At 38.2% G+C, this 72,089-nt stretch overlaps 3 protein-coding genes across 3 annotated transcripts; 2 read left to right on the plus strand and 1 right to left on the minus strand.

The window, feature by feature from the left end:
• The first annotated feature begins 14,896 nt into the window (after positions 1-14,896).
• Positions 14,897-16,608, plus strand: LOC110930355 (early nodulin-75). The gene is made up of 3 exons (XM_022173653.2): positions 14,897-14,955; positions 15,053-15,137; positions 15,227-16,608. Exons 1-3 carry the CDS (start codon positions 14,938-14,940, stop codon positions 16,339-16,341), a joined length of 1,218 nt encoding a protein of 405 aa, XP_022029345.1. The 5' UTR covers positions 14,897-14,937; the 3' UTR covers positions 16,342-16,608.
• Positions 16,609-18,057: 1,449 nt separating this feature from the next.
• Positions 18,058-24,784, minus strand: LOC110930356 (WD repeat-containing protein 43). The gene is made up of 12 exons (XM_022173654.2): positions 24,534-24,784; positions 24,022-24,171; positions 23,800-23,915; positions 21,288-21,442; positions 21,064-21,152; positions 19,519-20,056; positions 19,323-19,427; positions 19,075-19,229; positions 18,905-18,984; positions 18,705-18,816; positions 18,550-18,624; positions 18,058-18,478 (listed from the first exon to the last, which is right to left on the minus strand). The coding sequence occupies exons 1-12, from the start codon at positions 24,621-24,623 to the stop codon at positions 18,335-18,337; spliced, it is 1,809 nt and encodes a 602-aa protein (XP_022029346.1). The 5' UTR covers positions 24,624-24,784; the 3' UTR covers positions 18,058-18,334.
• A 31,851-nt stretch (positions 24,785-56,635) lies between these two features.
• LOC110930401 (pumilio homolog 24) lies at positions 56,636-64,465 on the plus strand. The gene is made up of 17 exons (XM_035987626.1): positions 56,636-57,038; positions 57,446-57,499; positions 58,145-58,206; positions 58,305-58,386; positions 58,464-58,587; positions 59,377-59,460; positions 59,610-59,724; positions 59,865-60,015; positions 60,819-60,932; positions 61,049-61,120; positions 61,222-61,272; positions 61,352-61,402; positions 61,514-61,621; positions 61,710-61,868; positions 62,623-62,697; positions 63,722-63,963; positions 64,102-64,465. Exons 1-17 carry the CDS (start codon positions 56,817-56,819, stop codon positions 64,235-64,237), a joined length of 1,902 nt encoding a protein of 633 aa, XP_035843519.1. The 5' UTR covers positions 56,636-56,816; the 3' UTR covers positions 64,238-64,465.
• The last annotated feature ends 7,624 nt before the right edge of the window (positions 64,466-72,089 follow it).

The raw sequence follows: 72,089 nt of genomic DNA on the forward strand, positions 1-72,089 counted from the left end.
AATCGTTCAGCGGGGTGGTAATGTTTAACTTAACAATACCCAATTAGAATAGCGGGCGGGGCGTTAATCCTATAGCGCTGTTAAGGTGGGCTAGCAAAGTTAATGAGCATATAACGTTCCAAATCGTTCATAGAGCATACAAGCATAGCAAATATTCACAATAGTTTCATGTCACGTTCATAGATAGAGTATGTTTTGTTTAAGCATAAAAGTTGTTTGAATAGGTATACATGTTGCATCCCAAAGTGTAAAGGGGAAAAAGGGATCGAGTATACTCACGGTTTACAAGTCTTGACTTGGAAGTTCCGAGAGTAAGTTTGGTGGATGATTTAGCTTGGAGCACCTAGTCCTTCTACACGAGGAAACGTAGGTGTGTGAGTTTGGCATTTACAGAAGATTAAGAATATGGAAATAACTTAGTATAACGAAAGTATATGTGTATGTGAAAATAATCATCTTTTAGACTTTATAACCATCATATGACACTAGGTAACCAATATGGTTATTTAATGTTTTTCATGGGTAGTGAACCCATTAGAATCATATTAAGGTTTAGGTCTTGGATGATATTCTACTTCTTTAACATGTAAACACAAGTTTAACATCAAAGGTTCGAATGAGTATATGCTTATACTTAGGCTAAATATTACATATTATTTAGGTCCAATATTTCAAGTAGGAGGTAGGAGATTAAATCTCCATTTAGGCACCTCTTAGTTACAAGGATGTCATGTATGGGGTAGGAAGACTAAGCTTCCATTTAGGCACCCCTTTGAAGTTCACCACTTCTCTTGATGTAAAGACAACCAAGGAGGGTCACGAACTAAGGTTTATACGAGTATGTAGGATAAGTTAACTAATAGAAATCATCAAATCATGTGAGGATTGTATGTTTGGACAACCCAAGTTGTTCCATAATCACTCATGTATCAAAGTCTAAGTTTGACATGACTTGTGGGTTAAAACCCTAATCAAAACACCAAGTTTATGAGGGTTAATCCTCTGATTTTAAGTGTCTCAACCATGTTTTTAAGCTTACCCAACCATAGGAGAGATTGTAAGCATTAGGACATTGGTGTGAGATGTGTTAGACACAAGTTGGATAAGAAATAACAAGTTGTTGATTAATAATAAACAAAACAGAAAGTTTCAGTCCATTTTAGGGCAAATCCAAACATGATTCTTCCAAGGAAAAACCAAGGATTCAAACCCAAGGACATAACAAAGCAATAGGAAGAAGAACCAAGTGATTTGGTTGAGAAATGAGCAAGTTACACTCACTTTTGTGAAGATACAAGAATCTGTCCAAAACTCAGATTTACTGTAGATTAAGAGTGATTTTGTGAAAATTAGAGAGTTGTGAAAGTGTCAAATGGGTTGGAGAAGGTGGGTATTTATAATGGAGGAGTTATAAGATGATTGGAGGTGATTAGAGGTGGATTAAAGGTGATTGGGTGGATTAGATTAATGGGATTTCGTGCATGCAGCTCAAGGAAACACACATTCTGCCGAAACAAGGGGCTCGCGTGACGCCAAGCCCCCTCGCGTCACGCGGCGGGTATGATTTTCAGATCTTTCGTTTTGTTACACTTAGGCCCCTGAAGTTTATATTTAATCCCTTTTGGTGCTAACTTGAGAGTTTAGGGACTTGTTTTGATATAAAAGCATAGTATAAGGTGAAATCAAGTAAGACGATCAAAATCAAAGTATAATTAGGCGTATAAATGTCATAACCAAGTATCCTTCTCGTTCAAAACACGTTCAATGCATAAGTTTAGTTTAATTACAAGTTTAGCACATAGTTTCCAAGAATAACGTTCAAGCACAAATTGATTCACTAATCGAACATACGAGCATAATTAGAGTGCGTACAACAATAATGTAACAAAATACAAGTTTCATTAATGATCCAAGTCTCGGTTTGATAATGATTACAATGAAAGGAAACGATTACAAGAATACAAGGTTTCCAAAAATAGAAATACGAACAGAACTTTCTATAAATGGAAAGTACAAAAGAGCCGGGCGTTACAGTCTCCCCTCCTTTAGGAAATTTCGTCCCGAAATTTAGGAAGACGTAGGGAAAAGGTGAGGATACTTTGACTTCATATCCTTTTTGAGTTCCCAAGTAAATTCGGCGCCACGTTTTCCTTCCCATCTAACCTTGACGATAGGAATCTTACTGCGCCTTAGTAACTTGACTTGCTGATCCACGATTTCTACAGGTTTCTCCACGAAATGCATAGTATCGTTGATTTGAAGATCTTCGAGAGGAACTTGAAGTCCTTCATCAGCGAGACATTTCTTTAGGTTAGAGACGTGGAACGTTGGATGAACATTGCTGAGCTCTTGAGGTAAGTCGAGTCGATAAGCCACCTTACCAATCCTTTCGAGTATCTTGAAAGGACCAACATAGCGAGGGGCAAGTTTTCCCTTTTTACCAAAACGAACCACTCCTTTCCAAGGAGACACCTTGAGTAGGACATGGTCCCCAACGTCGAATTCCATAGGTTTGCGTCCCTTGTCTGCGTAGCTCTTTTGACGATTTCGAGCCTTGAGTAGATTGTCACGGATTTGGAGAATCTTATCCGTTGCTTCTTGTATGATCTCAGGGCCAGTAAAATGTTTGTCACCAATCTCGTGCCAGCTTAAAGGAGATCGGCATTTGCGACCATACAATGCCTCGAAATGAGCCATTTGAATACTGGAGTGGTAGCTATTGTTATACAAGAACTCGATCAAAGGTAAATGCACATCCCAACTACCACCAAAGTCGATGACACAAGAACGGAGCATGTCCTCTAGGGTTTGGATAGTACGTTCAGTCTGTCCATCCGTTTGAGGATGAAAAGCCGTACTAAGATTTAAATGAGTACCCATAGCGGACTGAAAAGTTTGCCAGAGACGCGAAGTGAATCGACCATCACGATCAGAAATGATGTCGAGAGGAACACCATGATGGCGTATGACTTCATTGGTATAGACACGAGCAAGTCGTTCAACCTTGAAATCCTCGCGAATGGGAATGAATTGTGCGGACTTAGTCAAACGATCAATGACTACCCAAATGCTATCGTAACCAGAAGGTGTACGTGGGAGTTTAGTTATGAAGTCCATCGCAATGCTATCCCATTTCCAAACGGGAATTTCGGGTTGTTCGAGTAGGCCAGAAGGTCGTTGGTGCTCGGCTTTGACTTTCGAACAGGTAAGACACTTGGAAACGTACACAGCAATGTCTCTCTTCATACCAGGCCACCAATAGGATGCACGTAGATTATGGTACATCTTGTCAGCGCCAGGGTGAATTGAGTACCTAGATTTGTGTGCTTCGTTCATGATAAGGTCACGAAGATTGTCACGATCTGGTATCCAAACGCGATCGCAACAATAGAGGAGACCATCAGGTTTTGAAACGAGTTGACTTTCAGATGCTCCACGTATTTCTACAGCCATGGAACCTTTATTGATAGAGGAGTACTGCGCTTCACGAATGCGATTGTGAAGATCGCTCGAGATATGAAAACAACGAATGACATCTACATGAGCCTTACGACTAAGTGCATCAGCCACGACATTCGCCTTACCAGGGTGGTAGCGAATCTCGCAGTCGTAGTCATTGAGCAACTCCACCCAACGTCGCTGTTGCATGTTGAGTTCTTTTTGGTCAAAGATGTGTTGTAGGCTCTTATGGTCAGTGAAAACCACACACTTAGTACCATATAGGTAGTGTCGCCAAATCTTTAACGCAAAAACAACTGCGCCAAGCTCGAGGTCGTGGGTAGTATAATTCTTCTCATGTATTTTGAGTTGACGAGAGGCGTAGGCGATGACTTTGTCTCGTTGCATGAGCACACAACCAAGACCACGATTTGAGGCATCGCAATACACCACGAAATCGTCATTCCCATCAGGAAGAGCGAGAATAGGGGCGTTGCAAAGCAAGTCCTTGAGAGTTTGAAAAGATTCCTCTTGCTCAGGACCCCAAGCAAAAGGTTTCTCTTTTTGAGTCAACGAAGTGAGAGGAACGGCGATCTTCGAAAAGTTCGAGATGAATCGGCGGTAATAACCCGCCAATCCTAGGAAAGAACGGATTTCAGAAGGAGATTTAGGCGCGGTCCAATTCTTCACGGCTTCGATTTTTGAAGGGTCGACATGGATTCCTTTTTCACTAACAACGTGCCCAAGGAATTGAACTTCTTTGATCCAAAACTCGCATTTAGAAAACTTAGCATATAAACGTTCAGTACGCAAGAGTTCAAGGATAAGGCGAAGATGGCGCTCGTGATCGGCTCGAGTTTTAGAATAAATGAGAAAATCATCAATGAAGACGATCACAAAGCGATCCAAGTATGGTTTACAAATACGATTCATGAGATCCATGAACACAGCGGGTGCGTTGGTTAAGCCAAAGGGCATAACCACGAACTCGTAATGTCCATAGCGAGTGCGAAAAGCGGTTTTGGGAACGTCTTCTTTGAGGACTCGAAGTTGATGATAACCAGAACGAAGATCGATTTTGGAGAAACAGGTAGCGCCTTGAAGTTGATCAAAGAGGTCGTCGATACGCGGAAGGGGATAACGATTCTTAACGGTGAGTTTGTTGAGCTCACGATAGTCGATACACATGCGGAAAGAACCATCTTTCTTTTTAACGAAGAGCACAGGAGCACCCCAAGGAGAGGTACTTGGACGAATGAAACCCTTATCGAGGAGTTCTTGAAGCTGAGAAGACAATTCTTGCATCTCGGAAGGTGCAAGACGATAAGGAGCCTTGGCAACAGGAGTCGCACCAGGTACGAGGTCAATACGAAAATCAACAGATCGAGGAGGAGGAGGACCGGGTAGATCTTCAGGAAAGACGTCAGGGAAATCACGCACCACTGGAACATCACTTAAACTTTTTCCCTTGCCCTTTTCTTCCACCACGTGGGCTAAAAAGGCAAAGTACTGTTTGCGTAAGTACTTGTTCGCTTGTGTGCAGGACATCAACTTTAGTCCCCTTGAAGGTCGGTCTCCATAAACGTGCAAAACGTCACCAGATGGAAGAGGTAAGTGAACGAATTTCTCGTGATAAGCGATTTCAGCATGATTCTTTTGGAGCCAATCCATGCCTATGATGACGTCGAAACTACCCAATTGCATGGGTACGAGATCAATAGAGAAAGCATGCTCGTTAAGAGTAAGACGACAATCGAGGAGAATGGAATCGACTAAGATGGACTTGCCATTGGCGACTTCAACGGAAAACGACTTAGGTAGCTTAGAGCGTGTGCAATTTAACAATGATTCGAATTCTAAGGACACAAAGCTTTTGTCCGCCTTTGATACTGGTGCGGAACGAGACGGGCTTGCGTGTTTCAACCTTAGAGTCGACGGAAGAGTGAGGAGTTTCAGAGGCTCGAATCTCGGAAATGACCTTTGGGACGACGCGAGTAAATTGATCGGCCATGAAAGCCATCATCTTCTTGGTGGAGCGAGACTTTGACTTCCTAGACGCGTTGGAGTGACGAGAAGACATCTAAGATTCAAAATAACGAAATGAGTGAGACTTGGTCATAGTGCTTGTTTTAGAAAAATGAAATTGATCACATAGCATAAAGGGTCACATAGCATAAAGTTTCAAGTTGATTAACATAGCATAAAAGTTTAAACGTCTCATATAGCATAATCATGAATTCCACATAGCATAACATGAATAAACGAAAGCATCGTAAATTTAGTTTGTTCACGAGGGATTATTATTGTTTGTGATTGCGATAACGTGCGAAATGATTAAAGCGACATTTTGAAATGAACGAACGTTCAAGTGTAAAAATCACATATAAATTGAGATACATAAAAGAGAGGCTCAATAAAACATTGGATTGTTTCGGGTAGAGAAACGTCGACTATTCCAAAGTGGGTCGAAAGTTCTTTCGATTTAGAGATATTGTGCTTTGGCCTATAAGTAAGATACTCTCGTCGAGAAGCGATTAACGGTGTCTTACCCTTCCGGTTACTACACATCTCTAAATGATTGAAACATTCGGGACTTTGGCGAGAATAAAAATCGAGGAATGGGACTTAATCGACGAGATGCGGGTTTCACCCCTAACTTGACGATTTCGTACCCTAATGTGGTTGGTACTCGTCGATCAAAATAAAATTTTGACACTTCGACGAGGGTCCACTAGAGTTGAAATGGAAATTACCATTAAGTTGTGGATGTCACTCCTAGCTTAATGGTGAAATTTCGTGCAAAAATAGATTAAAGGTAGAATGAGAGTCGTTTACCAAATTGTGGGTTTCACGCCTATTTTGGTAAGTTCTTCTCGTTGGTGTTACAAGAGTATAAAAATAGCATAAGTGTATTAGTGTTTGCCTTAGGAAAGGCACATAATTTTAATAGAAAGTATAGCTAGGAAGCATGCATGGTAGAGCACAAAAGTTTTAAACAACAAATAAGAGGCAAAATTCCTAGAACTATAGATTAGGGCAAAAGCATGGCAATTTTTCCTAATTCCCTATAGTTATGGCTCTGATACCAATCTGTCACACCCCAACCGATGGCGGAAACATCGGGATGAGACGAAGTGTGTATAGATTGCTAGAGACGTCATAACACTATGTGACAATATTTAATTAAATTCAAATTTCATTTCAAAGCTAAATTGTCATACAAGATTCAAATAGAAATAACAACATAGTTTCAAAATTGTAACATAACAACAAAAGATAGATTAATCTAGGTGTGTATCTAGTCCACCCTAAATCTTGTTTCGTCTTGCATATCATCTCAATAATTAACCTGCAACATGTATTAAAATAGAGTTCAATGCAAAAGCAAAGGCGAGTATACAAGTTTGACTACATAGCATAATAGAATAGAAACTCATATCCAACATGTTACTAAGTGCATAAATTTACTAGCAATGCAATTTTTGGCGTACAATATGATCAAACCCATGAATACAACGCATAAAAATAGCCTAATCCCAATCGTTCAGCGGGGTGGTAATGTTTAACTTAACAATACCCAATTAGAATAGCGGGCGGGGCGTTAATCCTATAGCGCTGTTAAGGTGGGCTAGCAAAGTTAATGAGCATATAACGTTCCAAATCGTTCATAGAGCATACAAGCATAGCAAATATTCACAATAGTTTCATGTCACGTTCATAGATAGAGTATGTTTTGTTTAAGCATAAAAGTTGTTTGAATAGGTATACATGTTGCATCCCAAAGTGTAAAGGGGAAAAAGGGATCGAGTATACTCACGGTTTACAAGTCTTGACTTGGAAGTTCCGAGAGTAAGTTTGGTGGATGATTTAGCTTGGAGCACCTAGTCCTTCTACACGAGGAAACGTAGGTGTGTGAGTTTGGCATTTACAGAAGATTAAGAATATGGAAATAACTTAGTATAACGAAAGTATATGTGTATGTGAAAATAATCATCTTTTAGACTTTATAACCATCATATGACACTAGGTAACCAATATGGTTATTTAATGTTTTTCATGGGTAGTGAACCCATTAGAATCATATTAAGGTTTAGGTCTTGGATGATATTCTACTTCTTTAACATGTAAACACAAGTTTAACATCAAAAGTTCGAATGAGTATATGCTTATACTTAGGCTAAATATTACATATTATTTAGGTCCAATATTTCAAGTAGGAGGTAGGAGATTAAATCTCCATTTAGGCACCTCTTAGTTACAAGGATGTCATGTATGGGGTAGGAAGACTAAGCTTCCATTTAGGCACCCCTTTGAAGTTCACCACTTCTCTTGATGTAAAGACAACCAAGGAGGGTCACGAACTAAGGTTTATACGAGTATGTAGGATAAGTTAACTAATAGAAATCATCAAATCATGTGAGGATTGTATGTTTGGACAACCCAAGTTGTTCCATAATCACTCATGTATCAAAGTCTAAGTTTGACATGACTTGTGGGTTAAAACCCTAATCAAAACACCAAGTTTATGAGGGTTAATCCTCTGATTTTAAGTGTCTCAACCATGTTTTTAAGCTTACCCAACCATAGGAGAGGTTGTAAGCATTAGGACATTGGTGTGAGATGTGTTAGACACAAGTTGGATAAGAAATAACAAGTTGTTGATTAATAATAAACAAAACAGAAAGTTTCAGTCCATTTTAGGGCAAATCCAAACATGATTCTTCCAAGGAAAAACCAAGGATTCAAACCCAAGGACATAACAAAGCAATAGGAAGAAGAACCAAGTGATTTGGTTGAGAAATGAGCAAGTTACACTCACTTTTGTGAAGATACAAGAATCTGTCCAAAACTCAGATTTACTGCAGATTAAGAGTGATTTTGTGAAGATTAGAGAGTTGTGAAAGTGTCAAATGGGTTGGAGAAGGTGGGTATTTATAATGGAGGAGTTATAAGATGATTGGAGGTGATTAGAAGTGGATTAAAGGTGATTGAGTGGATTAGATTAATGGGATTTCGTGCATGCAGCTCAAGGAAACACACATTCTGCCGAAACAAGGGGCTCGCGTGAAGCCAAGCCCTCTCGCGTCACGCGGCGGGTATGATTTTCAGATCTTTCGTTTTGTTACACTTAGGCCCCTGAAGTTTATATTTAATCCCTTTTGGTGCTAACTTGAGAGTTTAGGGACTTGTTTTGATATAAAAGCATAGTATAAGGTGAAATCAAGTAAGACGATCAAAATCAAAGTATAATTAGGCGTATAAATGTCATAACCAAGTATCGTTCTCGTTCAAAACACGTTCAATGCATAAGTTTAGTTTAATTACAAGTTTAGCACATAGTTTCCAAGAATAACGTTCAAGCACAAATTGATTCACTAATCGAACATACGAGCATAATTAGAGTGCGTACAACAATAATGTAACAAAATACAAGTTTCATTAATGATCCAAGTCTCGGTTTGATAATGATTACAATGAAAGGAAACGATTACAAGAATACAAGGTTTCCAAAAATAGAAATACGAACAGAACTTTCTATAAATGGAAAGTACAAAAGAGTCGGGCGTTACAGAAAGAGAGTGAGATCTAAGGGGAAGGGAGAGGCTAGACCGGCCAACATAACATGGAGGACGGTCAAGATGAGTGTCATGACCCTCTCGCGTTGGAGACGTGCTTAATTGTTTTTTTTTATTAAGACCACACGATCATTATTTTGTTTTACAGTGATTTTATAACCATATTATTATCGCTATGATAGTTTTAACTTTTAAGACCACCCGTAGTGGGCGTGGTTTTTTCAAAATCTTACACCAAACACGCCCAATATTGCCCTACCCCCACCCCCGGGGGCGTTTTCGGGCGTTTTGTCGAAAAAATTGTCTCCAGCGTGATTTAAAACACGCCTTGCTCCAATTTGGTTTTCCAATCACCTTCTATCTTCCTATTTTTTATCCAATAAGATTTTTTGATGGTTTTTGTTTTATTTAATTATGTTACATCTCATTTAACATAATGCTCCACATCTACAGCCCTTTTGTAAAAACGCCCAATAATACCCCATTGCTGACTGGGCTGTCATATGGTGCAAAACGCCCTATGGTGGGCCATTATTCACCCCAAGGGAGGATGATCCGCCACGTCATAGTCCTCCCAAGGATGGTCCATCCACCAAAACTAGAGGGTATGGGAGGATGGTCCTATTTATAGTCCTCCCCACCACTTTTATGTTTTTTTATTTTTTTTAATCTTTTACTTTTTTTTAACATTTAACAAATAAACTAACAAAATATTTTCATTAATATTAAAAAACATTACATAAATTTAAAAAAATCCTAATATATTAAAATAAGCTACTGGTCTTCGTCTTCCATGTCGTGGTCGGGTTCATTTTGAGCGTTTTCGTCGTACTCGCATATCGCTCTAGCTTTGTCATAAGCCTATACACTTATTTTTATTATTTATTCTTATTATTTATTATTTTCAAAACAAATCATATACTTTCCTGCAAAAAAGTCAAAACAAATCATATACTTTCCTTCAAAAAAGTAAACAACCTATATGCCTACTAACTAGTAATAAGCCTATACACTTATTTTTATTATTTTTTCTTTTCAATCGTCTCCCTCATCTCATCTCCCTCCTCGCTCCACCGAAATAGCATGCTGTAATTCCGGTAAACCCTGCAACTCCGGCAACACCTAAAATATCATGTCTCTCTTCTCTTTTTAACTTAAACTTCGCAAACAAACCAAGGAACAGAGGTAACATAAACTTTTTCAGGGGTAACTTAAATTTCCCATTTTTTAAATAACGGCTACTTTTCAGATGGGGCCCCACATGTTTGGTCCGTCGCAAACGGCAATAATCGGACGATGGAGACGGGACGGAGGGGGGTCGGCGTGGTGTGCCGCGCGTCGCCGAACCAAGACGGAGGGGGAGACGGACCCATACCGTCCAGCCTAAAGTATAAATGCATAAATGATGTCATTTAATAATAGCTTCTCTTTAAAATGTTAAGTATCTATGCATCAAAAGTCGAATGATTATTTCCTTTATCATGGTTATTAAATAAAAGCTAAATAGATATTTCTTTTTGGTTCTTGATGTAAAACTTTATCTACGTTTGACTACCTTCTCTAGAAATCATATAATTAATTTTAAATCTAGGGAAAAGATCAAATACAAATAATCTTAACATACTAAACATACAAATTGAAGGAAAACCTAAAAAGACAAGGTGGCATTTTTGTAATTACCACCAACTATCAAAGTTACAACCAAAAATACCTAAAAAAACACAAATTTTTTTTTAACATTTTTTATTAAAAAATCGCTACATTTCGTTAGCAAAAAAAAAAAAAATTTTTTTTTGGCTGCTATTAAAAGTAGCGATTTTTTAATAAAAAATGTTAAAAAAATAAAATAAAATAATTTGTGTGTTTTTTTTTATTTTTTAAGATTTTTTTAGGTTTTTTGGGGGGTTTAGTTTTTAGCATTTTAGCTTGGGTGGGTGGGTGGGGGGGGTTAGGTTTTTTTTAGGTTTTTGGGGGTGGGGGGGGTTAGGTTTTTTGGGGGGGGGGGTAGGTTTTTTTTAGGTTTTTGGGGGGTGGGGGGTGGGGGGTTTAGGTTTTTTTTTGGGGTGGGGGGAGTGGTTAGGTTTTTTTAGGTATATTTGTAGAGTAACTTTGATAGTTATTGATAATTACAAAAATGCCACCTTGTCTTTTTTAGTTTTCCTTCAATTTGTATGTTTACTATGTTAAGATTATTTGTACAAGAACTTTACCCTTTAAATCTATTTCAATGAAAGTGTTTTTCTATTTATTAAACCTTAAAAAAAAGTATTTCAAACAATAATCTTTGTAAGTAAGAAAATGTAACTGTTCGGAATTTAAAAATAAATAAAAGTCACTTTTATCTATTTAAAGTTAGCACTAGAAAAAAAACGGACTTTCGTCTTATGCATTAAAGGGTATGACGGTGGCTTCGATTGGTAGGTAGCGGTGGGGGTCGCTACAGTGGTGGTGTCAGCCACGCTTGGTAGGTGGTAGTGACCCATTGTGATTTGTTTCAAGTTAGAAGATTTTATGTGAATCAATCATTGTGATCTTCTAATTATGTTGAGTGTCTCAAATCAATTCGTTTAACAAACAAAAACTATTCGAATCATATATTTTCTTGAAAACTTCAGTCATGGGTTGTTTAGCTATAAAACTATATCAATTTGACAATTTCATTAGATGTCTCATAGACATGTTTTGTCGGAATTCATTGTATTACGAGTCATGAGATATGTTTCTGAAGATTAGTATTTGATATTTGATTATGTCCCACATTTGTAGATCAAGACCAAAGACTTAACTTGAGCCCATATGACTACAAGAGACAGTGTACCCACTACCCCTCTCATGGGCTCCCTCTTTTATGATCTAATCCCAAATATTGATTTATTGGATCTTTACTTCCCTCACTTAGAGGTGCACAAAAAAACTCAACCCGGACCCGAGCCCGAAAAAAAACCCGGACCCAGATATTATAAAAACCGAGTATTGTAAATTCGAACCCGATCTTACCCGTAGGGTAGAATCCGGATATGGTATTTGTTGTGAGAACCCAAACCCGGGTTTTTTTCAACCCGATTTATACCCGGGTTTTTTTCAATTAGTTTAACAAACAAAAATTATTCGAATCAATTTTTTTCTTGAAAAATTTGTCATGGGTTCAATTCATTAGATGTGCCATAGACATGTTTTGTCGGAATTCATTGTATCATGAGATACGATTTTCAAGATTAGGTTGGTGGGTGTGGAGGTGGTCATCACTTGGTGACGGACCGCCACGTAAGCGGCCACGTCACCAGGGGGTTACCTCACCCAAGTGATGGTCCTGGGATGTGTGGGTGATGAGCCTCCCCCTTTAATATTCACATCACAACCGTCATCCCCCTTCAAACACATAGCCCCGTCCCCTTCGTCTCTTTGCCAACGAAACTGGCGTGTTGGGTCCATAAGTGTTGACGGGCCTCGATGAAACCGATGTGCCGGGATGCACCCCACACCCACCAGCCTTAGTGTTTGATATTTAATAAAAAATGTATTATGTACCACAATTATAGACCAAGACCATAGCCCAAAGACTAAAGAGACGGTACCCGGACCCCTACCCCCCTCATGGCCTCATGGGCTCCCTCTTTATGATCTAGTCCCAATTATTGGATCTTTACTCTCTCACACACTAAATAACAAACGAAAACCGGTAAATTGGTTTATGTATAAATCCATATGACTAGATGGTAACGAGGAGTTAAAAAACATTGGGAATTTTGTAAACACAGATAATCAGAGATTCAGAGAGGCTTGTGATCACTCTCATATCAATTATTTCGGTGGTTCTCCTGAATAATTCAATTGGATATAACTCTGAATTCGAGAAATTCAATAACAGTATGTGTCTATGAGACTTCGTGAATGAACCAGTGAAAGTGGGGATGAAAGGCTGGTAACCTGTTGGCAGTTATTATTTTAAAAAATAAAATGCCTCCAAAATGCCATTAATTTTTATCTAAAAATTATGATGATTTTTAGAAAAATAATTTTTCTAAGGCATTTCTAATAAAGCTCAGCCGCAACCAGGGGCGTTGCCCCATTGGAACCCCATTCGAGGCTCTGTTCGAACACTTAAAATTATAACAACTTGAACAAACGAATATTTCCACACCCCTTAACTTGTTCGATATATATTATAATTCCCTTTGGGCAATCAACCGAGAATCGCCAAAAGGAACAAAATCTCTTCTGTTTTGGGTTCATCGTCTGAATATTTGATATATATCCCGGGTCAACAAATTGTTTTGGTGGCACATGGATTTGTTCACAAAGTCCACAGAGGGGCAAATTAGTAAATTTGGTGGCAAACACATAGACGCTTGCAGTATAACCCCACCATAATTTGCAAAAGTCCATTTTTATTATCTAAAATTTCTGCATTTTTTCCTTAGTTTGATGTTTTTGCATGTTTATTTTAGTCAATTGTGTAGTGGGGATCATGGGTAGTTTCTAGAACTTAACTGTTTGTAACTATTATATCTATTCTATTCTATTTTAGAGTCAGATGAAAATGATAATGAACAGAGTTTTAGAATAAAAAAAAACATTTGTGTTAATTTATCTCATTTGTGTTATTCTATTCTATGCTACTATGCTAGCTCTATCATGGATCGTTTAGTGGTGTTCTTAGACACGATTCTTTAACCATACTGATGTATTTGTATCACCGGTTGAATATCATCGCCCTATTATTTGTTTGTGTGGTGTGTATCACAAACGAGTCTTAGATATATCCTTTTATTACTTGTTGAATTCTAAATTATCTATCTATTGCCCACTCTGATTCCTATCAATATTGCATACTTCAGTAGATTAAGGATTTGCTTTTAATATACATTTTTTGAACTTATAATTCTCTGTATATATAAATTCATAACAAGTTGATTAATTAGTATTTTTTTTACCTTTATGAGTTTTTTTTCATATAAAACTTTAGAATTTTTCATTTTTTAATAAAACTGTTTTTTTTTTTATAATTTGACACAAATGTTGAATTCGTTTTTTGGTTGCTACTTAGCACGGTGTATGGTAGTCACATTTGGTCTCTCGGGTTTTTTTACCCCTCGACTTTCTAATACGTGTCGACATAATTATATAAATTCAACTCCGTCCACGTTTTACATCACATGAATCCCTTGGTGTTAGAACTTGGAAATTCGTGTTTGTATTTTACGTTTTTTCATGGTTTTGGTCACCGTTCGGTTGCTACTTAGTACTTAGTATGTTTTTACGCCCCATACGCCCCGCAACGAAGGTGTGATGGTAGCGGTGGTTTGGGTTCAGCAGCAAAGGTGGTGGTTTGGTGCGATGTTGGGATCAAATGTTGGTTCATTTAAGAGTTTAAATGCAATTCTCCAACTAAAGTGTAGCAAAAATATCATTTCAACATTTTTTTAACAGCAAATTTAGATCACTGACGGACCACACTATGTATAATGCTTATACACCAATTAAGAGGAAAACCCAATAAATATGGGAAAAACCCCCTTGTGGGAATCGAACGAGGACCCATGGGCTTTCATTTTGTGACGCTTATCGTTGAAATACCTTTTATACATCTTTCATTTTGCGACGCTTATAGTTGAAATACTTTTCATTACACGATATTCCTTTCATATTATTCCCTCGTTTATTCAAACCCTTTTTTTATAGAATTGAAGGCCCAAAATCGTGTGCTATTTCTGTCTTCAATAAACAAGAATATATATAAAAAAGAAGTATATCAAATCTATGTTTTATTTGCTTTGAACCAAAAGGAATAAAACAAACGCACACAAAGATGAGATAGATTCTTTAGATGTCCCACACACAATGCCTTTTATATATTCTGTATTTGTGCACAAATAAATGTCATGTATTTTGATTCCTTCATTCCACCACCACCTTCATCACAATGGTTCCAGAATTAGAGGTATTGTAATTTTTCCCCATACAAACTTCATCTTAGAATATGAATAATATGCAAATCATTTCATCTCATTTCTTTCATGTTTTGAACTCTAATGCAGAAACCAAGAGTCACCGAGATACAAGTCCGAATGGACTGTAACGGGTGTGTTCAAAAGATCAAGAAAGCTCTACATGGCATTAACGGTATATAGTCGTGTTAGTTTATATGTTTCTTATTTCTCGTTGGTTCGTTGATTGATATGTTTCATGACCGGTTTGTTGTTTGTTTTCAGGGATATACGATATCTATATCGACATCCCACAGCAAAAGTTGACGATAATCGGGTGGGCGGACCCTGAAAAGATCGTTAAAGCTATCAAGAAAACAAGAAAAAACGCCACCATATGTTCGCATACCACACCATCGGAGACAGAGCCGCCACAGGAAGGTGAACCACCGTCTTCCGATGATGCAAACCACCAGCCTGGAGAAGAAGCTCCACCACCAGAACAAGCTCCACCGACAGAACCGCCACCCGAACCAGAAAATCCTCCGCCAGATGCGGCGGCAGCACAACCTCCGCCGCCAGAGTCTACATCAAACCAGCCGCCACAATCTTCCAGACCAAAAGAGGTGGATGAGGTTCATGTTGTGTACCGTCAGCCGCCAGAACATACGAATAATGTTCGTGTTTATAGTGGGCGTGTGGACCATTATCCAGCGAGTCAAGGTGGTCCAGCGTTCAGACATGAACCGCCACAACCTATCCATAGTTATCACACATATAAACCCACACCTTATGTCACTGAATACGAATATATCCGTCCACCACCGCAATACACACCTTACAGCATACCGGAACCACCACGATACACCTCCTATAGCTGGCCGGAACCGCCACAACAATACACACATTATAGTCGACAAGGAGCGCCACAACACACGTATTACAGTCGGCAAGAAGCGCCACCACAACACACATATTACAGCCGTCAAGAAGCACCACAACACCACACATATTACAGTCGACAAGAAGCGCCACAACAGCTTAACAACCGGCCAGAGACGCCACAACCATCTTACAGCCGTCCAGAACCGCCTCCACAGCATTACAGCCGACCAGAGCCACCACCACCACAACAAGAGAACCACACGGATCCACCACAACAGAACCGGCAACCAGAGCCACCACAACAATACACGCATTACAACCGCCCAGAACCACCACAACAATACACACGCTACAGTAGACCAGAGCCATCAACATCATACACATACTACAACAGGCTCGAGCCACCGGATTATAATATGCATTACAATGGTGGATATCATCACAGTAGCAGCAGAAATGATGACATCATGTCACCTTTTGGAGATGAGGATCCGAATGGATGTAAAATCGTCTAAAGGAAATGAAACGAATCGAGGGCATCTTTTGGTCCAATTACTGGTTGCCGAACCGCGTAATGGAAAATAACCAAACAATTGATTTACACCATACAAAATAATAATATTCCCACAAAAACATGTGATGGTGATAGGGAAGAACAAGATTCTTAGCTTGTGAGTGCATGAAGAATATGTTCTACATTCCTATGGTGTTTATCTCAAACACTACTTTAGTGTATGTGTATTTAAAAGGAATACGAATTCTAAACGTGAAGTTTTACCTAATAATGAGTATTCGTATTTTCTCATAATCAGTCAACCTTTGACTTTATTATGAATCTCGTCTGCTTATCAGTACTTAAGTTCCGAATCCTAGAAGTCATTTAGTCATGCGCAATTATCTTATAGACCTCGGACTCTAAACGAACCAACCGTTCAGTGAATAAAAAGCTTGATTATGATCGTTTATTTACTAAGCGAATGAATATGAACAAAAAGTATGTTCATGTGATTAGTTCCTTTATGTTTGTTTATTTAGGTTCGTTCATGTCCTTTCGTTTACTTATGTATTTAAATTTATCTATTAGACCATGTGTAGTGGTTTGGGTGAATAATGCCCCTACCCTTGGGCGTTTTCCGCCATGTGGCAGTACAGTCAGCAAGGGGCATTATTGGGCGTTTTTCTAAAATGGGTGTAGTGGGGATGTGGGTATTATGTTAAAGGGTGTAAATAATTAAATAACAATAAAAAAATCAACTAAAAAACCTATTGGATTAAAAAAAGGAATCTTAAATGCTATTGGCCAAACACATATGTTGAGGGTGTCGTTTAAAACACGCCAAGGGAAATTTTTTCAAAAAAAGGGCAAAAAAACGCCCAATGTAATGGGTCTTCGGCGTTATTAGGCGTTTTTTTGAATTTTTTTTTTTTAAAACGCCCCACTACACATGGTCTTAGTTATTAATAATACTAAGTACCATCATTGCATCAACCCATCAGCTCAATCAAATTTTGGAGCCAGGCCTTGGGTAATCAACTGAAAAACAATAAAAGAACACATTCATTTTCTTTGTTACGATCGTTAAGTTAATTCACCTATGTTCATTTAAAATCTAGGCGAATGCACATAAAGCAACACGAACACATTTTCTTAATGAACGAACATGGACAAGATAATCCGTTAACTTTAAGTGTCCATGTTCCGGTCATTTTCATGCTAGCTTGCTGCCATAAAATCGTGGTGACAAACTGACAATACCTCAAAAAGCAGCAGTCAATTACAGAATGTTTGAACACTAGTCAAAAGGTAGCAAATCCTTGCGTAAAAAGTAAACCATTCACCACTTTTTTCCTCCGATTTCATTCAGAAAAAAGTGTCTCGGGACCTAAGAATCTGGACAAGTCCTAGGATAGCCACTATTGGAGCATCAAACCTAACCGGTCTTTTACTAGTCTTGTCTGGTCCAAACCAATGTGTAATAAACAAGATGCATATACTGATATGAAATAAGAAAGAATGCTTGATACACACACAGCGGAGAAAGCAAGGTTTACTAGTCAAAACATGTTCGGGTTGAAATGAGTTCTTTCGCGAATGGATCAAGACCGGCAGGATCATGTTGACCTTGACCCTCAAAACACTAGTCAATGGGTCAGAATTGCCACCAACTTAAGGTAATGAACTGCAGCCATGAGTTCTAAACAAGACTTAAAAGTAACATAAAGTAGAGGAATGGTGAAAAAAAACAAAACTTTTCTGATATTCAGTAACTGTAGCTTACAAGATCAATTACATTAAGTTAACAAAAAATCACCAAAAAGAGAACTAGAGAAGACGTAACTGTTTCTGCAGGGCTCGTTTAGAACATGACCAAAGACTTGATAATAATAATAATAATAATAGGAAAGCTTCTAAATTACTAAATTATACCTCCGAAGATATCATTTCTACACAGGGAAAATGACATCTAATGAAGAAAACAAAACCTATGTTTTTTGTCTGAAACTGACCTAGTTCTTGTCGTCATCGCTAGTATTTTCAGATGTGTCATCTTCATCATAAAGCATGTCTTCTTCTTCATCATCATCATCATCATCGTCTTCAGCTTCACTTTCTTGTTTCAAAATTTGACTTTTATCAGCAGCCTTGTTAATCTGTTCATAAATGATATCAAATTACCATATAAAAACATGAACAGAATCACTGATTAATGAAAGAGAGTAACCTGTGCTGTTACAAGTTGCAAACGCCCGGACAACTGTAGCAAAGACTGAGTAACAGACCCTGTTGACTTTGTTAGCTGCAAAAAGATTAAAAAACGTTTATTCTATCACATTGCTAAAACTACTAGGAGCATATTATAGTTTGAGATAACTATACCTTATGCAATGAATCCAGTAATTGCGATGCTGATTCTTCAGATTTAACATAGTGGCCATGATGCACTAATATGCAACAAACCCATGGAAGAATGTATTGCCCGTTCATTGACCTATGACAAAAAAAAAATCGTTCAAAAACTAAAGCACGATGTTTATTTTACATTTATACCCATTACTCTTTATTTAGAAAACACACACCTTGATTGCCACATGGACAACAATATTTTTAACGATGTACACGCATCCTCCGGTGTCATAGATAAAACAGCTGCTCTCATCTGTTGTTAACAATATAAATATAATTACGAGGGGTATATAAAAAATAACCTCCAAAATAGCATGCATGAAAATGTGAATGAACAGAAAACCTGTTTTTGTGGTACAACAGCTTCAAGGTTGACACCCTTTAAAAGCTTGGATAACGTAACAGTGTTAGATTTTAGATCGTTATCACTCATGAGAATGCCTTCAGCTCTCAGCCGGTCTTCGAGGCATACGGTTACTTCCTCCATTTCCACATCGTCTGATCATAATATTTGAAAAATTAAGTAAACAACGATTACAATTTACCACTATAAACATTAAATGAATAAAAGAACGTGTAAAATGTAAAAACCTTTAGTTAATGAATGTGTATCTCTGCTTTTGACATCAGGAGCATCAAAAATCTTAGAAACCGGAAGCAAGGCACCTTCGGTATTCGCACGGTCTAAAGCCGTAACTGTTAAAATTAGAAGATTGTTATGTTAAATAACCATACGAATAGCAAAAGCCGTGATTGAGTTATGTACCAATAAAAAAGGCAAACTTACTGTGATTCCGGTTTTCTTGCCCTTTCTTTGACTTATGAGATTGGGTCAAAGGTAAGAGAATACCATCCATCGAACTGGATAGCTTTACGTCTGTACCATAGTGTACCGCGAGTTTCTCGAATGTCGGCTTTATCAGCAAGCCATGGGCAAGAAAAACTTGACTAGTTGCGGGCTTCGAAAAAGTTTGTAATTTTGCCGAAAATATAGTCGGGCCCGCACCCTTGTAATTCTTAGAGAAATCATCGTCTACAGATACCATGACTTTTGTTGGCTTGGAATTGTGCAGTTCGTCAATATTTGTTCCGCTCCACATGTAACAAACGCCCATTTCTGAAATGGCGAGTACGGACAGACCTGAGTTATCTGCACCGTGCGACTTGCTATCTATGAAGATAGCAGGGTGGTCCATTGCAAGAACACAAGAAGCTGATTTCTTTTTGCTACCGTCTATCTCCCAAATGGCGATATACCGTTCACCGACAGCAGATGAAATGACATATTTGCCATCATCGGAGAAACTTATACACCGAACAGCCACCTATTATAAGACATGGAATTAAGCAGAGAGCAGAAAAAAAAAAACAAAGTAAGAGACTAAGAGCATTCACAGTAGATTCCCATCCTCATCCCTATAACTAGAAAACACTTTTATCCCTAAAATTTAATGATTTTTTTTAAATCTCCCACAACTCATTCCCCATATATATCCCAATTTAATTAAATAATACTTCTTTATTCCCTTTTATTACTTTTTATATTTCTTCCACACAACCAATCACAGAGAATAGATAATAAATATAAGGAGTCAATAGTAGGGGTGTGCACGGTTCGGTTCGGTTTTAGCACCGGTTCGGTTTGGTTTTTCGGTTTTTGGAACAAAATCACGTAAGATTCAAAAATAAAAAATATATATATAATCCAAGATTCATGAATCTTTCTTAGATGTTTACATTTAAGTTATTATATGTAACCTTTTTAATGAATATTGTTCACATAAACCTTACCTTCTAATCTATTTTTATGTTTCTACAAAGTTTTTATTAAGACATTTTCTTTTGTAGTACTCTGAAAATCATTTAATTTATATGTTAAGCTTTGTTAATTCTTGTAGGCAATAGATAAATCATTTCAAAGATAGATAAACATGTTAATATTTTTATTATAAATACTTAACATTCAAGAATAAAACTAATAATTCCTAAATCAATATATAACAAACATTAAAAAAATGAACTGTTAGGTTATTCGGTTCGGTTCAGTTTTTTTTTTTTTAAAATTGTAAAATGGTAACCAAACCGTTAATATCGGTTCAGTTTTTTGTTTGATTCGGTTAAATCGGTTTTTTCAGTTTTCTGTTCACCCCTAGTGAATAGTGTCTCTATATTTAGAAACTCCTATAGCTATCCCTCAGATTTTAGGAATTAGAATCCTGATATGGAATGAAAAAGAAGAATTCTTTGTATTTTCCCTAAATTTTAGAGATGGGGATAAGGAACCAAATGAGAATGCTCTAATAAAAATTTAAAAGAACAAAAAATTACTTACAGGATGCCCGGAAAATTTCTGCATCTTTTTGTGGTCTGAACAACTGAAGATCTTTAGTTGAGCTGCTGCTGTTGCTAAAAGCTTCCCATCTGATGTTATAAAATTGGCATAAAAAATATTGCATGATTTTTTTTGCAAGAGCAAACCAGCTTAATCAATTACGTAAACAAGAATTCTCCGGAGATTTCAGACTATAAATTCAGAACTTCAAATGACATGTATACCTGATGAAACGCACATTGCAGATATGGCTTTTGCTGAGGCTTTAAACTTGCCCAACAAGTTTCCTGTCATGGAATCAAGTTCACATATCATCCCATCGACACCCGCAGTATACACACTCGATCCACTTGAAGGAGATGAGATGGCAGTGGCACCTCTGCATATTGTTACGTGTATTAGATTTTGTCGGTGATAACTATACAAAGAGTGATCTAAAAACAATATCATCTGTTCAACACCCATTCTTTAAAGTGGATGTTATAGACTGTAATCACATGCATGAAGCGTCAAAAATGTTATATTAGCATAATAGTATGTGTGTGTGTGTGTATATATATATATATTCCTGATGGAACCCACAATTGAGTAGCATGACTTAGAACTAAATGCATGATGGATCATAAATGATCTGTTGAACTTGAACAAATTCGACAACTTAGAGCAACATACCCAGCAGATGCACCATGACATGACAAGCAGGGTTATGGTTATAATTAGTATTTGCTACGCTATAACATACATTTTGAGTCCAATATCCATCTGGTATTGGAAAAGCAGCTACATGAAAGTAATAATGCTAAAGAAAGATCAGTTTTGGTGTTATCTAGATTCTAGATGCTGGCCTCAGGTTACGAAGAACATGTATAGCATATATATGGACTATGTCCAACAGTAGCTGGTCATCGGGGGTAGGGTCTGATATGTTACCGTGTTCCATTGAGGATTAGTGGGGGTGCTAATGTAATTTTACTGGTCTCGGATATGGTAAATCAATGGTGTAGGTGTGATTTTGCAGGCCTCAATATGTGATTTGGATGATCAAAAAATATGTGATTTGGACGATAAATTGTTAATTCAAATGGTGGCCTAAAGAGGTTAATATAATAACTATTATGTTTTGACCTCAGACATGAATCACAACAGCTTGTGTTTGTTTGTACCTTGTGGTCTGAGGCTGAGTTATTGTGGAACGGAGCTGGGAAACTATTAAGTTGAAACATGGGAATGCTATTTGGTTGACGGTTACTACAGTTGTTATATGATCTGGAGTGCTGTTAAAATCAACTTGAGAGCATACACTTTGTACGTGCAGGGTCAACAGTTATGTATGGAGTCTGGTACTCTTTTACCATTTTCCTCTATTTACACTTAATTTAACCACTACTGACTGCTTTGGTGACTATTTACACACATTTTTAGTTTCTATGAGAAAGAGAATATTACCGGTTATATGGTATTTTTGACCGGTCATAAAAAAGAGAATACATATTATGGGTGTTAAATATTCATATGTTAGCTTCGTTACGGTATCTATTAATGCATACATAGTATTGCATACTGTTCTATTTAGATATGCTAGTTCTAAAATGTAAACGTTATGTTTTTGGGGTTGCTGTGGTAACAAATGTACAGATCAAAAAGGGGGGTTCTAAGTTCCTAGATTGCTGCAGGCAGACAAAGCTGAACGAATGGGACTAAATCAACAATTACAGCCAATGCATCCAGCAGCGGATGATGGTCAAAATAAAGTTATTGGGTATACCAGTCTGATGACGGTGATAGAAGCCAATTGGTGATTCTGTACAGTACTTGAGTTCACTTTATTAAGAGTAAGTTGAGTAACCAGTTGCCTTTCTGTAGTTTGTTGATAGTCAATGTGGTCAGTGGTCACTATGGAGTATCTAGACAAGAAATGGGGCTGGGATGCAGCTGAAAAAGGAAGACGGATCCAGATAGCCTTTAGATGCATGCAACACAAGGTTTCTGGTTATCTTCAAGTCTATAAAATGATACTTTGGGGATTTTATTTGATCTGTGTATAACTATAGTAGAGTTACAACCTCTAAATTTGAATTAAGGCCTCGTTGTTGTACTCAATAAAACTAGATCATGTCTTCAATCACCTTGGTTTTAAAAAGCGTGAGGCGCACATAAGCGTCAAGGTCTAAAACCGAGACGCGGAGTGCAAAAGCGACGGGCTTTTCGTACCTGAGGCGCACGGTGATTAAGTAATTTTTTGTATATGTCCAACATGTTTTTAGATTCCTTTACCCAAAATATAGCTATAAATAAGGATTTATATGATTTTATCTACTTGTACAAGCCAGAAAACCAAAAGTACAACACTTTTCTGCATAAGAACGCCTCAAATACATGAAGTGCACACCTCGGGCCGAAAAACCCCAAAAAAGGGGAAAATCTGCGCCTTTTGGACACTTCTTGTATTTCCTCTAGACGATGAGCAAAAAAGCCCAAGAAACTACGCCTTCATGCGTCTTGTGCAGTTGCGCCTCAGAGCTTTTTAAAACCGAGTCGATCGCTAAAGCTTAGAGTGTTAATTTATCTTAGCTTTTCCCCAGGGGCATGTTAACCGGGGAAGGGGTCTTTTTGTGTATCAATAAGTCTTTTTTCCGGAAATTAGCCTCGTTCACCCAAAAACATGCAGATGATAAGCCTAAAGTCTATCAAGTTCTTTTGTGGAAGTCATATCATTTAAATGAAATCAAGACTCACCCGGGATGGCAATCACTGACCCTCCACTTTAGTTGACCCGCAGATACATCCAAAGCTAGAATATCACCACCCCCGGTTCCTAAAATAAGCAATGAGCTTCGCTGTTTCCTTTTTTTCTGATAAAACAAAGTCATGAAATCAATAATGGCAACCAAACATTTCCTCACATCTGTGTGTTGTAAATAAACCAATTTGATTATATAGAGATGAAAATAAGAAAACCTTTTTCTCTAAGGGCAGCCATTTCATGCAAGTGTAATCAACCGACATGCGCCGTCCACCTTCAGGTTTAGCAAAAAAGTCTGTTTCATGAGTTGTTGACACGATGTTTGCAAAGTCTGTTTGCACTTGGCCCTTTATAGTGTCCCAAATCTGAAAACCAAATTAAAAACGCATCATGTCAAGCGCGCGCCCAATCCCTATCGGGTCGTACATCAGTTCACTAAAAGCACATTAAGCGATTAAGCAACAGGTAATATTTTACGAAAAATAAACAAACAATATGAACTTAAAGAGTAAGTGAGGTCTAAAAACATGTAATAATTCATTGATGGTTAAACAGAAAAAGAACCTAGGTCTAACAACCCTAAAGTGAACAAAAACACACTCTGATTTTCAATTTTTCATTAGATTTTTTTGCAAATTTAATATCAATGTTACTCTACTGTGTAGCACTAGTTTCACATTTCATTTTTCAAAGATGAAAACAAACAAATCGCAGAATAAAAGCATACCTTAATCCGGCCATCACCGGAACTGATAGCAAGAAAGTCCAACGATGGGCTAAAGGAAGTCAATACGTCTCTGATATTTGCAGAGTCCATTGGAAATCTTTAATCGGTTGTTGAATTGAAATTGACAATCACCTTAAACGGAAGATTAAAATCAAAGCAGAGGAACGGCCGAGCAGTGCTGCGTTGCTGCGTATGCGCCAACTAGGGTTTATGAAGGGAGGGTTTTATGATGTGTGTGAGTAAATAAGTTGACAAAGGGTTTATGGGTGAAGATAACTTTTTATTAGTAGGAAAATTGCTTCCTAACAATTGTTTTTATTGCTTGAAATCAAGGTAAGAGAAATCGCTAATCGCAAGTCGGTCGGTGAGGTAGAGACTAGCGACTCCTTGGAATTAATTGAGATTAATCGGATCGGATTTTTATATGTAATTTTTAGTTTTATGTATACATATACATATTTTTATACGTAAATATTTTAATAGCTAGGTTTTAACTCTTACTCAACTCATCTTTTAAGCATACAAGATTAATTGTTGGAATTCACATAGTTTGGCTAGAAACTGGCCGTAATTTAAAGGTTTTGACTGGAATATATACAGGTTTTTTGCTAAATTCGCCGATGGTTGGCTAACTAGGTTCGACTAGACCCGATTAGCGATTAATCACCGATTAATTGCGATTTTTACAACACTGCTTGAAATAAAGCAAATTGTTGTAAAAAATGATTTTTATAATCTTTAATTGTTACCCAACAACTTTGTCTTCTTTTAGAAATTGACAACTCTTTCACTTAGTTGTGACATGTGGGAGGGGGTATTTTGAGCTATGCTTAGATTATGGGGTATGGTGGGGCTTGGGTTGGGGTTTGGGTTGGGGCATTGGTTGACACGTGAAAATTCAAAACTCAAGTCTTGAACCCACTTTGAAGGGGGTATGGTGGGGCTTGGGTTCAGCTTTTTTTTCTTTAAAATATATATATATATATATATATAACCATTCACAGCCCGCCATGTCAGCTTGCTCCCCCGCCCCACGCCCGGCTTGAAAGCCAAGCCCCAAGGGCCACGCCCCAACCCAAGCCCACCCGGGATGGTGGCTTGGGCGTTTTCCCCCAACCCAAGCCCCATACCCCATGGCCGGTTGTAAAATCGTGTCTTATAGACTTATACCCGGCTCAGCTCAATACTCGTCGAGTATTTATCGGGTAATTCATTAGGTATCAGGCATATCCGCGGATATCAGGTACAGCCGTTGACACAAATGAATCATAAAAGAAAATATGAATAAATCTTTATATACAGCACGCACACTAATTATTTTACTTTAAAGAATTCAAAGTTGAAAGTCGAATTCAAAGCTAACACTCTTGTTTACACATTATTTTAGACAGGATTAAATATTATTATTATTATTATTATTATTATTATTATTATTATTATTATTATTATTATTATTATTATTTTATTATATATAGCAAACCATAAAGCATGTTTGCTACAGTGATCTTTTAAAGTTTAGAATTTGGCCACTAGGTTTCTTAAAGCTTAGAGTTTTGGTCATGTAGTTTTCCTTACCTTGCTTTGGAGTTAGAGATTAAAACTTTGAGAAATGTGTTATTTTTTCTTTTCTTTTTATATAGAATTGTTTTGTTGTTTTGCATTTCGTTTTTTTATGTTTTTGTTTTAGTGATCTGATATTTCATAACATGGTGATGAACGGTACTACTTTTTTTTCTTTTGTTTTTTTTTTTATCTTTTCATTGTAAACTTTTGAGATTTTTTATTTTACTAACAAAACTTTGATTTCTAATAATTTGACACAAAAGTAAATTTGTTTAGTTTTTTTATTAGTTTTTGTTTTACTTTTTTTTCTTGGATTTGGTCACCATTTGGTGATAAAATTTGGTATCTAAGGTTTCTACCCCATCGACTTTCTAATAAGTGTCGGTATAAATTCAACTTTGTCTACGTTTTACTTTAGGTGAGTCATTTAGTGTAAGAAATTCGTGTTTTTTGGGTTTTTTTTCTCGACTTTGGTCATCGTTTGGTTGCTACTTGGCACGATTTTACGCCACATGCCCCGCAACGCGGGGGCTTAAGACTAGTTATTATCATTTCAAATATTATTCAAGTATAACTATTATGTATTTTTTTTTTCTCGGTAAAACTATACCACTTAAAAAGAAAATTCCGTTCTTGAAATCACTAAATAAAGAAAAATACTTACAGGGTATGTGAATAACAGAAATACAAAACCTAAATCAGTAGAGACCGATACATGGTTCAGAATATCATACGTTTGTAATGGATGAATATCAATGCTATTCATAGCGATAATATATCCTAACCCAATATATGCCCATACCTCACATGTTTTGTTTTAGAAAAAAAAAAAATTATATTAACTAATTTAATGTAACTTTTATGATTGTAACTGACCAAATCATAACCTGTTACTGTTACATATATAAATAGTCTAATACAAAAGTTTCATTATTTTTATGAAAAAAAAAAAACTCGACTGAACAAAAAAAAAGATATTTATTATAGTAGTTTTGGTATTTTCACAATAATTTCGGATATATTATTCGGGTATATAGTCCAGGTAAATGGGTATGTGGTTTCGGGTAATCGGGTCGTGTACCATCTAATCCTAAACCTGTCCCAACTCCCATGCCCGTTAAAATTTTTAAAGTTAATTCCATACCCGACCCAAACCCGTCGAATTTCGGGTAAATGTTTCAGGTCAGACGGATGAATCTCGTGAAAGATGCTAAGAAAGCATGCATTGCTTGTAACATGTAACACATCCATAGCAATTAAAACAGAGGAAGAAATTGAAGCTGAAAGAGACGCTAATTTCAGGAATTAACAGGAAGTTGAAGATGAATGGAGAGCAGAGTAGGCAGGTCGGACCAATGATAGAGACTGAATTTAATTGAGATGATGAAAGCAAATCTGTAACTATATGGTTTGATTGAAGAAGAAGACAATACAAATAATAACCACTGAAGTGGCAAGGGTTATGCCCTTCTCAATGCAATAAGTATGAGCCTAACAACTTACTAATTTCTCTCTTATCCTTCACTAATGACTAATGCCTTATTTATAGAAAAGTAATTACACTAATCCTCCTTACAATATTACAATATACTAAAACGTATGTAATTTCCATCACAATTATGAACATGATTGGTGAAGGTCCCTTTGTACCCAAAAGTCCTTTGTTGGTGAGCTATTTACGAGAATCAAAGTTATTGTAGACGAGAGACATCCCTTATCCATATTCTCCATAGTGTTAGACTGTTAGGAGACCCATGTGTTTGACGATTTTATATAAAACTCCCAATTCAACGTTTTGAACACTTTCTTGAGACCCACTTCAAACATGAGCGCTATCCTTTTTGAACTCTTTAATCATGTATGTGTCCCGTTAACCATCTAGTATATTCCTCATTTCAGTGAAGGTGGATTGTTGATTAGTCTATTAGCCAAAACTTTTGCAGTAACTTAATATATGCAACCTAAAATGTTATCCCATGTTGTCCAATAAAAAAACAGATCATTAATATTTGCCATTAAGGAAGTAGAGAGATTTACCTCTATTAGTTGTTCCATGTGTGGAAAAATATTGCAAGATTGAGCTGAAATTTTCTTCAAATAAGGTATAAAAACGTTTAAAAACGTTTGATGAATTTAAATGTGATTTCATCTCCTTCTCACTCCCACATAACCATACTGCTTCTTACTCTCATTTTTATCTGAATGGGCCATCAAGGTGGAAGCTTCTTCATCTGGCACTAACTTGAAACCACTATTAAACAACATGGGACAACTCAGGGCCGGCTCTGAGAATTCATGTGTCATGTTCAAGTTTGAAAAAACGTACCCTTAAGCCTTAGGGACGACGGTATCATGTCGGGGACTCCTTCGTGGAGTTGTTTTCACCGAGCGGTGAATGTTCGCCGCCCCCTAAGCGGTGTTCGGTGATTGCCTTTTTCGGTGCCAATTGTTTGAGTGAGATTGCTTGAGTGGGATTGATTGAGGAATATATAACTCAAACATGTGACAACCCTCACTAAACCAGGTATCCGTACGACTTGATTAATGACTAATTACTGCTTAATTACTGTGCTTACTTGAAATTACTGATGAACTGCTACTTGATTTCTGATACATGCATATTCCTGCATCATACTTTACATACCGTCACTACATTATTTACATGCTGAACCTTAGTGACAAACATGATGCACAAAAGCACAGTAGCACTATAAACGGATAACCTATTGAACATGCTTAATGACGGGGGTAGCTCAAACCTTAATAAACCTGATTAGAAACACAACAGCTTAAAAGGTTGAAAGGTTAAAAGGTTCGGAAATAGTCCAACGGTCATGAACAGTAAAAAGACAAGTCAGAGCCTTGTCACATCACCCTCTGCGTGTCCAACACTCTCACAGCCGTAAAAGAGAGTATGTGCACAGAGAACACGCTTTTACCCGCAGGTCTAAACCCTTCAACCCTCAAATGGGCAAGTCCCTCACTGTAGCCAAGGATTACTGGTCAAAGGCTTCCTCTTATAGAATATTCTTTCCCTATAAATAACAGCCTATTGCCATTCATTCCAGCCATTCCAGATCAACTCAGATCACCCTTGATCTCTGATCTTACTTCTCCTCTCTAGAACCTGCTCCATGCTTGTTCTATTCTCGGCTCACTACAATATTATCTCACTTAACATAGACATTCTGGGTTGAACCCTTCAAGCCAGAATTCAAAGTGAATAATAACAAAGTGATCCGCCTCCACGTGCTACAAACGTGGGGGGACCCCACGACCTGCGTTAGGCTAATCGAAACTTTGAACCCTTTTACCCCTGAGATATCGCTACAGGCCTTGGTCTATTATTTGTTGTATCAACAAGTTGGCGCCCACCGTGGGGCTACGCCGCTAACTTTATCTTAAAGACCAGTTGTGTAGCTCCATTTTCTCTTTACATCATGTATGAAAGCGAGTCTCTCGGTCAGGTAAATCAGGTGCCTAACAACACCGATTTAACACCAAATTCGGGTCGGATCTCACCGGTCTTATATACACCTCTTTCTACTCCCGAAAGTACTCCAACGGGATATGTTCCCAGAGTTCACTTCTTTTCAAACACAAACCCATCTCGGTCAGGGGTTGCACCTACTCAAATCAATGTAATGCATACACCGGAACACATAGATCTAACACCCGAGTGAGTAGCTAGAAATTTCTTACAACTGGGATTTTTTCTCAACTAGCATGTGAGCTTAGAAAGGAAAAAAAGGGTGAGAATAAGACTAAATTATGAGGAATCTGAACCCTCATTATCACATGGCCCTTCATCTCTTCCTTTTAGCAGCTCACGTTCAGCCACATCTTACCTTGAAGTTGGTCCTAGTGTGGCAGACCAACCACTCAAGCCTTTAAGCTTTTGGGAGGCCAAGTCCAACCGCTTTTCCCTTATTTACCTACCAACCCGTTACAACTGGTGCACATATGGGGCATAAAACCACTCTTGATCAATTATGGTAAGTCACCAACTTCAAGTGTTCTCCCTCCCATTGCTACTTCGTGAAAACAAGCCATGGCCACCCTGCCTTCGGCTCGTGGTAGGGTCATGAACACATCCATAGGAATGCCTTATACAGTAAGCCTTTAAGGCTTTAACCTTTTGACACAGATGATGACATCTTTCATGAATACCATCAGAAAGCCTTTAAGGCTTTAACCTTATACCCTAGCTGATGACACGGATGATGGAAAAAATTTCCTTTGCAGCACGTGAAAAGTGGATGATGACATAGAAAGCCTTCAAGGCTTTGACCTTAATTTCATCAACCAAGTGCCAACCACTCACCAGGGTACCTCAAGCGGTTACCCAGCTTCAAGGGTAGTAGAAGACCTCTCAAAACCCTACAAGCCTAACAAACTTGTCTTGCTTCTCCCAACAAATCGTTGATTACAAGTTTCAAACCCAGATAAAGATGCCATCACGGTACTAAAGACTACCTCCAAATCTTCGCCAGGATTGCAAGAATTGAAAAATGACCCAACTCCGAATGTTGTCTCATGTTCATGCAAACCCTTGAAGGGTTTTCACGCATATGGTTCAATGACCTTCCTGGACGAAGCATTCAGACCTTTAACGATCTTAGAAAAAGTTCCCTATAACAACAGAGGCATGTCAATGACGCCACGATAATCTTCCAGACCAAACAACGTGATGATGAACGTCTCAGAGACTTCACCGAAAGTTACAAGAAGAAAGATTTAACTTACGCCAATGAAAAGCTTAGGGTTGCAAGGTTCATGAATGCTAAATTCCAAATATTTCACAAGATACTTCAATAAATGTCTGCCCAAAACCCTTGAAGAAACACTTGAAAGGGCTGAAGCCCACATTCGAGGAGAATAAGCTGTAGACATCAAAGAACAAAATAAAAGACTCTTAACTGGAGCTTCTAGTATGGCTCTTATGACAAATGGTTCAAAGGTTCGGATTCCAGAAGGCCTAAAGGCCGGAACCCTCCAAGCCAAGAAAAAACCATAAACTTTACAGCCTTAACCAAGGCTACATAAGAGATCTTGGCAACCGAAGGGGTAAAACACAGCTTCTGCCCTCCTCAACCTTTGCCAAAAAACAAAAGATTGGAATAATCAAGCCAGTATTGTGAGTTTCACGAATAGAAAGGTCACCATACCAATAATTGCTTCCAACCCAAAAAGAGGATCGAAAAAGCCGTCAACTCCGAACTTGCTCACTTGGTTAAAGGGGTCAAGGACAAAATGGTTGAAGAATAAAAGTAGGAAGTGAACATGGTCGACCTTGAAAACAAAGCTTTAACCCTCTCAGCTGATGAAAAGCTTGAAACGCTTTAACCCTCTCAGCGATAATGAGCGTTCAAAGCTTCAACAGTCTGAATCCTCCAAAATCATGCTTGAGAAATGCTTTAACCCTCTCAGCTGATGAAAAGCTTGAAACGCTTTAACCCTCTCAGCGACGATGAGCGTTCAAAGCTTCAACAGCCTGAATCCTCCATCAAAGGTATCGCAGACATACCTACCAAGCCCTTAGGCCAAATAACCCCTAATGTTTGTTCCGCGAAAGAACAAAGGGACGAACCGAACAACTCACTTTTGCAGTGATCAATATCCCTTCCAACTATGATATCATCATAGGAAGGCCAGGGCAAGGTGTGTTCGGAATGGCAGTTGTAGTTGGTCAAGGCACTGTGAAGTTTCCCACTGAAAAAGGGATAGCAACCCTTCAACCTACCCAAGAAGCTTTTATGGTTGAAGGGGAAAGCTCAAGAAAGGACGAAGACGATGAACAAGGGTTGAACATAAACCCAAAATATCCTCAACAGGGGATAAGGGTAAACACTAACCTTTACAATGAAATCCTCTCATACCTTGAAAAGCTGCTCTTGCACTATGTATTTGGTTGATGCCCCGAAGATATGACCGACATCCCTCATAGCATTGTTGAAACATGAGTTATGGATCCCACCTGATGTTAAGCCCATTATACAAAAGAAACGGAGTCAAGCCCCTAAAAGAAGCCTTGCAGAATGCCAAAAGATGGAAAAGCTTGTTCTAGCCGGAACCCTTCGAGAGGTCAAGTATCAATCATGGGTGGCCAATCCGGTAATGGTTTAAAAACCCGACAAGTCTTGGAGAATGTATATCGATTTTAAAGACTTGAACAAAGCACGCCCAAAGGATTGCTACCTGCCGCCCTGGATAGACCTCAAGGTTAACTTACTCACGGGCTTCTCGTGTTTTCTTGACACCTAAAAGGGTTACCATCAGATCCTAATGAAAGAAGAAGACGAATAAAAACCGCATTACACACTGATAAAGGCATATTTTGCTACCAAAAAATGCCTTTTGTTTTAAGAAACGCAGGTGCCACTTATCAACGCCTGGTTGACAAAGCGTTTACCGAACAAACTGGCAAGAACATAGAAGCTTATGTTGAAGATTTGATGATCAAGAGCAAAACGGAATACCAAATGCTCAATGACATACAAGAAACCTTCCAAACCTCGAGAAAGATAAACATGAAAGCTTAATCCAGTCAAGTGCTCGTTTTTAGGGCACATCATGGGGAAACAAAGCATAAAAGCCAACCCTCAAAGGATGTGCTAACAAGAAAGACTTTCAATGGAAAGCCTACAGCTTTGAAGCGTTTTACCTCAAAAGGAAGCCTTCAACCAAATGAAGCAACACTTGGCTTCACTCCCAGCCATTTCGGCTCCAGAAACAGGAGGAACGACCTCTATCTACCTTTCGATTGCTGAAAATACCATAAGTACGGCTCTAATCATTGAACGAAACAAAGTTCAGATACCCGTTTACTTTTTCAAAACTTCAAAATTAGCAGAAATCAAATATTCTTCTTTAAAAAAACTTGCTCTAGCCCTAGTCCAAACGGCTAGAAGGCTTCGAAGGTACTTTCAGTCACACCCAATACAAGTGATCATTGACTAACCAATTAAGAATGTGCTTGAAAAACAAGAAAATTCCGGACGATTAGCCAAATGAGTTGTGAAACTAGGTGAACACAAAATCACCTATGTCCTGAGAAAAGTTGTCAAAGCTCAAATCTTGGCTGACTTCATCTTGTAAGTCCCTAAAGAAGCCATAACAGAAGTTAATACAACTGCAGCTGAACCCTCCAACCCTGATACCTGGAAGCTCTTTACCGACAAAGCTTCCAGCATTGAAGGGTCAGGAGCAGGGCTAGTTCTAATTGATCCCAACGAATTGGAATTCACGTATGTCTTTCGTCTTGAATTTCAGACTACAAACAACGAAGCTGAGTATGAAGCATTGATTGCTAGGCTCAAGCTTGCAAAAAATATGGGTGTCAAAAGGCTTCAAGTCCTCACAGACTCTCTCAAGCTTAGACAATAACATCTACATAGAAAAAGAACCCAACATGAATAAGTACCAAAATAAATCAAAGGAATCGATTAACACATTTCAAACATGTGCCATCAAATAAATTCCAAGATCTCAAAACAAGAGAGCTGATGCAGTAAGCAAGCCTGCATCTCTTACGTTTGCACATCTCACCAAGAAGATACTAGTTGAGGTATTAAAAATACCATCCATCCAAAAAACACGAGTTTCAAGATATGATCACCGAATAAGGGCCAAATTGGATGACTCCCATTAAAAAGTTCCCAAAAAACGATGAATTACCTAATGACCAGACTAGGGCTGAAAGGGTTCGTATCAAGTCAAGGCAGTATGTGTTACAAGGATATATCCTTTAGAAAAAAGGATACCTTGCACCACTACTTCGATGCGTTGGCCCAAAACAAAGCCAATATCTGATCAAAGAGGTTCACGAAGGGATATGTGGAGCTCATTGTGGCCCAAAATCGGTAGTGTCAGAGTTGATGAACCTCGAACACTTTTGGCCTTCCATGCATCGAGATACCTCCGAACAATTGCGAAAATGTGAAACTTGTCAGTTACATGCTCCGGTACCCAAAAGCCCCAAACATGACCCCGTTCCCATCTCCTTGGCTTGGCCATTTCACAAGTGGGGTATAGACATTGTTGGCCCATCCCCACTAGCCAAATGAGGAGTCAAGCTCTTATCAGTAACCGTGAATTACTTCACCAAGTGACCAAAAGTAAAACCATTGGCAAAAATCTCAGGGAAACATGTCATTGATTTCGAAAGCATAATCTATCGTTTTGGGCTCCCAGGGGTACTAGTCATGGATAACTAGAAATAGTTTGCCGAGAAACCTTCTAGCTCCTGGTGCAAGGAGTTCAGAATAACTCAAGTATTCAGCTCGGTAGCTTACCCACAATCCAATGGCCAGGTTGATAGGATAAACCACAACATTGTTAAAGGGATTAAATCTCGATTAGGAAGATACGACAACAACTGGCTCGAATAGCTTCCCAATGTGCTATTGGAAATTCAAACAACCGAGAAAACGAGCCACAAAGAAAATACCCTACAGCCTAGTGTTTGGATCAGAGGCTGTAATCCTAGTTGAAATCGGAGCAACAACACAAAGAACAATTAACATCGACCTCGAGCCAAAAAGAAAGAGACGATGTTAAATTTGAAACTCCTCGAAGAGGCTCGTGATTAAGCAGCCATACAAAAAGCAAGGTACAAGCAAAACATAGAATCATATACAATACACGGGTGAAGCATGAACGCTTCAAGCCTGAGGACCTTGTGCTTCGAAACAATGAGGCCAGCAAGAAAGAAAGCCAAGGAAAGCATGGTCCTAAGTAGGAAGGGCCATACATTATCCTTAAAGCCCACAAAGGGGGATCATACAAGCTGACAGGTCCGCAAGGCAAAAAGCTTCCCCACCATTGGGATGGCAACAACCTTAAAAGGTTCCATGTTTAACCAAAACGTGTTACAAATAGTTCCAAAGTTGTTCTATTCCCCTAGTAATTAAAGTACTTTGAAATGAATGAACAATGAATCAAAATTTGTCTTTTTATCCTATAATCAGGTTGAGAACCTAGCAAGAAACTCCATGGCAAGGGCCATGTAAGGGGATGAGCTCCCATGCCACATCGCTCAATAGGTTCAAGGGTTGAATGGACCTATATAAGGGGTGAGTTCCTAAATCAATACAACTCCATGAGACTCAGAGAAATCTTAAAAATCATGTCTCATAGACGGGTTTGAACAGCCTACATCAAATGTTCCTTAAGCCCCAACATTGGCTTACGAACCAAAAAGACTCTAAGTGAATGTCATACATAGGATAGAGGTTGCATCTTCTTGTTAAAAATATCCTAAGGCTAAGTGACTGCAGCACTGAACCCTTTAAGGTATAAATAACATAAGATGCACCACCCAAAACAAAGACAACATGCAAAATCAATGAAAACACAAGGGAATAAATAGAACAACATAGCAAGATAAGTTAAAGATAGCAACGGCCATACTAGCCATCAAACATAAAACATTGTCCACAAGCCTTCAAGGCTTTAACCACCAAGGGATCTAGACGATTCCTTTAAAATAAAAAGATGTTCAAACAAACAACCCATAACATTATTCGACATGCTAAGAAAGCTATGAATTAAGGTTTCTTCTTCACTTAGCAACGTCATGGATGGTAGACTTTGATGCATCATCCTTCTTCGAACCTCCATCATCTTGGGTCTTTTTAGCCTTCCTCTTTTTCCTCCCTGCTGCACCCACTGCCTCGGAGGCTTCAAGGTTTGAACCCTTTGAGCCCTCACCACCTTCAAAACACGTTTCCTCGCTATCTCCAGAGCAAGGACGTTTCTTCGAGAGGGACTTCAACACTTCGTTACAAACAGCCTCATTAAGGCCCTTGGGTTTTAGCTCCTGCAAGACAGGCAAAGGTTTACCAAAATATTTGGAAACTTCACCCACATAAGGGTAAATAATATGCCCTACCTTCAAAATAGTTTCCTTGAAAACTTCGAAGGCTTTGGGTTGAAAAAGAGAAGACTTTTCCTAAGGCTCCCCAGGCTTACAAAGCTTTGTAACCAGCAAACAAATCTTGGTGTCTCCCATGAGCAAGAAGCTCGGTGTACACATCACCCAAGACCTTTTTGAACTCCGATGAATGGAGAAGATAGTTAACCACTTGCTGGAATTCATGCTCAATGAGCCATTTATTATCACTAGTTGCCTGGGCAAGTGAAGCCTTTAACCCTTCTTTTTCCTCTAATAAGGCCTTTTTTCTAAAGCTCCAAGGCAGCCTTATCGACCCTGACTTGAACCTTGTCAGTCTCCAAGAGCTTTTCCAGTTCAGTCTTGTGCGGGAAGAAAATTCCTAAAAATCTTCAAACAGCAATGCTTTCTCCCTCTTAGCGTATCCCTCAGCTTCTTTCAAAGCAACCATTGAAGATTTCATCTCATCCCACTTCTTCGAAAAGACTTCATATTCTTGCATCCTTTCTTCGAAATCGGGATACACCCTCAAGAAGCAAGGTAGCAAGGTTGCAAGCACCCATCATCATTTTCAAAATCATCAGTTCATCGTCCATAGATGAGCAAGAACCTCGAACAACAGGAGAATCAAAGTGGGTAAAAACATCCTCACAAACGGATGAAGGCTTGAAGCTGTCACCAACTGTGACCTTCCAATCCGGCACATAAACCCCCCTAGATTAACATTAGTGGAACCTTCACCACCCTTCCCGGAACCCTTCAAGCTCACAACCTTTTTACCCGCCAAACCACCAAGGGCCGTCTCTTGTCCTTTTTTGATTTTCCCCAACCCCAACTTCTAAATCATCTGAAGCCTCTATGTCATTACTTAGTTCCACCGGCTCAGAAGCCGATGGTTGGTCAGCAGTATTTATCAAACAACAGCTCGAACGACGAGTAGAGACTTTGGAAGCAACAACTTTGGTGAAACCCTTGACATTGGGAACGTTCACATAGCCTGAACCCTCGAACCTATGTTCAGTGCCCCTAACAACAACATCTTCGCCGGTTGTAGCCTCGGCATCTCCAAACACAACATCAGATGTGTCATCGCTCTTGATAAAGTCTAAGGCAAACATAACTGCAACAAATAAAATATAACATAAGCAGAAATACAAAATATCATACCTTTATCATCTCTCACGAGCACAGGGTCACGATCCGGCTTGTCCCACAACTTGCTAACATCCACCAACACTAAAAGATGTTCGGGAAAGGGACAAAGCCTGGAAGGACACCCCCTAATAAACTTCAACAACCATCTATCTCGTGTTTGAAAGGTTCAAGCTCATTCAAAACAACATAAGGATGTCTCCAAACAAGCCTGAAAGGAACAATGGACTCTGAAATCCAGAAAAATCGGTCCTTTAAAGAACCAAAGGTAGTAACCATTGAGGAAGTCAAACAAACATCAACTTGGGATATCTCAAACGTGACCCAATCGTCGTTCTTGGTCAAACGGAAGAAACATCGGAACAACAACGATGGGTCATACCCTATCATAAAACCTCAAAATGTAAAATCCAGCAAGACCTTGAGGACGCAACTGAACAAACGACACACGATAATACTCTAAAATATTCAGAACAAAGACTGAAAACGGATGACACAAGTTGGAAAACTCGAAATGACAACAATAAATAGCAATCGAACCAGCGGGACACTGATCGATCGATTTATGTAAACCTAGAGCCACCGGATTAAACTTTGGATCTTTCCCCCATTATTTACAAAAAGCCTCAACTTCCTCTAGTGAGACAAGAATAACCCATGTGTTTGACGATTTTATATAAAACTCCCAATTCAACGTTTTGAACACTTTCTTGAGACCCACTTCAAACATGAGCGCTATCCTTTTTGAACTCTTTAATCATGTATGTGTTCCGTTAACCATCTAGTATATTCCTCATTTCAGTGAAGGTGGATTGTTGATTAGTCTATTAGCCAAAACTATTGCAGTAACTTAATATATGCAACCTAAAATGTTATCCCATGTTGTCCAATAAAAAAAAACAGATCATTAATATTTGCCATTAAGGAAGTAGAGAGATTTACCTCTATTAGTTGTTCCATGTGTGGAAAAATATTGCAAGATTGAGCTGAAATTTTCTTCAAATAAGGTATAAAAACATTTAAAAACGTTTGATGAATTTAAATGTGATTTCATCTCCTTCTCACTCCCACATAACCATACTGCTTCTTACTCTCATTTTTTATCTGAATGGGCCATCAAGGTGGAAGCTTCTTCATCTGGCACTAACTTGAAACCACTATTAAACAACATGGGACAACTCAGGGCCGGCCCTGAGAATTCATGTGTCATGTTCAAGTTTGAAAAAACGTACCCTTAAGCCTTAGGGAGGACGGTATCATGTCGGGGACTCCTTCGTGGAGTTGTTTTCACCGAGCGGTGAATGTTCGCCGCCCCCTAAGCGGTGTTCGGTGATTGCCTTTTTCGGTGCCAATTGTTTGAGTGAGATTGCTTGAGTGGGATTGATTGAGGAATATATAACTCAAACATGTGACAACCCTCACTAAACCAGGTATCCGTACGACTTGATTAATGACTAATTACTGCTTAATTACTGTGCTTACTTGAAATTACTGATGAACTGCTACTTGATTTCTGATACATGCATATTCCTGCGTCATACTTTACAAACCGTCACTACATTATTTACATGTTGAACCTTAGTGACAAACATGATGCACAAAAGCACAGTAGCACTATAAACGGATAACCTATTGAACATGCTTGATGACGGGGGTAGCTCAAACCTTAATAAACCTGATTAGAAACACAACAGCTTAAAAGGTTGAAAGGTTAAAAGGTTCGGAAATAGTCCAACGGTCATGAACAGTAAAAAGACAAGTCAGAGCCTTGTCACATCACCCTATGCGTGTCCAACACTATCACAGCCGTAAAAGAGAGTATGTGCACAGAGAACACGCTTTTACCCGCAGGTCTAAACCCTTCAACCCTCAAATGGGCAAGTCCCTCACTGTAGCCAAGGATCATTGGTCAAAGGCTTCCTCTTATAGAATATTCTTTACCTATAAATAACAGCCTATTGCCATTCATTCCAGCCATTCCAGATCAACTCAGATCACCCTTGATCTCTGATCTTACTTCTCCTCTCTAGAACCTGCTCCATGCTTGTTCTATTCTCGGCTCACTACAATATTATCTCACTTAACATAGACATTCTGGGTTGAACCCTTCAAACCAGAATTCAAAGTGAATAATAACAAAGTGATCCGCCTCCACGTGCTACAAACGCGGGGGGACCCCACGACCTGCGTTAGGCTAATCGAAACCTTGAACCCTTTTACCCCTGACATATCGCTACAGGCCTTGGTCTATTATTTGTTGTATCAACAATGCTGATAAAGCCAGCATCAGGCAGACACTGCCTCTAAGGCCTGTATGAGCCAGAAAGATTTTACTACACCCATAGTGAGTGTAGGGACACAAGGGTTGTAGAACTGCGTCTCTAGGAATAAGATACAATGACAGGATGTGCCTAGGACATACACTGAGCACAAAACTCAGCACTTTAATTAACAATTCAGCTTTTAGCTAACTAATAAAGTGCCAAAACGTGAGAAAAATATTACTAGCCACTTTCCAAAGTGTCGGGAATAAGTTGTGTCACTAAAAATGGTATTAACGACACTTAAAAGCTTTGTTAAGCGCTTTAACGGATTACTATCCAACCGAACAACCGGACTATACCCGGAACATGAAAATATTGCCATTAACATTATTGGTCTTTTTATAAGCCAGTTAGGGTCCCTGAATACCCTAACACCCGCCATAAAGCACAACGCACAACTAACCGGGTTAACCCCTAACTTAACTAACATATCTAACTATTAACCTAACTATTAGTTGAAAATCAACCAAACTACCCCCCCCCTCACTAACCGTCCCCAACTAGAGGGGACACACTTTGTACAATTATGATTATTTAATTCATGGATGTTTAATATCCTTGTGACATAAGATCCTTTGGATCTTAACTGCCACTTTGCCTATAAGTAACACCATTTGCACAAGACTACTTACATTCCATTTTACCACACAAACTACTCTCTCTCTCTTGCTCTACATCTCGGCCGAACACCCCCTTATATATCCAACCATTTTTCGATTTTGTTCATCACATTTCAAGCTCATATAAGTGTCAAGGATCACGTATAAGGAGTCTTGGTGCACTCGGAGTTCAAAGGACCTCATTCTCTTGCTTTTATCCACCCTATTTGCGTCTAGATTCTTCCCTAGCCTCGAGCTAGTGGTATGTTGCTTAAATCACACTCTTGAACTAATTTAAAGTGGTTAATATGATATGCAACGGTTAAAACTCCTGATCTTACAAGTTGATGCATTAAAGTTTACTAAAAATGCAAGTAAAGATGGTTAAAAGCTCATATGATGTGTAAATGTTGTAGTAATTGAATTGTGTGATTATTTGGACCCGATCTATGTTGTGGTAGCTCGGATCATCATTTAACCCGGGTTGGTCATGATCATGGATCATGACATAAGGTTGTTTTGAATGAAGCAAGGGTTAAAGGGTGAAACTCTACCACACACGAATCATGAACTTGTATAAAAGTGATTTTACTTACAAAATAGTGTTTAAAACTAGCAGATCTACGTATCTACAAGTGGTATTTTCAAAGGACCGAGTGTCAAGGAAATTATGTTTTCTAAAGACGGATTTTACGTTAACTAGAATGATTTTTAGAACACACAAGTATGTAAGCACTTGTGTAGCACAAAAGTTTCGACAAAATAACATTTTTTGCAAAATTTACAAGAAGATGTAAAGACGGGATTTCTTTAAAAGCAAGGTTTTTACGAGATCGGATTGCTTTATAAAGATCCGCTAAAAGTAATAAGATTTACTTCGTATTTTTGGAGTAAATCACAAGTTCATGAAATCTTGGTGATTTACATATATATTAACTAGTTTGTTGTGTTGGACGTTGTTTTGACTGAATAAGAAAATTGTTGAATTGATTTGTAAAAGAAAATGATACGATTGAAAGCGTGGCCACCTCCAGTTACAGAGGAAACTCTGGCGAAATTTTTCCAAAAACCTAACACTTAGAATTATTTTCACTATAAGTGTTAGAAATACTTTTCGACATGTTTTCAAAATATAAGTTTCGCCACAACTTTATTTACAAAATATCGGAGGTGGGATTTCACAAAATAAAACTTAGTAAATATATATTTAATATATATATTTTTCATAAATCACTTGATGCGTGTTTATGATTATTTTGTGAAAATACATAAATATTATTTTTAGAGTAAAAATAATATTTTCGAACGTTAACGATCCAAAATAATACGAACGCTTTCACGATAAATATATAAGTTACACCGGTGATTATTATTACCACTCGATCGTTAAAACGTAACTTACGCACTTTACGGAAATATTTATGAACGCGTATTTTTGTTAAAGTATTATTTTGGGAAAATGATGTGAAATAAAAATGTAATATTTTTGAGAAAAATATTTATATTTTGGAATTGGAAATAAATATATATTAAGTGAGACTTAATAATATATTTCGTACGCACATGTATTAAATCCCCCATCCTTGGGAAGGAAAAATCACTACCAAGTATTTACCAAATGTAAACATGAAATAGTTGTCTAACTATTTCCCAAAAACCTAAACCTTAAAGCTAAGGCACGGCCATCCGTCTAATAGAGTTAGCACATATAGGTCGTTGCACAGCTGCTTGACTTGGAGTATTACTTGGTAGAGACGCATCGCTGTGAGTTCATGTCCCCCTTTTCTCTTAACTGTTTTCAGTTTTCTAAACTGCGGGGGTGAAATACATGTTACTTTGATTTCGAATACTTTATACATGGTATGGTTAGCGTAAGTAGGGTTACTATTTAGATCATGTGAATGGGTAGGCGGAAACTTGAGGTCTTTAATCCTCAGGGTAGGACCGAGGGGCAGGAGCGATAGATCTATTTGGGTGTAGCGAGCCCAGTCCCAGGCCCAGCATAACGGACCTCAGGATGACTTTGTACCCGGCGCATAAATCTGCTAGGTTTGAGCCTTCCTACTTGCATTTCACACATATCAATGGCCTTGCAAACCATTGGTGATCTCTTTTTCCTTATTTGCTACATACCAGAATTTTTATACAAACAAAGGTTTATTTTCTCACTTACACATGAACTCGCTCAACATTATTGTTGATTTTTCAACTTACATGTATTTCAGGGAATTAAAGGATCTGGCACGGTATGGCACGTTTTCCCGCTGCACTAGTACGAGGTCATCCGGGTTTAGGGAATGTGACTCTTTCCTGGACAAGTCACAGTCCTTAAACTGTGTTTGTGTTATGTTGATGTTTGTGTTTGTTGAACAATGTGTATGTTTTAGGGTGTGTTCCCGTTGATACAATGTTATTGTACTTGGTTTTTAAAACTAAATTAAATGGATGATCTTGCATGGTTTTTATTCATATAGCTTTGTTATGGTTAAGCTATGGTATTAAGAAGTCACACCAAATTAACCACGCTTCCGCAAAGCCAGGGTGTGACAGCTTGGTATCAGAGCTCTGATCATAGCGAACTAGGATTCCTTCCCGAGTCTAGACTATGATCACTAGGGCTCTCACGAAAACATTTTTACTGCATACCACTTAAGTCCAGATCCAAAACGTTTTTACAAACAAATGTTGAGCACATTTTATTTATTTATTATTAGGCTCAGTCTTGGAGGCTGAGGCTCGGTCTTGGAGACCGAGGCTCGATCTAAGAGATCGAGGTAGATAGCTAGTGAGACTAGGAAGAGTAGGCTCAGTCTTGGAGGCTGAGGCTCGGTCTTGGAGGCCGAGGCTCGATCTAAGAGATCGAGGTAGATGGCTAGTGAGACTAGGGAGAATAGGCTCAGTTTTGGAGGCTGAGGCTCGGTCTTGGAGGCCGAGGCTTGATCTAAGAGGTCGAGGTGGATGATGGAGCAGTCTTAGAGACTGGGAGGAATTTGGCTAGTGGGACTAGGAGTGTCAGTCTAGGAGACTGGGAGGCTAGTGGGACTAGGAAAATTATGTGATTTCTTACTTGGTGACTAATGTGTTTAACTGATTGTATGACTGATTATTTGTGCATATTTGTGCTTATGTTACAGACATCATGAGTCGCCAGTGCCATGCGACATGTTTGTGCGTATGCGACTCAGACACCACAGGACCTAGACCTATAGTATCTGATGACCTAGCATCTTCAGAGCACGAGGTGCACACGTCGGACGTTTCTAGCACGGACGAGGACGACTTCCAGCCCTTCGCGCTACCTGACGAGGCTGATGAGCTCGCCGATGGCCCTCTTGTTGAGTACCTACCGTTAGTAGAGATCCCTGCACCCATACCCTTAGCTGTTTACCCTGCCTACGATTTACTTCTTGACGCCGAGGCTGACGACGATATTGATCTGTTTGACGATGATCTCCTAGAGGACGATGAGGAGGGCGAGGCCCTCATAGCCGATGGAGGACTTTTACTGCTCGCAGATGCTCCAGCTGCAGAGTCACCTGCACACTCACCTGCTCCAGACTCCTTCGAGTCTGTGGCCTCCGCACCTTCCCACACTCTGAGCGCATAACACTTTTCACATGGTTCAGATCCTGACCAGGCATCCTCTGTTGCCCCTATTCCTAGCTTTGTTTTCGACCATGATGATGCGGAGGATTCTGATCTTATCTTTCCCCCAGGGTTCGACCCGGATCAAGATATAGAGTTTATACCTATGGGTCAGCCTATGGAGGATCCAATCGACCCAGCTGACCCAGTGGATCCCATCGACCCTGAGTTTGACTTTGAGATGGCTTTTGATGATCCCGAGCCTGCCATGGCCCCTGAGCAGGCAGCCGCTCTAGACCCTGTGCTCGAGCATGACCCCGTTCATGTTGGCATGCCTATTGAGCCTGTGATTGCTGACCCACCTGTAGATGATCACCCTATGGATGCTACGTTGTTGGAGGGCGATCATGTCATTGCTGCTGATCATGTTGATCACCCACTTATTGCTGATGCACCCGTTCACCCTCTTGTTGCTCCCCCACCTGATCCCGTTCCACTAGAGCCCGAGCATGCACTGTTCGCGACCCACATGGATCCACGAGATGAGCACGCACAGCACGGGTGGATTCCTGCTGATGATGAGGTTCCACCTATTCCCCCTCAGATCACTGATACTCGTCACGTTGATACCTCCTTTTCATTCCCTCAGTTTACACCTCCAGCCCGACCTGGAGAGGGTTCCTCGGCCCATCCCTTTGGGCATGTGCCGACATCTGTTCCCTTCATGCCACAGTTTCCACCTGTTTTACCCCATGTTTCTCCATATCATGTGGCACCTTTTGATCCAGCCAGGGAGCCGTTTCTTTGGTCATCACCACCTGTTATGCCACCGACCGACCCATACCATCCTTTCCACATGGGGCACACTATTGAGGACGTTTTGATGTCTTTTGTCGCTCAGCACGAGGCACACACACAGCGCATTCAGGAGCTTGAGAGAGCTCAGCCGCCGCCGTGTCAGTGCCAGGGTCAGACCCACTCTCCTTTGCAGCCTTCTCGACCTGTACCCCCAGATTATGCTGCACGCCTCTTTGCACTAGAGCAGCAGGTTGCTTCTTTCCTTCGTACTCAGAGAGCCATGGAGGAGGACTGGCTCCAGTTGCGTCGTTTGTTTTACACTCACTTTCCCCCTCCTCCACCGCCATCCGTATAGAGCTCATCAGTGCTGTTGGGGTAGACGTTGGTGAGAAGACGGCGATTGCTTTTGACTGCACAGCATTTTTGGAGACTACTTTCTGATTATGACTTTTGTTGATTTTGTACATGGGATGTAGTGACACTGATTTGATATAGTTTTTGGACAGGGGTGATGTAGCCCTGAGTCGATTGATGTTGTATGACACTGTGATGTACTTGTATACTTACTATGTGGTCTCGATATATGGCAATCGCAGTATTCTCATCATAGTTGATGCTTGATTGGTTATTTATATTTTTATGACATGGGATGTTGGGTGAATGATATTTGTGACATGAGATGATATGTGAATGATATACTGATAACATGAGATGTTATGTACTATTACTATCATTATATACGTACGCTTTACTATGGCCTGACCGACGTAAACACATCTTTAGAAGATGCCGCCGAGACGTCAACAACCGCAGATGCCTACCAACCAGGCAGAACTCCAGCAAATCATTGCTGCTGCCATCGCACAATACGCCGCCTCTCAAGGTGAGACTAGTGGAAGCAACTCTGGCAATACTGGCAACAACAACAACCCACCTCATGGTAATACTAAGTCATTTAGACATACCATGACCTAACTGGATATCTATAGCAAAGATGCTAATGTCGTTCACATGTTACACTATACGTGCAGGGTGCACCTATAAGCAGTTTCTGGACTGCAAGCCAGTCAACTTTGATGGCACAGGAGGTGCTGTCGCCTTTGTTCGATGGGCTGAGAAAACTGAATCTGTTCTTCGCATGAGCAAATGCGCACTAGATCAGCAAGTCACCTATATCTCTGGGCTATTCTTGGATGGAGCCCTATCTTGGTGGAATTTGCAAGTACAGACACTTGGTGAAGCTACTGCCTACGCGCTAACCTGGACCGAACTGAAGGAACTTATGCGCAAAAAGTACTGTTCCCGCGCTGAAATCCAAAGATTGGAAACAGAGTTCTGGCATTTAAAGATGGAAGGTCCAAAGATCGCAGAATACGTTCAGAGGTTTCATGACTTATCGCATGTGGTACCCTACATGGTCACTCCAGAGTTCAAAAGGATTGAACGTTTTATTTGGGGATTAGCTCCTCAAATCATAAGCATGGTGACCTCCTCCAAGCCTGCGACTATTACTGAGGCGATTGATTTGAGCGTGGCTCTCACAGAGGAAGCTATTCGCCTGAACAAGTTTGATGAAGCTGAGCCAAAGAAGAAAGAGACTCATGTGGAGTCATCAGGAGGTAACAAGCGGAAGTTTTCAAACTTCAAGCAAGGCACTAGCGGTGTGGTTAAGAAAGGAGAAACAAGCACGCCAGCTCAGGTTACAGCTGGTAGTGGGAAGAAAGGAAAAGGATACATGGGCACCCAACCCAAGTGTAATACCTGCTAGCGCCACCATTCTGGCCGTTGTGGTTTGAAAGTTTGTGAAGCTTGTGGAAAGACTGGCCACTTGAAGGATTCTTGTTGGGCCATAGCTGGCCAGAGAGGCCAGGGAGGATTCGGAAACAGAAACACCAACCGGGGCGGAAATGGAAATCGCCCACAAGTGAACAATGGAGGTGATGGAAATCGAGTTAACAATGCTAATCAAGCGGGCGCTGTGAATCGTAATCAGAGGAATAACCAAGCTGGTGGGAATGGGCAGAGATCCGGATGCTTCAACTGTGGTGATCTTGGGCACTACAAGAGGAACTGCCCAGAGTTGAACCAAGCCCGTGGAAGGGTTTTCAACATGGAAGCGAGGGAAGCGCGCCAGGATCCCAATGTCGTTACTGGTACGTTCCCTGTAAACCAACGCTATGCATCCGTTTTATTTGATACTGGCGCCGATTATAGCTTCGTGTCGTTAGAGTTTAAGAATATGCTTGGTTTAGCCGCTAGTAAATTAGATATTCCGTACTCGATCGAATTGGCTAATGGAAAGTTGGTAGAAGCCAATGAAGTTATTAGAGGTTGTGTGATCGAATTGGGAGAGCGTGAGTTTGCTATGGATCTACTACCAGTCCAGTTGGGAAGCTTCGACGTGGTGGTAGGAATGGATTGGTTATCAGGCAACAAAGCTGAGATAGTTTGTCATGAAAAGGTAGTTCGTATCCCAACTGATGATGGTGAGACCATTGTGGTTCACGGAGAGAAGCGTGATACACCGTTGAGGATTATCAGCTGCCTCAAAGCGCGAAAGTGTTTATAGAAGGGATGTGCTGCCTTCCTGGCACACATTGTGGATAAGAAAGCGGAAGAACCGAAGATCGAAGACATCCCTGTCGTGAGGGAATATCCAGAAGTCTTCCCAGAGGACTTGCCTGGATTGCCGCCTCAGAGGCAAGTAGAATTTCACATTGACTTAGTTTCCAGGCGCCGCGCCTGTGGCTAAGGCACCTTACAGACTTGCTCCGTCTGAGATGCAGGAACTGTCGACACAACTTCAGGAGTTGTTAGACAAGGGATTTATCCGACCAAGCTTCTCGCCTTGGGGAGCTCCGGTCCTGTTTGTCAAGAAGAAGGACGGTAGTTTTCGTATGTGCATCGACTACCGGGAATTGAACAAGTTGACGATCAAGAATAGATACCCTCAGCCAAGGATTGATGATCTGTTTGATCAACTGCAAGGTTCAAGCTTTTATTCAAAGATCGATCTTTGATCTGGATACCATCAGTTAAGGATACAAGAGGAGAGTATCCCGAAGACAGCCTTCAGAACTCGATATGGACACTACGAGTTTCTAGTCATGCCGTTTGGGTTGACAAACGCACGTGCAGTGTTCATGGATTTGATGAATAGAGTTTGCAAGCCGTATTTGGATAAGTTCGTGATAGTGTTCATCGATGATATCTTGATTTATTCAAAGACGAAGGCCGAGCGCGAACAGCATTTAAGAGCCATTTTGGAATTGCTGAAGAAGGAACAGCTGTATGCCAAGTTCTCTAAGTGCGAGTTTTGGCTACGAGAAGTCCAGTTCCTTGGACACGTGGTGAATGGAGATGGAATTCATGTTGATCCCACAAAGATCGAAGCGATCAAGAATTGGGAAACGCCAAAGACGCCAACCGAGATTCGGCAATTCTTAGGTTTGGCTGGTTATTACCGAAGATTCATTGAGAATTTTTCAAAAATTGCTCAGCCATTGACGCTCCTCACGCAGAAAGATAAGAAGTTTGATTGGGGAATCAAACAGGAAGAAGCGTTCCAGATATTAAAAGATAAGCTCTGCAATGCACCAATCTTAGCACTACCGGAAGGTACGGAAGATTTTGTGGTATACTGCGACGCTTCGCGTCAAGGATTGGGTTGCGTGTTGATGCAACGCCAAAAGGTTATTGCTTATGCGTCACGACAGCTAAAAGTGCATGAAAAGAACTATACCACACATGACTTGGAGCTTGGCACAGTAGTTTTTGCTTTAAAGATCTGGAGACACTACCTTTATGGTACGGAGTGTACAATTTTCACAGATCACAAGAGCCTACAACATATATTCAACCAGAAGGAGTTGAATATGAGACAAAGACGATGGGTTGAGTTGCTGAACGATTACGACTGTGAGATAAAGTATCATCCAGGGAAGGCGAATGTGGTCGCCGATGCCCTAAGTCGAAAAGAGAGGATCAAGCCCATAAGGGTTAGGGCTTTAGAAATGATAATCCAGACCGATCTTTCCTTGCGCATTCGTGCCGCGCAGAAAGAAGCTCTCAAGGAAGAGAACCTTGAAGAAGAATATCTCCGTGGGATGGAGAAGCTATTGGTACCAAACGAGGAAGGAACGTTATGTTTTGAGAAAAGGATTTGGGTTCCTTTGTTTGGAGGTTTAAGGAAGGTTATTTTCGATGAAGCTCACAAATCTCGGTACTCTATCCACCCTGGAGCGGATAAGATGTACCAGGACCTTAAAGATTACTACTGGTGGCCTAGGATGAAAGGCGATGTTGCTGTTTATGTGAGCAAATGTTTAACATGCGCTAAAGTGAAAGCGGAATACCAGAAGCCTTCAGGACTTCTGCAACAACTAGAGATTCCCAAGTGGAAATGGGAACAAATCTCCATGGATTTTATTACGAAGTTGCCAAGAACGCCAAAAGGCCATGACACTATTTGGGTAATAGTGGATCGATTAACGAAGTCAGCACACTTCTTACCTATCAGAGAGAAGGATAATACGAGCAAGTTGGCCGAAATTTACATGAGAGAAATTGTTACACGCCATGGAGTACCTCTCTCAATCATCTCTGATAGAGACGGAAGGTTCGTCTCAAGGATTTGGCAATCCTTCCAGGAAGCTTTTGGCTCGCAATTGAATATGAGCACCGCGTTTCACCCGCAGACCGACGGGCAAAGCGAACAGACGATACAGACTTTGGAAGACATGCTGAGAGCGTGTGTTATGGATTTGGGTGGTAGCTGGGATAAGCATTTGCCTTTGTGCGAATTTTCATACAACAACAACTACCACGCCAGTATTGGTGTCGCGCCATTCAAAGCTTTATATGGCCGCAAGTGCAGATCACCGCTTTGTTGGTCTGACGCAGGTGATAGACAGTTGGTTGGTCCTGATGTGGTCCAGGAAACCACAGACAAGATTGCACAGATCCGAGATCGCATCAGTACGGCTCGTGACCGTCAGAAAGCCTACGCGGATCGAAAAAGGAAGCCTCTGGAATTTGAGGTAGGAGATATGGTTTTGTTGAAGGTATCACCCTGGAAGGGTGTGGCACGCTTCGGGAAGCGTGGGAAGTTGAATCCGCGGTATATTGGCCCGTTCAGAATTCTGGAAAGAATTGGGTCCATAGCATACAAGTTGGATCTACCTGCCGAACTGAATGGTGTTCACGATACGTTCCACGTATCAAATTTAAGGAAGAGTCCAACGCAAGATACCGTTGTCATACCTACCGACGAAATTCATGTTGACGACACGCTCCACTTCGTTGAAGAACCTGTTGAGGTTACGGATTGGAAAGTGAACAAGACCCGCCGGAGCAGTGTCAAGCTCGTCAAGGTTCGTTGGAATGCCAGACATGGTCCTGAATACACCTGGGAACGTGAGGACCGGATGAAAGAGAAATACCCCCACTTATTTCCCAAGAACCCTGCGACTAGAAACAGAACTTAAAATTTTTCGGGACGAAATTTTTTTAACGGGGGGAGAATGTGACAACCCTCACTAAACCAGGTATCCGTACGACTTGATTAATGACTAATTACTGCTTAATTACTGTGCTTACTTGAAATTAAAGATCTGCTACTTGATTTCTGATACATGCATATTCCTGTATCATACTTTACATACCGTCACTACATTATTTACATGCTGAACCTTAGTGACAAACATGATGCACAAAAGCACAGTAGCACTATAAACGGATAACCTATTGAACATGCTGATAAAGCCAGCATCAGGCAGACACTGCCTCTAAGGCCTGTATGAGCCAGAAAGATTTTACTACACCCATAGTGAGTGTAGGGACACAAGGGTTGTAGAACTGCGTCTCTAGGAATAAGATACAATGACAGGATGTGCCTAGGACATACACTGAGCACAAAACTCAGCACTTTAATTAACAATTCAGCTTTTAGCTAACTAATAAAGTGCCAAAACGTGAGAAAAATATTACTAGACACTTTCCAAAGTGTCGGGAATAAGTTGTGTCACTAAAATGGTATTAACGACACTTAAAAGCTTTGTTAAGCGCTTTAACGGATTACTATCCAACCGAACAACCGGACTATACCCAGAACATGAAAATATTGCCATTAACATTATTGGTCTTTTTCTAAGCCAGTTAGGGTCTCTGAATACCCTAACACCCGCCATAAAGCACAACGCACAACTAACCGGGTTAACCCCTAACTTAACTAACATATCTAACTATTAACCTAACTATTAGTTGAAAATCAACCAAACTACCCCCCCCCCCACTAACCGTCCCCAACTAGAGGGGACACACTTTGTACAATTATGATTATTTAATTCATGGATGTTTAATATCCTTGTGACATAAGATCCTTTGGATCTTAACTTCCACTTGCCTATAAGTAACACCATTTGCACAAGATTACTTACATTCCATTTTACCACACAAACTACTCTCTCTCTTGCTCTACATCTCGGCCGAACACCCCCTTATATATCCAACCATTTTCGATTTTGTTCATCACATTTCAAGCTCATATAAGTGTCAAGGATCACGTATAAGGAGTCTTGGTGCACTCAGAGTTCAAAGGACCTCATTCTCTTGCTTTTATCCACCCTATTTGCGTCTAGATTCTTCCCTAGCCTCGAGCTAGTGGTATGTTGCTTAAATCACACTCTTGAACTAATTTAAAGTGGTTAATATGATATGCAACGGTTAAAACTCGTGATCTTACAAGTTGATGCATTAAAGTTTACTAAAAATGCAAGTAAAGATGGTTAAAAGCTCATATGATGTGTAAATGTTGTAGTAATTGAATTGTGTGATTATTTGGACCCGATCTATGTTGTGGTAGCTCGGATCATCATTTAACCCGGGTTGGTCATGATCATGGATCATGACATAAGGTTGTTTTGAATGAAGCAAGGGTTAAAGGGTGAAACTCTACCACACACGAATCATGAACTTGTATAAAAGTGATTTTACTTACAAAATAGTGTTTAAAACTAGCAGATCTACGTATCTACAAGTGGTATTTTCAAAGGACCGAGTGTCAAGGAAATTATGTTTTATAAAGACGGATTTTACGTTAACTAGAATGATTTTTAGAACACACAAGTATGTAAGCACTTGTGTAGCACAAAAGTTTCGACAAAATAACAATTTTTGCAAAATTTACAAGAAGATGTAAAGACGGGATTTCTTTAAAAGCAAGGTTTTTACGAGATCGGATTGCTTTATAAAGATCCGCTAAAAGTAATAAGATTTACTTCGTATTTTTGGAGTAAATCACAAGTTCATGAAATCTTGGCGATTTACATATATATTAACTAGTTTGTTGTGTTGGACGTTGTTTTGACTTAATAAGAAAATTGTTGAATTGATTTGTAAAAGAAAATGATACGCTTGAAAGCGTGGCCACCTCCAGTTACAATGGAAACTCTGGCGAAATTTTTCCAAAAACCTAACACTTAGAATTATTTTCACTATAAGTGTTAGAAATACTTTTCGACATGTTTTCAAAATATAAGTTTCGCCACGACTTTATTTACAAAATATCGGAGGTGGGATTTCACAAAATAAAACTTAGTAAATATATATTTAATATATATATTTTTTCATAAATCACTTGATGCGTGTTTATGATTATTTTGTGAAAATACATAAATATTATTTTTAGAGTAAAAATAATATTTTCGAACGTTAACGAATCCAAAATAATACGAACGCTTTCACGATAAATATATAAGTTACACCGGTAATTATTATTACCACTCGATCGTTAAAACGTAACTTACGCACTTTACGGAAATATTTATGAACACGTATTTTTGTTAAAGTATTATTTTGGGAAAATGATGTGAAATAAAAATGTAATATTTTTGAGAAAAATATTTATATTTTGGAATTGGAAATAAATATATATTAAGTGAGACTTAATAATATATTTCGTACGCACATGTATTAAATCCCCCATCCTTGGGAAGGAAAAATCACTACCAAGTATTTACCAAATGTAAACATGAAATAGTTGTCTAACTATTTCCCAAAAACCTAAACCTTAAAGCTAAGGCACGACCATCCGTCTAATAGAGTTAGCACATGTAGGTCGTTGCACAGCTGCTTGACTTAGAGTATTTCTTGGTAGAGACGCACCGCTGTGAGTTCATGTCCCCCTTTTCTCTTAACTGTTTTCAGTTTTCTAAACTGCGGGGGTGAAATACATGTTACTTTGATTTCGAATACTTTATACATGGTATGGTTAGCGTAAGGAGGGTTACTATTTAGATCATGTGAATGGGTAGGCGGAAACTTGAGGTCATTAATCCTCAGGGTAGGACCGAGGGGCAGGAGCGATAGATCTATTTGGGTGTAGCGAGCCCAGTCCCAGGCCCAACATAACGGACCTCGGGATGACTTTGTACCCGGCGCATAAATCTGCTAGGTTTGAGCGTTCCTACTTGCATTTCACACATATCAATGGCCTTGCAAACCATTGGTGATCTCTTTTTCCTTATTTGCTACATATCAGAATTTTTATACAAACAAAGGTTTATTTGCTCACTTACACATGAACTCGCTCAACATTATTGTTGATTTTCAACTTACATGTATTTCAGGGAATTAAAGGATCTGGCACGGTATGGCATGTTTTCCCGCTGCACTAGTACGAGGTCATCCGGGTTTAGGGAATGTGACTCTTTCCTGGACAAGTCACAGTCCTTAAACTGTGTTTGTGTTATGTTGATGTTTGTGTTTGTTGAACAATGTGTATGTTTTAGGGTGTGTTCCCGTTGATACAATGTTATTGTACTTGGTTTTTAAAACTAAATTAAATGGATGATCTTGCATGGTTTTTATTCATATAGCTTTGTTATGGTTAAGCTATGATATTAAGAAGTCACACCAAATTAACCACGCTTCCGCAAAGCCAGGGTGTGACAAAACACCCTAATAGAGTGGGATTGATTGAGGAATATATAACTCAAACACCCTAATAGTGTTTGAACCATTGCCAGTGATTGAGTGCAAAATGAGGAGTGGAGTGGGGACTTGACATGGCATGATATTATTAGCTAGACGGTAACTCAAACACCCTAAAGTGATTGAATGATACCTTCCACCCTTAACGAAATTGGGTATTGGGCTCATTAAAGATTTAAACCTAATGACAATGGACTAATAACTAATCTAAACCATAAAAATAGTTTTGTAAGTGGGCCGATGTTGGTGTTTGTATGAGTATACTCTATTAATTTATTTATTTTTTACAGTTACATATCGGATTTTTTTTAAATAATGTGCCCTTCGAAGTATCGGGCCTTGGCCGGTTGTCTTCCCCGCCCACCCTAAGGCCGGCCATGGGACAACTAATATAAGAGCATCCATGATGCGCTCAAAATCCCAAGTCCGGATCTAGTCATCAAAATTGCGGACGAGAGTGAAAGTTTTCACACGGTTTGAAATTGAAGTCTGAAATAATTGTACAAAAATCCAGACTTCATTTCAGACAAGGTGGTGGGACCCCACTCACACACACATATACATACGTTTACATGTATATTTAGACCATGTTTGGCTTAGCTTTTTAAAACAACTTATAACTTTTTGGAAAGAGTAAACTGCCAATTTAGTCCATGAGGTTTGGTTACTTTTGCCACTTTAGTCCAAAACTCAAACCTTTTGCATCTGGGTCCCTGTGGTTTCAGTTTTATCGCCATTTTGGTCCAAAAATGAAATCAGGTCATACTTGTCTTATAAAATTCTGCAATTTTGTCATTTTTCTCAGGGGCAAATCAGGTCATATTTGTCTTATAAAATATGGTATTTATTTATAAAAAAGAAATGAACATTTTGCCCCTGCGAAAAATGACAAAATAACATGATTTTATAAGACAAATATGACCTGATTTCATTTTTGGACCAAAATGGCAATAAAACTGAAACCACAGGGACCCAGATGCAAAAAGTTCGAGTTTTGGACTAAAGTGGCAAAATTGACCAGACCACAGGGACCAAAATGGCAGTTTACTCTTTTGGAAAAGTTAATAAGCCACAATGGAATGACTTGTTGACTTTTCCACTCACATAATAGATTTCATGTCAAACACTTTTTAACTTTCAAAAAGTTAATAAGCTAATAAGTCACTAAAATAAGCAATCTCAAATACCCCTTAATATTTTTAATGGGATTTGTAGAGATTTGTATATTGTGGGAAAATGCCATTAACTTACATTAACCCAAATAACTAACTAATAATAACTTTGTTATTTATTCCCTTTACAATAAGTCACCAAACTAACACAGTTTATGCTAACATTTTTAAAACTTGGAATAAATACAATATTAAATAAAGATATATAATAAAAATCAGATTTTTTTATCTATATTCATCACGCGAAAAATCTGCTCTTACAAATCAAGGCAATTTTTTACGATCCGTTTTTCACTGATGTTACACTAAATACTTTTCATTATATGTTATTTTCAATACAAGACCATTGGGTATACTCTCACACCCACTCATTACACATAGGTATCTTTAACACCCACATCGCCCATAATTTCGTCCACGCTCCTCTAAGAAATGGTTCCCCCTCCGTTAACGCTCCACAAAATAAGTATTAAATTGATTGTGTGTTTAAAGGGACATACCAAAGTTTCTTTCACGCTTGTTACATGTTAACACAAGCGGGCTTTTAATACCCTTAACGTCTTGTGAGGGGTGGTGTTTAACGCCGGTAACAATTCCATGTCATCGTTAACGTCTAAGGCGTTATAGTGTAGTTTGTAACCGAATATTATAAACCTATCTAACTTTTTACTTTTTTTATAGTTGGAACCCCACACACTATTAACGGTGACCAAATGACGTTATAAAGGTAGTAAGGGCACAACCCACAATACCCAAATCAAAACAACTAATGATTGTATACCACCTTATTAATTTTAATCAAAACTACCAAAAGTAAATAGGGTAGTGTTCCAAAACACCCCATTTATCGGTAAGTCATCTCATACCTTGAAATTCCCACAATCACAAGTACTAGAAACTAAGCATATAAACGAATCGAATGTTCATGAACTGTTCAATGAAAAGTTCATGTTTATGTTGGTTTGTTTAAATAAACAAACAAACATGAACATAAATCCTCGATAGGTTTAATGGTTCCCTCGCACCGCGCAAGTCCTAAATCCTTGTTTATAAGTCCATAGGGTGTGGCATCGTGCCACCTCGCCGCCTCATCTTTTATAGCGCCCCAGGGCGCCAACCGCCATACCACCGCCGTTAAGAGGGGGCGCTAAAGGCTCTCCACCAAGGTGCTAACATGCGTTTTTTTGGCTTGATCGAGGCATTTGGTCAAGATAAGGGGGCACTATGGCATTGAGGGGACTTTAAACCATTACATGCAAGTTAAAGGAAGAGGCTTTAAAGCCCCCTATGTGGCGTGACGTTAAGGTGACACTTATATAATGTGATAAAGCCCCTCATGGCTTTATACTAGGGGTGTGCATGAGTCGGTTTTGACCAAAAACCATAACCATAACCGCAATGTCGGTTATCGGATAACCATAACCATAACCGATCGGTTATGGTGGTTATGGTTATTTGGTTTTGATAGTTATAGTGGGTCGGTTATGGGTGGTTAACCATGTATTTAGCTTAGCTAAAAATATCTTATTATTTAACATGGAATAAAATTTTTATTGTATATTTGTATATATTAGTATATTACATAGTATTACAGAATACATATAATCTATAATGTTAATACCAATTATTATCGAATATTCAAATAAAGTGATATGATACATTCCACAAATTCAAATAAACATTCAAACAAAACTACAAAATGATATTAAAAACCCATAAGTACTAAAAATCTTCAGTAAAAAACATTAAATATTAAAAATATGGTGAAAAGTCCTAAATCCTACAAAGAATTATTACATGTCGGTTCGGTTATGATGGGTATGGAAAAAATAATAACCATAACCGACCCGCTTCTTTCGATTTTCAAAAAAAATCATTAACTGACCCACCGGTTTTTTATTTGATTCGATTTCTTAGTTCGATTTTATCAGTTAATTCAGTTTTTTGCACACCCCTACTTTATACCACACTCTCCAGCCTAATTGTTTTTCCTTTTACATCAAGTAAAAACTAAAGTCATTCTTCTCTTTTTTTCTTTCTTTTTTCTTTTTTTTTTTTAGTAAAGAAACGAGTAGTTAAGTTATTTTGGCAGACCCGTTAAGATGCCCTAAAACCCACAAACACAAACACGCCTCCTGCTTATCTATCACCCAGTCACAAAACCCTAACAAAACCCACCGGCTGCTGCTGCTTATCATCCATCATCAATGGCGCTCAAGAACCAAAAGGACAGCCAATCAAACAAGAGAAAGACAGTTACAGGCGCAACCAAAGGCGGCGATAAGAAGAAACTCAAAACCTCATCATCAAACGACCAACAAAACAAGCCTTTTAAGAAAAAGTTCGACTCCGGTAAACCCAAATTCGATAAACCAGATGCATCCAATAATGTGCCCAAAACGAAGCGTGAACTTCGTATACAAGCCAAGGTTTGTTCCATTTTTATCTCTTTAACTTTCACATCAAAATTCATTGCCTTGTTATTGGTATTGAACATTAGCTTGTGTTTAACTTTCATTGGCACCTGTTTTATTTATATCATCAGTTGACAATAAGCCATGTTTGACTTTTAGATGTCCAAGTTGTAGCCTTGATTCATATTCATTCAATATTCATTAAAATGCAACAAATTTCATTTCAGTTTGACAAAAAGGTAGTATCTTTGATATGAAAATTTGAAGTTTTGAACTGTGTGTTATTGGCTAATTAATTCTTGTTGCTAGATTTTTTAGTTTTATTTGGAGTTAGGTTACTATCTTTAATTGTGATGTAAGTATTATAAAACATGGTAAATTTTACATTTTTAATGAGAATGTTGTAATTTACATTGCTGCAGGAACTTGCTGAAGCTAGGAAGAAAAAGAGGAAGCCGCATTACACGCTTGAGCAAGTGCGTACTTTCTTTATTATATACACACACACTGATCAGGGCTTATTATAAAGGGGAATTGGCCTGTAATAATCCCAACTAGAAGTCATTGGCCATTGACAGTCCCACCTTTGAATATTCCCCCCCACCAGTCCCACCTTTCACCTATTTTTCTTACAGCAGTCCCCCGTTAAAAAACACTTAATGGAGTTAAGGTTCTTTCCAAATTAAAACAATTTTTTAGGGCTTTTGATCAGAACAATGATACAAGTCCATTGATGTAAAACTTACCTCGAAATGGTGCTCCAAATGACTTGATTTTTGTTAATTGGAAATTTAAACACCCGAATTGAAGCGTCGTTTTCATCGTTTGGAGCACCGTTTCGAGGTAGTTTTACATCAATGGACTCGTTTCGTCGTTCTGATCAAAATCCGTAAAAAACTGTTTGTAATTTGGAAAAAAACATAACTCCGTTAAGTTTTTTTAACAGGGGACCGGTGTAGGAAAAATAGGTGAACGGTGGGACTGGTGGGGGGATATTTAAAGGTGGGACTGTCAATGGCCAAAGACTTCTAGTTGGGATTATTACAGGTCAATTCCCCTATTATAAATATATTATATGATTAGGATTTTTGTTTTAATACTTGTTTTATTTTTTAACATAGGAGCTTGCTTCACTATGGGAAAAGATGAGACGCCGTAATATTGCTAAGGAAGATAGGTCCAAGTATGTACACGATTGCATGCTTTACACCTCACTTTGTTTAAGTATCTTCCGGAAATTTTACTAATAAGTTTATTGTTTTTTTGAATATTTTTGTTTAGGTTGGTGAGTGAGGCTTTAACGAAGATGAAGGGTAAAATTCCCGAAATTGCAGGCTCTCATGTTTCTTGTCGTGTACTACAGGTGATTGTTAAAAGCTATTTTTGTGTTTTTTTTTGGTAAGATAGAAACTTACACGGTTTTGTTTTCTTTTGCTTTAGACATGCGCTAAATATTGTACGCCAGATGAAAGGAATGCTGTTTATGAGGAGCTTAAGCCACACTTTCTTACCCTTGCTTGCAACACTTATGCAGTGCATCTCATTACAAAGCTGTTGGATAATGGTTTGTAGTAGAATTTATAAGATGTCTGTGACCACAGTATTTACTAGTAGAGGTGGCAATTGGGCTGGTCAGGCGGGTTGGGCCCACTATGAAAGAATTTAAAAAAAGTATTTTTAATCTAATATGATTAATAAACAATGCAGTTGTCTTGTATTCATAAGAAAACACACCATGCACAAATTTTTCCTGTTAAAGCTATTTGACCCGTTTTTTATTTGACCCATTTGACTTGTTAGAGGTTAAACCATAGTTGTTAAAAGCCATCGCCTCTTGCGTCTAGGCCCAATTTTCAGGCGAGGCGAGGCAATTGCGCTTTAATTCTCCAGGTGATGGTTCAGGCGTACATTCCGGCGAGATTCCTTGATTCCTGAGAGCTTCCGGCCAAATTCTCTAAATTCCAACAAGATTCTAGCCAGATTTCTACTTTTATTCAAGGAAAACTACTTTATAACACTAATACACTAATATTTTGGTACTAATTAGATGATATAAAGGGTTACATAATAGACTTTCTTTATTTTGTTTGAAGAACAGTATTCTTTTTTCTAATACATAATATATTTTTAAATGTTTTTCATTATGCGCTTTATTTTTCTCAGGCCCTCGCTTTTTTTGTGCTTTGCGCCTAGGCCCCAGGCGAGGCCTGTGTGCTTTGAGTGCGCCTAGTGCTTTTAATAACTATGGGTATAACATAACCAATTGCCACCTGTACAATTGGTTTGATCACATTTCTGTTAGATGAAAAAAGGATCTGTGACTTATTATCATATGTCTTTATCACTATTACAGCCACAAAGGAACAACTGGCAAGTTTTATTTCTTCGCTTCGTGGGCATGTTGCTTCTCTTTTACGACATATGGTTGGTTCAGTTGGTATGTTGCTTATTAAATGATCTCGTAGCTCACTAGTTTGTAGTTTATTTAGTGATATTTTACGCCCCCTCTTTACTAAAGCAGATAAGTTTTTTTTCATTGACAATATTATTAAGTTTTATATATATATTTTTTTTACTTTTTTGTAGTTGTTGAACATGCTTATCAACTGGGAAATGCCTCTCAAAAACAATCTCTTCTTATGGAATTATACTCTACCGAGCTTCAGTTATTCAAGGATCTAGCTTTAGTGAAAGAAAAGAGGTGAATACGCCTCTTCAAATGTTTTAACTTATCGTTCTAAAATTCTTAAGTGCGAAACTTGTTATATTATTTTTTTGAGTTGCAAATTCATGTTCTATGCTCATCTTATAATTTAAACAAACTCTTTATGCTTACAATAGGTTAGTGGATATAATTTCGAAGCTGAATTTGCAAAAATCAGCAGTAGTGAGACATATGTCTGCTGTGGTTCAACCAATTATGGAGAAAGGGATAGTGGATCACTCTATTTTACACAAGGTGCTTGTGGAGTACTTCACGATTGCCGACAAGGTATCTTTACCCGTTTTCTGTTTAACTAGTTACCATAGTTATCGATAGCGCTTATGGCGGCCACTATAGCGAATAGCGTGGCGTGGCGGCCATATGTGATATGTCGCTACAAGGTACATATCGACCTTGTATCGACGATATAGCGACTTCCGACGTGAAATTCGGGGACAAAATCCGGCGACGGTGTTGGTTTCAGCCGGAAACCAGGAAGAAGGGGGAAGAAGAAGACCAGCAGCTGCGTATCTGCGTCTACAAAATCCGGCGACGGCGTTGCCTTCAGCCGGAAACCAGGAAGAAGGGGGAAGAAGAAGACCAGCGGCAGCGTATATGCGTTTTTAGTCTTTTAGGGTTTTTATAAGTTTAGGTTTTTAAACATTTAACCCCTCTATCTTTCATTAGTTTACATTCATTCCCTATAAATTGTAACTTTTTACTTATAAGGGGAAAGATAGTTTGTCTATTTAAACATTTAACCTCCTCTATCTTCAGAAGTTTACATTTGGTCCTTAAACTTTTTAATTTATACATAAAAATACAAAATTAACATTATAAAATACATATACATATATATATATATATATATAATGTGGATAGCTATTTTTTATTTTTTAATTTATCTACTACCTTATCGCTAAACATGAATTAGCGGGCGCTATTTCATCGCTATCGCTACGTAGCATATAGGTTGTCTATTGCTATTGACCGCGCTATCGATAACTATGCTAGTTACTACCAACATTTCAGTTATTATTTTTTATTTAATCTGCTTCATTACCCGTTTTCTTATCCAAATGTACGTATAGTCTTCTGCTGCAGAAGTTATTCAACATTTGTCAAGCGCACTTCTTGTGCGGATGATTCACACAAAAGATGGATCCAAGATTGGGATTCTTTGCATCAAGCATGGCAGTGCACAGGTTTGATACAACCTTTACATGATCATCAAATCATTTCTAAGTTTTTGATCATTTATGTTACTCTTTTTTTTTTGTCTTGATTAATCTCAGTTGTAAAATCTTGTGCTTTTTTGCAGGAACGAAAGAAAATTATAAAAGGAATGAAGGGTCATGTCAGTAAGATAGCTTTAGATAGATTTGGTAGTATGGTAAGAACGATTTTCTTAAACCCTGTTATTGCCATATAACTTGAAGATGATAGACTAGCAAAGAAAGTGAATACTGTTTAATCTCGTTTTATGTTTTTTAGGTGCTCACGTGTATCCTCTCTGTTGTTGATGACACACAGTTAGTTAAAAAGGTTGGTTACCTCTTATCCTTAAGCTTTTACGTAGTCATGAAATGTCCCGTTAATTATTAAAATTATGATTATCTTACAGATCATCATTCGCGAACTACAACCAGTACTAAAGGAACTAATTTTTGATAAGGTTCTTCCCTTCTGGCCTTGAGTGTGATGGAATTTTATATTTGAATTTATTATTATTTCTCGAAACTTAAAATGAGATTAAAACTATAATAATTATTTTAATGTGATTCAGAATGCAAGACGCCCTTTATTACAACTTCTTCATCCAAATTGTTCACGTTATCTCAGTCCAGATGATTTGTCTTTATTAGATTCGTCAATACCTTCTTTACTAACAAAGGTGAGTTTCATACCATGCATATAATTTCGAAGAAAATGAAGTGATTCTGCTGGCATGTAGTTTTACAAGTCTTTTATTTTCTCATCAGGGTGGCTCAGAACCAGAATCGGAGACCAAATCGTCAGAGGCCAAGGATGATGATGTGGACATGAGTGATGCAGAAGAGAATGTAAAATCAGTAGCCGGTGGGAAAAAAGATCCCACTCTAAGAAGAAAAGAGCTGTTGGTTGATAGTGGACTTGCTGAGGTTTGTGTACCTTTTAAATCGGTTTTTATGTCTAATACGTGCAAGAATTAAAAGAACGGGAACGAGTTTCGAGGCGTTTTCCCTTCGCCTCACGAGGCGTAAGCCTGAGGCGAAACGAGGCGTAAGGCCGAGGCGGTATTAATAAATAAATATAAAAATTATAAATATTATAAAAATAATAATACTAACTAATTTCATCATCAGATTCATCAAAATCATCAAAAACACACTTAAAAAGGACATGAAATGCTTGAAATTGACACAAAAAGTCAAAAACATCAAAAACAACTATCAAAATCCCCTGAGGCGCAGCTTTCTTAGCGTCTCAGCCCCTCTTGAGGCACATATACATTAAAAACACCATGAGGCGCGCCTCAGACTCGTTTTTTGGCTGTTTTGCCTCGAGGCGCGCCTTGAGGCGCACGCCTCAAACGTTTTTTAAAACCATGAATACGTGTTAGATATTTCTGTAAAAGAATATATTGTGACAGTGATGATTTAACTCTTCAAATGAAATTGTTTGGTAGGTATGTATTGCATCAAGAACGTAAAATTTCGGTGACTTTCATGTTTCAACACTTACGAGCCATTTTAACCGTCTTTTCTTTAGTTTTTTTTTATATAACCGTTGCAATTGCCTCGTGAGAAATAAAACATAACTTGACTTTTTTACAGTTGCATGAACTGAATTTGGCACATGCTTCTACACGTGTATGCATATAAATAATGCTTATTTTTATATTTGTTTATACAGAGTCTCATTGATGCATGCTGTGAGAGTTCTGAGGAGTTACTAAAATCAAATCATGGAAAAGAGGTCTTGTTTGAGGTGATGATATTTTTCACAGTTAATTATTTTTTATTTATTTATTATTTTTGCATGTCTATGTTTGAGAGACTTGCTTGCACATTATACTTGATTGCACTTATGTGATCTGAACCAGAGGTGGAAAAATTGGTGGGTCATAAATGGGAGTTTTTGGTATGGATCGAAATGGATTGTCCTGGGTAAATATAAACACTTTTTTTTTGTTTAGAAATCACATGCTTTTTATATATATCTAGTCTGTATGTATTGTTACGAAGTCCAATTGTTTTATTATTAATCCATCTTTTATAAAATGATTTAGAATGTTTCATGGGTAAAAAATCTACTTTGCGTGAATTTTTACTTATTCAATGCTTGTTTGACCTATTTTTATGTTTTTTAATTAAATCTTTTTACGCATCTAGCATGTTAAAGCATACTACGAGTTGAGTCATTGACCCATTTATGGTTAGATTTGGAAGTGCCATCTCTACTCAATATTTTACAAATCCATTTGGTTTTATAAAAGGGCGCCTGAGGCGCAGGGGTCTTTGTTTCAGTCTACATAAGGCGTGAGTTTTACCCGAAGCGCAAGTGAGGGCACGTTTCTTGGCAAAAAATGACCTTGAGGCGCACCCTCATTTACATGCCATATATTTTGTGCAGCAAGAGGCTGTACAACATGCTTTTCAGGTTGTACAAGTAGGTAATTTATTTATCAAACCATATATTTTATATATAAAGCTTGTTTGTATCTAAATATTATATAAATGATTCTAGAAACTTATAGGAGATATATAAATAATTTATATAGTAATTTGTGCCTTGCGTACGAAAAGCGAGCACTTTTGCGTCATTGTTTTAGACCTTGTCGCCTCGGTGCGCTTCTCGCTCTCTAAAACTGAGAACCCAACCATGTAATGTGTCTCAATATCTTATGTTTATTATATCGTCAACCGGTTCTTTGCTTCCGTTTGTGTTGGGCTCATAGTCTCTTTGTTTCTAATATTTTAAATCTGATTGCTTTAAGCGGTTTCAAATGTAGGTTGCGACAGGGGGTGCAGATAAGCTTCTCCACCCACATTTGGACGAAAAGTTGGATTCTTTACATGAATCTATAGCATCTGAGGTATCAGCTCCTAAATCCGAAGGGCAAGAACATCTTCTAGAGAACTTCCATTCAAGCCGGACAATAAGAAAACTTATACTCGATTGCCCTTCTTTCGCTTCCACTTTGTGGGAAAATACTTTTAAAGGGAATTGCAAGACGTGGGCCCAAGGTCACAGGTAACTTATACTACTAACCTTAACTTGTTATTAGTTATTTTAATCAAAACAATACATACAATACGGTTTGATATTTATAGAATTTACACCTATACTAACCTTAACTTGTTTGTTAAATCTTGTAAAACTGTGTTGCAGTGCGAAAGTTGTTAGCGCATACATGGAAACCTCGGATCCTAAGGTGCTTAAACTGGCAAAGAAAGAGTTGAAGCCGTTATTAGATCAAGGTTTACTTAAATTACCCGACAAGAGTCAACCAAAGAAAGAAGAGTAAACAACCGAGCGTGATGAGCCCAGAATTTAGTTGGGGTTAAGTATTTTGATCTGAAATGCGTGCAATTGTGCATTACCGAACGAGTAGAACACATTAGAACGTTGCGGCTTAAATTAGTAATCATTGTGTTTTTTTGCTACAATTTGCAAGTCAAATTTTGTGTCTTATATGCTAACTTATTCGGGATAAGCATTATAGTCTTTTCGTTGGTTCTTTTTAGTGGCAAAACCTTGCTTATATTCTCTTCCAAACGGAAAGAAAATATTTTTTAAATATTATATATGGGGTGAAATATCGAAATCGTTTAATTCTTTATAAATAGTTCATATTTCTCTTTCTTTTTGCTTTTTTTAATAAACATATTGGTAAGTTATGCATATAAAAAGGTCATCAAACTATCGTTACATACACACTTGGATAATAAAAAAATCAAACTACTTTGTTCTTTTTTTTTTGAATTTCAAGAGGTTACTGATGAAACACTGGTTAACACCGAAGGTTAACTAGCTGGGTTGTCTCTTATGTGGGTTCAATCTCCTTCTCTACTTGCCTAAGACAGGGGTCCTGCGAAACAGCAACACTGTTAGCTCGTTAAGAGGAGAATATGGGGGTTTCCCTCTTAACCGGGCTCCGGCATGAGAATAAGTATTGCTCTGAGGAGAAAATAGTGTGTGTTGTAGGTGAAATGTAAGGAGGACCGAATGAATTACCTGAATGATGAAGGGTCCGATTTATAGCCGGAGGGTGAAGGAGGGAGGAGAGACCTTGCCAACTGCTATTGGGTGCCAGCTGTCCGACCAAGGAGAATATCCTCTTGGTCTCCTCTGTTGTGGTCAGGATAGTGGTACACGTGACGCGCCGTTATTTGTCCATTCAAGAGAATTCGTACTGTAGCTGTCGGTCTGCCCCCAGGTTGTGTCGCAGGTCTACATGGCGTCCGATTAATGGTGACACGTGTTGTCCTTTTTGTCTGGAGGAGCATCTTTGGTGCCACCTTGACGTCTTCCAGAAGCTTCTAAAAGCTTCTGGATTTGTTTGCTGATATAGGCGCCATGTAGGACGAGGAAAGTGGTGTGCTCCTTGCCATGTGTACATGGAATTGGAACGATACCTCTTCAGACTTCAGTTACATTTAGGAGGTGTTTGTTTTTTCTTCAAACATCTTCAAGAGGGCTGATGTCTGCAGGCGCGCAGACGTTACCCTTGAAGACTGTTTGTTTTTTTTTCTTTAAACAGATCTAAACTCAGCTTTTTTCATCTTAAAAAATAAGCTATGGACCCCTTACTTAAAACATCTTCACACCTCCCTCTTCTCCTCCCTCAAACATCAGCCCCTCCCACCGCCGCTCCTCCTCCTTCTCCGACCTCCCTCTTCTCCTCCGGCGACCCACCTCCTCCTCCGGCGACCTCCCTCTTCTCCTCCGGCGACCTACCCCTTCTCCGACCTCCCCCCTCCTCCGGCGACCTACCTCCTTCTCCGGCGACCTCCATCCTCCTCCGATGACCAGCTCTTTCTCCGACCTCCCTCTTTTCCTCCGCTGGATCGAAGCGGAATGTGAATGTTTCGTCATTTTTGATGTGTTTCAGACCGGTATCAACTTATAAAAACAAACAGTCTTATATTTTCAGCTTGCAGATCTTCAGACCACATCTTCAGTTGCAGACATAAAAACAGATGAAATCAGCTTGCAGACAATTTATGTCTGCAAAAACAAACAGCACCTTAGTCATGTATGCTCTATTATTTTATATTTAAATTTATTAGAAAATGAATTTTTATTTTCATCTGTGTATTATTGTATGTGAATTTGACATAGGCGAATGTTTTGTGTTTTTGCATGCCTTAAAAGACTATTTTTATTTTTTAATTTAAACATGTATCAAATCATGTCTTATATAATTTGTTACCAGTTATATCTAGTTTTTATGTGGATAAGTGATACATTTTCTTGAAAAAAAGATAAGCTTCTAAATGATTGATTGCTTTTTAGAGGTAAAGTGACATTATTTTGTTTGTTACAAAGAGGGTATGTCCCATTCATGTCTAATTAGTTGTCAAGGGTACATCTTGGGAGCTTCCTTGACACAGTTATCTATAAACTACAAATTATCAATCATGCTACTAAACTAACTTGTAATGGGGCCAGAAATTACTATTACTAATGATATATAAAATTGAAATTGTATTTTTTGTTAAATTGTTACATGTTATAATTCTTACGATTTTAAATTTCTATAGTATAATTAACATGCATTCATATTTTCAGTGCGATTGAAAACACCTAACCTAAATGCTAATTGAAACAATGCCTGGTCCCTAACATATTAAACCAGTGATCAATGTGCATGATTGGTGCCAAGACGATCTTGATCGATACATAACCAAACATAAATGCTTATAAAGTGATCGATCATTACCAATTCATGAAGAACGATACCCACGGTGTTGAAAAACTAAAAACGAAAAGAATAACAATTTATAAAACTAAAAAGTTAATTACATTTCGAAAATGGTTTCTAAAAGGACGTATTTAAATTCATAAAGGAAATTATAACTCAAATTAATATTTATAAATATCGGTCACAACGTTTGGACCGACTCATTAACAATATATAAAAACAAATCATGAAAAGATAAAGTGTTGATTAAAAAAGAAAGAATCATATCCAGATCAACGTTTCATTGTTGCAATGTCCCTTTCTATTAAATACGATCATTATACTTTGTATGTATGCCTACAGAATGTTGACTTAGGTGCTGTTGTTTTTTCCATCAAAAGCTATCTGGCCTTTTATGCATGCGTCGCGTAAACCATACATAGACTTTTGGGTCTGAAATCTGTTTGTTTTCTTGAAGACCTTTCATTAAAAAGGTCTATACGTCATCTTTTTTGTGCAGATGTGGGACAAGCTCTTCTTACCTCTTCTTCTCTTTTCTACCAGAATTTGCAGACCGTTACAAATGTCATAACTCAATGTATGAATTGAGTTACGATCTGAAATTTTTAGTGTAAGTACTTCCAGGAGGTATCGAAAATCTCCAACTGGAATTTCATAAAAAGAACAAACGAGAATTTTTAAATGATATTTGGCGTAAACTGTTATCAGAAAGTTATAAATCAGACATAAGTGTAAATAATTATTTTTAGTGATTTTCCTGTAAAGATTTAGGTCATGAGAAAAATACACTAATATCTGGGGAATGAATAACATGTGTTAAAATATCGTAATTTTCTGAGTTCGTTTAGTATTTTAATTAAATTCCCAAAAACTGCCTAAAATCTGACATGAAACTGCATTGAGCTGAAAGTGTTTGTGAACGTTTTAAATATGCTTATATGTTTCAACAAAGTGTTATATGTTATTTGTCACACCCCAACCAATGGCGGAAACATCGGGATGAGACGAAGTGTGAAGATTGCTCGAGACATCATAACGCTATTTGTGACAATATTTAATAAACCGGTTTCATTTCATAAGTAAATTGTCAACAATACAAGAAATACAAATAACAACAAGTTCAAAGGAAATACATAACAACATAATCAAAATTAATACAACATATTAAACCTAAACGTCTATATGTGTATCTAGGCGTCAACGCTACTTCTTTTCATAGCATCATCATCCTCAACCTGTAACATGTTTAAAATAAAGTTCAATGCAAAAGCAAAGGCGAGTATACAAGTTTGGTACATACATAGCATAAGATAAAAGTGTGAACAATTCCTCATAGCAAGCATGCGATTCAAGATAAACATTAAATATGGCATGTGTCTAACATATCAAACCAAGAAAACGCAACTTGCTCATGACATAACCAAAGTTTCAGTAGAGGCGGGTCGTTAATCCTATAGCGCTACATATGTCACGGTTTGGCTCGTACGAAGTTAATGATAAGTTCAACACATAAGAATCACTCAAATTTAAAGTATCAAGCCATCACATATACAAGCATGTTATAGGAATGTTCATGTGTTTAGACAAAAGTTCATGTGTAAGTTTCAATAGGTAAACATGTTACACCCCAAAAGTGGTAAAAGTAAAAAGGGGAAAAATGCGAGTATACTCACAAATTTGCATATGCTTTCCGATTATCCAATGTGACGAAGTTGATGAGGTTAGAAGGTTGAATATGTTCGATTTGGAGTTTAAGAGGTGTTTACATATGGTTTAGGGATTTGGAGCTTAAGGTCATAAAAATAACTTATGAAAGTAATCATCTTGCACACATAGCACATGTTCTTGACACTATTGAAACTCGAAGAGTTTGTATGTTTTCATGGATTAAAGTCCATTAGAATCGTAACATGTGTATGGTCATAAGTGATGTAACATATTCTTGACAAGTAACTATTAAGTTATCATCAAGTCTAGCTACTTAGATTTATATAAATTATATATATAACATATGAATATTCTATAAAGATTACAAGTCCTATAGATCAAGCATGAGGTAGGAGGTTAAAGTCTCCATTTAGGTACCTCTTTGGGTCATATAATTCATACATGAGGTAGGAAGAATCAAGTCTTCCATTTAGGTACCTCTATTGTTCACCACTACACTTGTTGTTAGAAACAATAAGGAGGGTCATGAACTTACAAGAAAGTAAATCTAATCAAACAAGTTATAAAAATGTTCAAATGAAGGAGTGGAACTTAGTTTGGAAAGCCAAGGCTTCCATTTGTTCATACTTCACAAGGCACAAGTTCATCATACGGAAGATGATGACTTGTGCTTGTTTTCATCATCCGATTGTCAAGTAAAAACATAAAATAAGTGGGTGTTTGAACCCAAAACTTTGATGGAAATCCCCTAAACACAAACCCACAACCATAGGCTAAGTTGTGAGTTTGGTGGGAACAAGATTCCATCAAGTTTTCTATCAAAACATGAAGATTTAAAAAGAAAAAAAATGAGCAGAATTTAAAGTGAACTTTGGACCTCAAAAATGGTGAGGTTTCACCTTAGTTTGCCCAAGCAAACTTGTGAAAACCTTCCTATAAGTTATCCAAGTCTTAAGAATAAAGAAACAAGAAGAAAATTGAAGTAGAAGTGAGTTAGAACTCACTTTGAATGACTCAAACTTTCTGCTCAAAGCTGAATATTTTTGAGTGATTAGAGAGTGATTGTGGAGTGTTTAGAAGGTTTGTAAAGTGAAAAGGAGGCTGGATATAAGTTGGTATTTATAGGAAAGGATTAGGGTTTAAGTTGGTTGCAATTAATAGGATTAGTTGGGTGTTAAACAATAAAAAAAAAAAACAATTGTTGCTATCTTTTTTTTTTAGACCTGCGAGCAGAAGGCTTTTTCAGCCATTAAATAACCCCCTTTTTTTTTATGTGACATTATAGTTTTAGGTTTTATATTAAGTTAGACATAAAACTAACTTTACTAAATCAAGTGTAATAATATGAGGTGAGTGGAAGGTTATTTAAAAAAAAACACAACAACTAATCACGGAGGAAGGCTGAAATTCGCAGATTCTGCCATGTTCCATTTCTTTTTTTTTTATTGATATTTAATTGACGTATAATATAGTTGTGACATAAGGTAGTGTTATGTAATTAAAACAACCAATCAAGAATATATATTGTGAACTTGGATGTGTTTTAAAACAATTCAATTACATCAGCCCCTAAGTTGCGATTGGACTGATGTACGTCCACTTTTATTTATTTATTTTTTTTTGTGCTTGAACTAAAAGAATAACTAAGGTGTAGACATGGATTTAAATTGAAGGGATGTGGGTCACGACAATGTTTTACTATATATATTTTTTTATAAACTATAGTGTTTATTATTAATATATAATATGAATATAGTTTATATATATTAGTGTTTAATCTATATATAAGACATGAATTAAGTGGATAAGTTTGTATAAAAAGGCATAGGTTGTGTATTTGTGAACGTATAATCGAGTGGTTGCACGTATAGGATATCTAGATTGACGTATTGGTCATAAGTTACGGATGTAAGTTTCCAAAAAAGGTGCATGAATAATCTTTCTAATTAAAGTAAGTTTCAAAACGCGAGTCGTTACAGTCTCCCCTTCTTTAGAAAATTTCGTCCCGAAATTTATTCACGAGGAAGACTTTGGAAAAAGTATTTTGGCTTAAAAGAATTATTGGCTAAAATTGAGATTTTGAAGTTTGAGACGTGTTGAAAAGGTATAATTTTTTTTTAGGAACGAAAGGATAGTTTTTTTTTTAAGAAAAAAAAAACGTTTGACTAAGATGGTTGAGGCATTAATCATAAGTAAAATGTACATGTGTGTGTATAGGCAAAGTAACCTTAAACAAGTTTGAATAACTCGAAGGAGAAGTATTTTGAAATATGTTACCTAAGGAAAAAAAGTTTCCGTATAAAACGGTTTGTGTTCTGATGAAAAGTGGGGTAGTTTATAGGGGAAGTTTTAAGGATAGTATAAAAAAAATCACACTTTCGTAAATATTGTTTATTGAGAGGAACGAAAAGGTTTGGTAATTTGAATAAAGCGTTAAAGGTATACTAAGTACATTTACACAAGAATAAAGAATAAGAAGACGGTTTTAAATGTAATGAGATAAGTTAGAATTTGAATGTTTAAACAAGCTTGATTGTGAACGGGGTTCGTATGAGAGAAAGGATAATGAAGAATAATAGGAGTATGGGGCGAACGATTGACTCTAAATAAATGCAAGTATATGAATGATATAAGTATTAGATAGACGAAAGTAGCATGTTAAAGATGAAGTCTCGTCTTGGATAATCGGATATAATACGTTTGTGAGTTGTTTAAAGTTTATATTAGGTCAAAAGGTCTGCAAAACACTGAATTTCTCATGGCACGTTTTAAGAACGTTTGGTAACATGGTGAAAACACTTATATATAGGATGTACCAGCGGCGTATCCACCATGTTTTGACCATGTTACGTTCATTTCGTGTTCGGTGTCATGTTACGTTCCGTGTCTTACCATACACAGTAGTACACCCTATGGTTTTTCATGAGCCAATCACTATAATCCCGTGTGCACCCGCGATTATCTTGATCGTCGCATGATCCGCATAGCTTGTACTAGTTGTGTATGAATCGGGGTATACATAAAAAGTTTAGAATGTGTACGTACAAGAATATGGTATATAAGCAAGTCCATGTTTAAGTATGTGTGGGACCCACGCAAGCGAATCCCTCAGGTTACGCTCGCGTATAGGTACGAATGTATGAATCATGAGTATAAGCAAAATTATGAGCATAAGTTTAAGTATGAATATGCATGTAAGTATGAGTAAAAAAAAACATAAATCTTATGAGTAATATGAGTATAAATATAAGCATAAAAGGTATGATTATAAGTATGAAGCGTATGAGTATAAGTGTAGGCACGATTAATAAGGCTACGTATATAGTGTATGTTGAAGTATAACGAATTCAGCCATATACAATGCTTGAGAATTTGAAAATGTAAACCGAATGATGTAAGCGAACTCGCCGCAAGGTGATGATTAAAACATGTTATATGATTTACATGTATGGTTGTTTGAGTTTATCGAATCAAAATAGATTGAGTTGATGGGGAAGGTAGAGTATAGTTTGTATAGGTAAGGGAACATAAAGTACCCATTGGTCAAGCATAATGTATTTTGTAATGAATGGAATGCCACTTTTGTTCCAAAATAGTTTACGTACACCGAAGATGATCGGTCCCATGAAGTCTTCTTGCCCACGTGGTTTGTAAATTGGTGTAGGAAAAGGCTTTCGATAAAAAGTAAGTCCGTTTCATTAAACAAGAAATTATGAATTTAGGAGGTTCTTTGTGAAATCGAGGATCCTTAGAAAATAAATTTAGCAAAAGGGCGTAGTGATTG

Source organism: Helianthus annuus, chromosome 3 (genome assembly GCF_002127325.2).
Source record: "Helianthus annuus cultivar XRQ/B chromosome 3, HanXRQr2.0-SUNRISE, whole genome shotgun sequence".
Classification (NCBI taxonomy): Eukaryota; Viridiplantae; Streptophyta; class Magnoliopsida; order Asterales; family Asteraceae; genus Helianthus; species Helianthus annuus.

Coding starts and splice junctions, on each gene's coding strand:
- LOC110930355 (XM_022173653.2), top strand. Junction 15,138..15,226: donor AGCTCTACATGGCATTAACG/GTATATAGTCGT, acceptor GTTTGTTTTCAG/GGATATACGATATCTATATC.
- LOC110930356 (XM_022173654.2), bottom strand. CDS start 24,623: ATGGACTCTGCAAATATCAGAGACGTATTGACTTCCTTTAGCCCATCG. Junction 21,443..23,799: donor GTCAGTGATTGCCATCCCGG/GTGAGTCTTGAT, acceptor AACAATATGCAG/AGGTGCCACTGCCATCTCAT. Junction 19,230..19,322: donor TACACATTCATTAACTAAAG/GTTTTTACATTT, acceptor TATTATGATCAG/ACGATGTGGAAATGGAGGAA.
- LOC110930401 (XM_035987626.1), top strand. CDS start 56,817: ATGGCGCTCAAGAACCAAAAGGACAGCCAATCAAACAAGAGAAAGACA. Junction 57,500..58,144: donor CGCATTACACGCTTGAGCAA/GTGCGTACTTTC, acceptor TTTTTAACATAG/GAGCTTGCTTCACTATGGGA. Junction 59,725..59,864: donor GCTTTAGTGAAAGAAAAGAG/GTGAATACGCCT, acceptor TGCTTACAATAG/GTTAGTGGATATAATTTCGA.